The sequence below is a fragment of the Phodopus roborovskii genome, unplaced genomic scaffold (assembly GCF_943737965.1).
Source record: "Phodopus roborovskii unplaced genomic scaffold, PHOROB, whole genome shotgun sequence".
Classification (NCBI taxonomy): Eukaryota; Metazoa; Chordata; class Mammalia; order Rodentia; family Cricetidae; genus Phodopus; species Phodopus roborovskii.
In genome coordinates, this window is record NW_026125680.1 from 61533 (window position 1) to 133621 (window position 72089).

Below are 72089 nucleotides of genomic sequence, written 5' to 3' on the forward strand. Positions count from 1 at the left end.
GGCTCTCAGGCAAGAGGATTGCTTGAACCTAGCTACTCTTTTAAAAACCAGTCTGGATAATACAGTTAGACCAGGTCTCAAATTAATTAAAAAATAATATAAAATTGTGGTGTTTTGTGAATCATTTTTTTCTAAGAAAGGGTTTCTCTGTGTAGCCCTGGCTGTCCTGGAACTCGCTGTGTAGACCATGTTGTCCTCAAACTCACAGAGTGGGCTTCCTGAGAGCTGAGATTAAAGGTGTGTACCACCACTGCCTAGCTATGATACAATTTTTATACTAACCACATGAGGTTGGGGAGTGTGGTTTAAAAATTTGTTTATGCTAAGCATGGTGGCACACACCTTTGTTCCCAGCACTTGGAGGCAGAGGCAGGTGAATCTCTGTGAGTTCCAGGACAGCCTGGTCTACAGAGCTAGTTCCAGGACAGCCATGGCTACACAGAGAAACCCTGTCTTGAAAAACAAAAATAATGTTTATTTATTAAATTTATTTTCGTCTTGAAAAACAAAAAAATGTTTATTTAATAAGCTTGTTTTCTTATGCAGAGTCTTGCTGTATAGCCCAGGCTGGCCTTGAATTTCTTGGCAGGTAAAGGCAGGAAGGACAGTAGCTCAAGGTTATCCTCAGTGACATAGTAAATTCAAGGCTTTGCCTTAAGAGAAAAAAATGAGCTAAATTATGTGCCTTTTTTTTTTAAGTTCTCCTACTTTATTTGACATTCAGCAGGTTAGTTCTCATCCACATTGACTGTAGATTTTTGAATGTGGTATCGTAGGTCACCAATATGTGCAGCTTGTTTAGTGAGTCCTCATCCTCGTTATGTTTTCTGGACAAATTACGTGGATACAGTATGGAATATTCCTTATTCCTTTGGCCCAGACGGCTCTATTGAGCCTGGTGTCATTGTGCACATCTGGAGTCCCAATCTCCTTCATGGCAAATTTCTGGTTTTCTTTGAGTGCCGGAAGAGCTCACTTCTTGAAGCCCATGCCATGGATGTGCTTGTGAATGTTGATGGTATATTCTTGGGTCACCATCTCGTTGGTGGCAGAGTGGCCCTTCTTGCCATCTTTTTTTGCGGAAGCCATTCTGCTTTTTGTTTGTTTTTGAGACAGGGTTTCTCTGTGTAGCCTTGGCTGTCCTGGAACTCACTCTGTAGATCAGGCTGGCCTTAAATTAAATTAAGGATTAGGAGGGCTACCTGATCTACAAAAATCCAACACTATAAACAACAAAAAGAATGCAAAAGGAAGGAAAAATGGAAGAAGGAAGGAAGGTCAAATTATTTAATGCAAAATATCAAGGAAATGTTTTTTTAATTATCGTGAAATGTCAGGAAAGTAACTTTCTCCCTTTGTGTATCTTATCCTCCCCACATATAAATTATGTCACCCAAACTGATTTTCATATTTTATAAATAAGCTTCTAGATCAATAGATTTCTGCATGGCTTAGTTTTGGTTACCCACTTCTCTCCTTTTTCATCACCCTTTTTGCTACTGAGAGTTTGCTATGCTCAGTATTCCCTCTCTCCTTACCCATCTTCTTTTTTTGTACCAGCCCTTTCCATTTTGGGCACTGTTCAGCTTTTTATTAGAGCAACCAGGTGCCTTAGGCAGCCAAGGTGAAACATGAAACACATCTTTACATCATTAAACAAATGCAGCATGAACAAATGTAACACACCTTTACACAGTTAAAGTAGTATCCCACAACAATTTTCTATGTGTTCTGATGACCCATCTACCTCTCTATAATGATCTCTTTCTTTTTCCTCTGGAGTACACCAACTCTCAATGTTAAGCACCCAACTCTAAAAATTTGATGGTTGTACCTGCATTTGGGGACTGGATTATCTCACTCAATATAATGTTTTCTAGAGCCATTCATTTTTCTGCAAATATTACATTTTCATTCTTTATCACTAAATTATATATACTATATGTCATATATATGCACCACGTATACATCACATATATATTTATATCACACACATATATATTTTCATTATGTATTCATCCATTGTTGGACATCTAGGCTGGTTCTATTTCTATGATACTGTGACTAGAGACAGTGAGTATGGAAGTATAGGCATCTCCGTTGTAGGGTGTGAGGTCCTTTGGGCATATGTCCAGATGTGGTATAACTGGGTCATATGGCAGTTATGTTTTGAGCTTTTTGAGGAACTTTCAAATTGATATCTTGGAATTGGAGTGAGAGGTGGTTATGAGCTGCCTTTTGGGGGTACTGGGACTTGAACTGGGGTCTTCTGCAAGAGCAGTGTGCTCTCTTATATCCTGATCTATCTTCAGACCAGTTCAATGTTCTAGTATTAATTGTTCAAAATAATGAGTTTTGTGATGATGTTTTCATATCTGTACCTACAGTGATACCACCTCCTCCTGCTGGCCCCTTTCATCTTCCCAGATATTCCCCCTCTACTTAGTACATGATTTCTTTTATGTTCATTGCTTTTTGTCTGCATGTGTGTCTGTGTGAAGGTGTCAAAGCCCTGGAACTGGAGTTACAGACAGCTGTGAGCTGCCCTGTGGGTTTTGGGAATTGAACTGGAAGAGCAGCCAGTGCACTTAAACACTGTTAATAAGAAAATCATATGGTAGGTAACAAGTAGATGATACCAAAGCTCAGGGGTACTTGCTGATTTCTTTTAAAAAGTTGCCTTATAAAAGGGTATTGGATTCCCCAGATCAGGCGTTACCCAGTGCAGGTGCTGGAAGATAGCTAATGTGTGAGAGCTAAAAACTGCACTCAGAACCTCTGGAATGGCAGTAAGTGCTCTTAAACACTGAGCTGTCTCTGTTTTTTTTTTTTTTTTTTTTTTTAATAAATTAAGATACTCGGGCTGAGAGTATAACTCTTTAGTAGAACATGTGTGAAGCCCTGGACTCCATCCGCAGTACCAAATTAAAACTAAATAAATAATAATCTCTGTACCCATGATTTCAGTTCTTTCCTCTAATCCCCGATTTTCATCCTTTACCAAATCTAGTAGGGTTTCTTTCTCTTTTTAAATAAAGTGTTAATATGTCATCCAGATGTAGAGTTTTCATATGGTATTTGGTTTTTTGAGTATGGCTTATTTCACTTAACATAATGATCTCCAATTTTATCTGCTTTCCTGAAAATAGCACACTCTCATTTTTCTTTATGATCACATCTATTTTTATTTCTATTTTGGGGATTTTTTTTGTTCCTGTGTAATGTATGTCTTCATGTGCAAGTGTGTGCATATATCTCACATGTTGCATGTGTGTGGGGAGGCCAAAGGTAGATGTTTTGCTTTATTATTCTTCTGCTGGAGCTTGTTATTTTGCCTAGATTTGCCAGCCAGTGAGCCCTGGAATGTACCTGTCTCAACACCTCCAGTTTTGAGGTTACAGATGCACCATGCCTGGCTTTTACATGGGTGCTGGAACCCAAATTCACATCCCCATTCTTGCATGATAAGCATTTTCTCTACCTAACCATTTCCCTAAAAGTGACCTTCATTTTCATATACTCTTTGAATTTGGCTCTCTTCTGAATAATGCCTCCAATACATAGCAAAATGGCCATCACTGAAACTCCCATAGAAGTCACTGTGGGCTCAGACAGCTGCCAAACCTTGATCTGGAGTTCTCGGGTAAGTGGAGATATGCCTTCTTGAGTTAAAAGGTTTTCATCCTTTACCACATCTAGTAGGGTTTCTTTCTCTTTTTAAATAAAGCATTATTATGTCATTCAGGCTGTTCTAGAACTCACTACATAGACCAGGCCGGCCTCAAACTCACAGAGATCCATTCTCCTGCCTCTAACTACCTAGTGCTGGGATTAAAGTTGTTCACTACAATGCCTGGCCATTTTATCTTTTTTATTATAAAGAATAGTTGTGATTTGTATAAACGAATTGATTTCAGTTTGATCTTTTTCGCATGTGCATGTGAGAAACTTTGATTATATTCACAGGGTCTTTATTATATCATTTATTGTCCTGATATTGGGAAAGGTGTTTATCTGTGATCTTCCAGCCAGGCAGGTTGTGCACGCCTTTAATTGTAGCACTGGAGGCAGAGGCAGGAGGATCTCTGTGAGTTCTAGGCCAGCCTGGTCTATACAAGTTCCAGGACAGTCAGGCCCACAAAGTGAGATATTGTCTCAAACAACAAAAGAACAACCAAAAACAAACAAACAAAAAAAATCAGAGTTGAGAAAATGGAGAAAATGGATGGAGTTCATAAATATAAGGATTGGTGGGGCAACTTCTGAGGGCTTGATCTAGTCATATGGTCTGAGGCTCTATCCAGCTCTTATGGGAGGGAGAATGGTCAAATGACATTTTGCTAAAGCTAATGACTAATGCTGTAAAGTTATTAGTTTCATGTTCAGCAAGTCACTTGCTCATGACTTAGTTTCACCCATGATAGATAGAGCTTCATCAGCAAGTGTTGTTATTTTCAGGAATTATTCATATTAAAGGAAACGACAGTGAATGCAGATCTGTAGCCATTAATATTGGTGGTGTTGGAGTGTGTGTGTGGGGGTTAGGATGGGTAGTCACCAGTCCCATTAGAGAATTAACTAAAGCTCTACAGAAGAAGCCCCGTCAGTGTCTCATGCCACTTCTGACAATCACTTAGCTGCCTTATCTGCCTGCTCCCCTTCTGTTCAAGCTTGCTTATAGACAGAACCTCAGATTTAAGATCTGGACTGCGTGATGTTGAAGTTATATTTTAGTGCTTTTCAAAGTGTGGTCCATGATCCATAGCATCAGAATAGTTCCAAGTGTTTGTTTAAAAAAGTAATAAGGTAGGACTGGCGATGAAAGCCTGAAAGCCCAACTACTTGGCAAGCTGAGGCAGGGGAATCATATACTCAAGTTCTGCGCCTGTCTCAAAAAGTTTTTTTTTTTTTTTTTTCAAAAAGGGCTCAGTGTTTGCTAAGCATTGAGGAGGCCCAGGGTTCAAAAAGAAAACACAAAGAAGTTTGTAGGACAGACCCAAGACATTTTATTCCAGAATCTGAGGCATCAGATAAGAAAAACAAAAATGAAAACCAGAAAGTTCTAAACCCTAGACAATTGTGTGTGCATATGTGCTTGCGTGTATGTGTGTGTGTGTGTGTGTGTGTGTATGTGTGTGTGTGTGTGTGTGTGTATTTTGGAAACTAAACATTTGAGGGTCAATGCTTTATTTCAACTCTAGAGTTTTATGCTTGGTTTAAGTTGTGTCTGTTTACTGTTCACTTGGCAAGTATACAGAATACTGTTTAATATGAACTTATTAGACAACATTTTTATATATGAATAGAAGAATGTCTGGAAGTTGATGATTTTTGCAAACAGCATCTCTTGGTAGTAATTGGAATGTACTTTATTCATTTCCTTTTATTATTGTTCTATTTCTCTTACCATTTTCTTCCTCTATTTAAAAATATGCTTCCCCTTTCTGGTTTCAATTTCCCCATCTGGGAAAGAGAATGTTGTAACTTTGTGAACTTCAAGAGCAGGGTCTAATCTGGTGGTCAGTGACTCCATACTACCCCCTAGCTTCCCCGTCCATCAATAACATGGACTACATAGGTGGCCTCCGTGCTTGGAGAATAACCATGCTTTATTTTTGCATATATTTATCTTGCAACTGTTTTGATGCCAGAAAAAAAACAGTTGTTTGTTCTTAAGGACCAGGAACAGAAGTAACCCATTATCTACAAACCTCAAAAGTTCCCCTCTCCTGTTAGGCATAAAAATATGCCCTCCGCACTTAAATCTTTTTAGTGTAATAATGATCGTGAACCAAAAAGTCAGGGCGTGGCCACCCCGCCCTCCTGCCCGGACATCCCCGCCCCTCGCACTGCTTTCAAGTATGGTGATTGGCTGAAAGGAAGAAAGAGACCCGCCCCAGGTCTTATGACTAGAGCAGAAGCGGCGATTCCTGGCTTTCTCCGTGCTGTTGTCGGTGGTCACCTGTGCTTTCGCTTTCCGCGAGTGTGCGAGGGTGTTCGTTGGCTTTGCCGGTCAGGTCGACGCCTGCCCTGCGGGATCATGATGCGCTTCGGCCTCTCTCCGCTTTCGGGCTCCGGGCTGGTCCTGTGTTGTCTGCTCCTGGGTGAGTTTTCGGGCCCTCTCCTTGAGTGTCTTCAGCTGGGCCCGGGGGGATGGGTGGGGGGTTCAAAGGGCACAACCTGAAAGACTGGTCTTCGGGGAAGGCGGTGAGACACTGAGCAGCTGACACTCGGAGGCGGTGGAGGCGGCCCGAGGCACGGGGCGGGGGGGGGTTGAGGGGGGGTGAGCGGGGGGGGGGGACTTGAGCGGTGACCTAGAGAAGGCCTGGCTAAGGAATGGCAGGCTGTGAGGGCCCCGGAGAGTAACAACCCGGCAAGTCTGGGATGTGGAGGACCGCACCGGACTAGGCAAGAGGAGTGAAGAGTTCGAGACACCTGGGGTAGAGGGAGCAACTTGGAAAAGAGTCTTGGGGACCAGGGGAACAGACACCGGGTGGGGGGGGGGACGAGACGACTTCGTTGCCTGGATCAGGGAAGAGTTTTGAAGATGGTGGAAAATCTGTAGCGTGAGAAAGGAAATTTGGAGCGGAAGACCTGCATGTACCCCTGTGAAATTGTTGGGCCAGAGTACTGGGTAGATAGGACAGTTGGGCCTAAGGGGCAGAGACAGCGCTGGGGGCTTTGTAGGTGGGATTTGAGGCTGGGAGGAAAGGTGACCAGATGAGGAACTGCGGAGTTTGAGTATGGTCTTGGAGTTTTGAGAGCATAGGGATCTAAGGTAACTGGAGTAACTTCCTGGAAAAAAAAAATTATTCCCAACCTCTGGAGACTAAAGAAATCAGTGAGAAATTCGATGGGGAGTGAATATCTGACTTGGAGGTGTTTAGGATCTCGTGTTTTTTTTTTTTTTTTTGTTTGTTTTGTTTTGTTTTCTTTCCCATGTAACTTTTTGCTATTTCCTCCTAGCCAGACTCCGGCAGAAAAATCCTGCTAGATGCAAAGCCCTGGGAGCTTCCAAGATGGTAGTTTTTCCCCCTGAGTTTTCTGTACTACCTCCTTTCCTTCGGAGCCTCCCCCCCCACCGCAGTTGCCTTATTTGTGGTTTAAAAGTAGTCGGTAATAGCCGAAGGGATTGGCTTGTGACTGGGTGTAAGAGTAAATGGGTTAAGGTTGGTTGTTTGTGATCTGCCCTAATAAATAGACTGAGAGTCCATAACAACCTAAACTTGAACTTTGATCACAGTGTGTCTGTCTTCCTGACCTGATTTACTCTGATTGTTACCCAGTGGCTCTTGCTGTTTGTACTTTAGTAAAGGGATAGAAGAAAAACACCCGATTAGGATGGGGTGGAGATGGGTATATTGAGGAAAAGAATTGCCTTTGTAATTCACATGTCGGTTGGATAGGATCAGTTGAAACAGTTTGTTCTGACCCAGTGGGCATTTAGCAAGATCTTGTAGAGGCATTTAAAAGTTTTTCCATAATAGATTTTGAGGTTTTTTTTTTTTTAAACTACAAATCCTCCCATATACCCCTACCTGCCCTCCTTCAAATTCAGTGACCTTTTTTCATCTATTGTTATTTCATGCAAATATATATTTGTGTGTACATCTATATCCTAGAGGCATTTTTCTTGTCCCACAAGACTGCTTGTAGTGAATAGAGGTCAGGGATCCTGCTAACCTGCTTACAGGAACAGGACAGCCCTTCTCAAAGAGCCGTCTCCAGCTGGGCACACACCTTTAATACCAGAACTTGGGAGATAGAGGCACACAGATCTCTGTGTTCAAGGCTGGCCTGGTCTAAAGAGCGAGTTCCAGAACAGCTAGGGCAGTTACAGAGAAACCCTGTCTCAAAACAATCAATCAATCAGTCAATGAAGTTATCTCCAACACATTTGTACTGCCAAATTCGAGGATCCCAGCTTCCAAGCACAGCATTTGATGAGTTTATCCAGTAACTCTCAAGGACATTGCTAGGGAGCCTGAGCAACCAAAGCTTTCCCCAACAGTAGTTAAGAGCTTTCTCCTTTTTCACTCTCAGCCTTTTGCTTATATGTAGTAGCATTTTCCAGAAGCTACACAATATGTGATGATATCACCACCCTAATAACTCCAATGTTCTTACTTATTTCTCAATGTTCTAATAACAGAAGTGCCAGCAGATATATTCACCTAAACCAAAACTCCGTGATGTCTTCTGTAGATGGGACATTCTGACTGAAATATGTCCAGGTCCTTGATCTGGCCTAGCTAATCACAGTTTGTAAGCAACTCCTATAACACTTGTGAAGTTGGGCCACGAGGCTTGGCATGAGCACTTAATTCTAACCCTTACCTGGGGAGCACTTGTTGAGGGCCGGCTGACCCCATGAGAGGCTTGTTTACAGTGGAAAACACCTTATCAGTGACAAGAGCACATCTGACAAAGGCACCTATTAATCAGTAATTGCTTGCCAATTGAATCTGCACAAACACAACACTGTTATTGTTCACAGAAAGTAAGAAAAATAGTTGACCTACATGGTGGCTTTTATGCCAGCACATTTTTTTAATGAAGTCTTTTGTTTTGCATTTACAAAAGCAGTATTTGCTCGCTGCAGAAAGTAAACAGGTGAAACTTAGTACATAGAAGAAACCTCAAACCGAGTGCATCTGGAGAACTAGATTCATCCTTTTGGGTGGCTTCCAAAGCTGATTCCCTCCATTCACAAATTCAGAAAGGGATCTACAGGAGCAGCATTCAACAATGAAGGATTCAGGTTTTTTTTTTTTTTGATTTATCTATTTTTATTTTATGTATGTGTTTTGTCTGCCTGTATAGCTATACACCTGCCAGTGTCCCTGGTGCCTGTGGGCAGCACATCCCCTCAAACTGGATTTTCCATAGACAGTTGTAAGTTGCAGTGTGGGTATTGGGAACCAAAACTGTATTCTCTGGAAGAGTGACCACTAAGTCACATCTCCAACCCCAGGATCTGCTTTTTCAGTCTAGCTAAAGCCAGGTGGTGGTGGCATACACATTTAATTCCTGTACTAGGGACATAGGGGCAGGCCATTCCATGAGTTCAAGTCCAGCCTTGTCTACCAGAGCGAGTTCCAGGATAGCCAGAAAAGACACTGGAAAGATACACTGGAAAAGACAAAACAAAATAAAAACAGTCCATCCAGTTGTTCTTTCTCTCTTGATTGCTATGAGGCTCAAGATCTTGGGTGCCTTTTATTCAGAAGGATTTTGCAAGTCTTCAGTTGCTTTTGGGTTTTGTGTTTTTATATTTCCATGTCAAAATGGACACCCAAGAATAGGGTTTTGAAAACCCAGGAGGTACTTACTGTGTACCTGGTACTTAACTGAGTGCCAGTCCTGAATGCGTGTTCTCATTACCATCAGTGTACTGGTGTTTCATTCCCAACTTCGTAACTATCCCAGCGCTATTAGTAGCCTCTTAAAAATATCTTCTTTAGCTGGAGTGGTGGTGCACTGTGGGAGGCAGAGGCAGGCGGATCTCTTTTGAGTTTGAGGCCAGCCTGGTTTGTTACACCAAGAAACCCTGTTTAGAAAAACTAAACAAAAAAAAAAAATCTACAAGGCTGGGCCCGTACCTTGCACAGCATGTGTGAGGTCCTAGGTTTAATCTCCAGCATTGTGAAAACGGAAGACCAAAAAACCCCTTGCTTTAAAATAAATATGGAAAATATTCTTAGACTTTATGTTGGCGTTTTTCACAGAAATGTATTCATTTAGTTGTTTGTTTGTTTTTGAGTTCTGGCACCATTGCTCACGGGAAAAAAATTTTCTGGCTTTTATTTGAATATATTATAACCAGTGAAAAAGACTGTGTTGGGGAAAAATGTCTATGAGCAGAGACATGAAAAGGGCAACAGATAAAATTCCTTTCCTAACATCTTGCTTAATTGTGTTTCCTTAGTGACAGAATACTGTGGTCATTGATTTTTTATAACTAGCTGAACTTCCTGTTTTTGGTTTTTTGAGACAGGGTTTCTCTGTGTAGCTTTGGAGCCTGTCTTGGAACTTGGTTTATAGTCTAGGCTGGCCCTGAACTCACAGAGATCCAGCTGCCTCTTCCTCCCGTGTGCTGGGATTAAAGGTGTGTGTTGCCACTCCTGGCTAAACTCCTTTTTTTTTAAAGGGTTGAATGAGACTTTTACAAAAGTTTTGAGGCTCCTCTTGGAGGTGAAAAAAAAAAAAGCTTTGATAACAATCCTGGGTGTATTTCAGGGTTGGGGGTCACACTCTCCCACAGATGCTTAGTAACTGTCTATTACATTCTAACCACTACAACCAGATGAAAGGGACATAGCAATGCACAAGACAGTGGAGGGTCTGCTGTCATGGAACTTTCAGGAAGATAGCCTACCAGGTAAGTAACATTTTCAGGTAGTGAAAAGGACCATAGCGAACAGGAAGCAGGTAGTGAGGGATGAAGTGAATAGGTGAGATAGTTGGGTGGTGGGGATGACCTGTGTGTTTATATTGTGTTGAGTGACATTTGGGTAGAGACCTTGGTGCTGGAAGGAGGTCCGCCCTACCTACAACTACTTGGGAAAAGATGGGTGAGGAGGATCTGGGAGGAAAGAGTCAGGAGGGGGAAAACCTTGATCAGAATACATTATGAATTTTCAATGAAAATAAAATAAACACATAAAAGAAATCGCTTTTAAGCTTAAAAAAAAAAAGAATGAAGGAATAAATCATGTTTCCCAAACTTTCAGGGATACTAGCCTGTTTTCTGTTCTTTACCTTATGGTATTAGTCTCTGAGAGGATGGGGTGAATTTAGCTGCTGGTCTTTCCCATGGCCCAGTGGTTAAAGCTCAGTAGAGGTTTCTTGGGGTTAATCATTGGGCACTATAGATAAGATGGTGAATTAGACCAAATGTGGTCTCTCTGTCTTCTGTGGACAATAAAGGGTGTTTTAAGAAAGCTCTTTTGTGTCTTTAGATCAAGAACTTCAAAATCAGTGGTAAGAGGGCAGATAATTATAGGCTAATCTCAAAGGATAGTTCTATTCTCTCATATTTGTACTCTTTTAGGTGGGGGGTTATGAGTGAACAGGGTCTTACTATGTAGCCCTGGAACTCTGTGTAAACCAGGCTGACCGCAAACTTAGAGATCCACCTACCATTACTTCTTTAGAGCAGGGATTTAAGGCATTCACCATCACATCCAGCAGTTGGCATATGCCTTCTTAGGCATGAGGGTCAATGGGGAGAATTAGAAGGACTTGGTGAGAATTAGGTTTTCTCAGACAACCAGCGTTTCTCTCCTTTTGGAGAGCATCAGAAAGACAATTTTAAGTATTGTTCTTTTTTCTGCAGCCTTAGCACGTTTTGTTTTAACTGATAACTTTGAATTTTATGGCTCAGTTAAAATTTGTCTATCTGTAGTAGAGACACTTGAAAGCACAGGCTTGATATTACTCCAATAGTCATTGGTTATCATGTCTGATAGGGTTATAATATTCAAATATATATTCTTGTGCATCTAGCCTTCTTTCCCTGTAATGTACGGTTAGATTTTTGTCTGTAACCCAGCATTATTTCACAGTACCGGAGATAACTTCTGCCACTCTGGTTCAGGAAGACTGTACTTCCTAATTAAAATTTTGTACTAAAGTACTTAGAGGTTCTTCAATTCCAAAAGTGCATTTTGGAATACTTGCTAGTATCCCACTGTGCATTACAAAAGAACTCTGGAGGCCTGCCAAGTGCAGCTCAGCAATAGGCACTTTCTATTGCTGCAGTGGAGTTTCATTTTCTTACATATTCTCTGACCTTAATCGAGGAAGTCATTTCATGGTGTAGAATAGTATGTTCTGTTAATTTTAAATGTTGCTTTTCACATGATCAACATTCATAGCTAAAAACCTTATTTTTTTGTTATAGCATACTTAACCAAAAAAAAAAAATGTGTGTGAGTCACAGGTAAACATGAGAACAGCTAATTGGACGTAAACTTACAGGAAGGCCATCATAAAACAGGGAAGGAAAAGTATTTCCCTTTATGTCCTGCAATTTGTTTTTAGTGGTCTCATTCCTTAGCACAAGCTTGCCTGGAACTAACTTTGTAGCTTGGGCTGGCCTAGAATTAATGTCAGTCCTCCTACTTCAACCTCCTGAGTGCAGGGATTGTAGGCTATGGCTGTTTTATAAAGTGTGTGTGTATACATGTGTGTGTATGTGTGTGTATGTATGTGTATATGTCTGTGTGTGTGTGTATATATGTGTGTATGTGGTGCAAATGTGGAAAGCAGAGGACAACTTGCAGGAGTCACTTCTATGGGCCCCAGGGGTTGAATTTATGTTATCAAGTAGGTAACAAGTACCTTTACCTGCCGAGCCATCTTCCTGGGCCTATGCCTTCAAAAAAGATGCATTTACTTTATGCGTGTGTTTTGTTTACATAAATGTCTGCATATTACATGCATGCCTGATGTCCTTGGAGATTAAAAGAGGGAGTTGGATTCCCTGGAATTGAAGTTATGGATGGTTGTGAGCACCATATGGGTGCTGAGAATTGAAACCAAGTCCTCTGGCATGAACAGTGCTCTAACCACTGTGCCATCTCTCCAACTCCATATGCCTTTCTCCCTCCCCACCCCCCTAAAAAAAAACCCTTTTTGGCTAACCTCAATGTAAATGGGGAAAATTTAGCCTAGGATTTAATATGATGAAAGTAAAGCTGTATCTTAAAAATGGGAAAGGATCCTTTTTTTTTTTAAAGCTTCAGTGTTGACTGAAAGGCACTCTAGATCTCTAACTTGTTTGGAAAACATCTGTTAGCTTTGAATGTTTTTATCCCATCAAAAAACCCATTAGACAAATAGACACTGTAATTCTTGGCAAGGTTAACTGGCCCAGAGTCTCACAGCTAGTGAGCTTGGCTTCCTGAGTGGAATTTTAGTTTCTCAGTTGCACAGATGGGTTCTCTTCATCACTTCATTGTATTGATTCTGAGCTCACTGTGTTGTATGGAGTTCTTATTTTTATTTTCAGTTTTTAAGTTTTATCTGAGTGTTTTGCCTGTTTGTATGTCTATGTGTCAAATTTATGCTGGTACTTGAGGATGCCACAAGGTGTGTGTTGGTTTTCCTGGGACTAGAATTAAAGACTTGTGGGCCTTGGGAATCAAATCTGGGTCTTCTAGAAAAGCAGCCAGTGCTTTTAACCACTGAGCAATCTCTTAATCCGTGTGTATTTCTTTTCTTTGTTTCCTTTTTCTTTTTTTTCTTTTCTCTCTTTTTTTCCCTTTTTTTTTGAGACAGGGTTTCTCTATGTAACAGTCCTGGCTGTCCTGAAACTCACTCTGTAGACCAGGCTGCATTCGAATTCACAGAAATCCACTTCCCACTGCCTCCTGAGTGCTGGAATTAAAGGTGTATGCCACCACATTCCTTTGTTCTAATCTGTGTACATTTCAGGTATATTTGGCCAAAACAGACTTATAAAAACCTAGTCACTTTTTAAAAATGCAATGCTTTTTGTAGGATAACTGAGTCTGAATTATAAAAGAACCTATAAATGATCTGTTTGGAATGGTACTGAGAAGATAATTGCATAGGAGAATGTTGATTTTGAGGAATGATCTTTTTCTTTCTTTTTGTGTATGTATGTATGTATTTTATTTTTATTTTATGTGCATTGGTGTTTTGCCTGCATGTGTGTCTGTGTGAGGGTGTCAGATCCCCTGGAACTGGAGTCACACAGACAGTTGTAATCTGCCATGTTGGTGCTGGGAATTAAACCAGGGTCCTCTGGAAGAACAGCCAGTGTTTTTAACCACTGAGCCACCATTTCTCCAGCCAGCCCTTCTTCTTAACTTTTTTTTTTCTTTTTGAGAATAACCTCTCAGCTCCATAATCACACATTCTAGGATATAGTCAGCTCTGGCTTTAAAGGCCTTACAGCCTTGAAAATACTTTGGGTATTCTAAAATTCAAGCATAGCAGTTAAGTGGGGAAATCACTTGTTAGAGATATTCTACTCACGTGTAACATTTCCAAATTAATCTCTCACTTTATGGTGAAAGCATTATTCCTGTCTTGACACCTAGGTCACAGTTTATGGAAAACTGACATGAGGTTTGAGGCAATATCCAGAACATTGATAAATTCGTGATTTGGAAGTTCAAAAGAACTGTAATTAGACTGAGCTGTGCTTCAGGTCCATGTTTCAGGGTATTTTCACTTAGATGTAATCAATCAGTATTTATTTAAAACCTAGTATGTATTCAGCACTATTAGGAATGATGGAAGATAGAGGAAAAGTAATAGACCTCTTCTCCAACGTGACAGACAAGATAGATGGCATTCATATAAAAGACACACTCCTAGGGACTGCGGCTTAGATAAGATCTTATGGTTAAAGGTGCATATTGGAATTCAAACGAGTGTTGGAAACACTAGCAAAAGAGAATCTTTATCCACATATATCACTCACAGACTTTGGTGTTTATTAATAACAAATCACTTACTGAATTCCAGTTTCTATAACATACTAGTTTGCTATGAGTTAAGAGTTCAAAAGTGCTATTTTGGAGCCTTTGACATTAGGAGAGACAGGATTCAATGATATAAAATAACTTGAATTTATGTTGTCCTGAGAGCTGATGATGTTGATTACTTTTTAATGTATTTATTGGCCATTTGTAGTTCTTCATTGAAAATTATCTGTCATTTGTCCATAGAATAAGTATTGAAAGAACATAAAAAGGGTAATTTAAGATAGTGTAAAGATCACTGAGATGTGCAAATATTCATTATAGACTGCTCTGTAAGGGCTTTTATATTCAAGGAAAGTTTGCAGTGAAGTGAATGCTAAACAATGCAAGCATGGGTGTGTGTGTGTGTGTGTGTGTGTGTGTGTGTGTGTGTGTGTGTGTGTGTGTGTGTTATTAAGACGGTTGAGGGGGCTTACTATCCTAGACTATACCCTTAAGCTCCTGATCCTGCCGCCTCAGCTTCCCAAGTGCTAGGATTTCAGGCATGTGTCTCCATGCCAAGCTTGAGTCCATGTTCTCAGTTACAAGCATGAAAAAGTAAACCTGATGGATTTCAAACACAAAGGGAAATTACTGAAAATAGTGGGGTAGGGGTTGGTAGGACAAACCTGTAATTCCAGGCAGGAAAATGGAGTTCCTAGCTAGCCTGGGAAACAAGTGAGTTCAAGACCATCCTGGGATACATACTTAAACTGGCTGGCTGGCTAGGCATGGTGGTTTTGCTCTTTTAATCCTGGCACTTGGGAGGCAGATGCATGTGATCTTGAGTTCAAGGCCATTTTCGTCTACATAGTGAGTTCCAAAACCAGCGGGGCTACATAGTGAGACACTATCTCAAAAAGAAAGGGGAAGAAAGGAAGAAAAGACTGTCTCAAAAAAACAAGCAAACCACACAAACCAAACAACCTCCTCCCTGCCAAACAGCAACAATGAAGCATACTCTTTGAAACCACAATTCCACTGTTAGATGAATAAATATTCAACACACAACAACCAATACAGAAAGAATGTCTGCAGCAGGATTTGTGATGGCACAAACTGGAAACTTTCTAGTTGTCCATCAACAATACCACAAATATATAGCAAAGATTCACCCCACAATCAGAAGCAGTACAATAGAAATAATGAATTAATTGCAGTTACACACATCACAGTGAATCTGAAGAAGCCAGACCCAAAAGAGAGCACAGTAAATTATTCTGTTTATGTTAAGCTAAAAAACAGGAAGTAGTCATCTATATTGTCAGGGTGGTATTTTACCTTGGAAGGGGAATAGTAACTGGATGGGGAAGCTATAGGAACTTTGGGAGTATAGTCAGCCTTATTTATTCTCTATAGTTTGCAAATCCACAAATTCAACCAGCCATGGATCAAAGTATGAGGGAAAAGAATAGTATCTATACTGAATTATAGACTTTTTGGTTGCTGTTACCTAAACAATATATCACAACTATCTAGATCACATTCACACTGTATTATGTAAGTGATCCAGGGAGATTTTAAAGTATATGGGAGGATGTGGATGGTTTAAGTACAAATACTTCATATACAATTTTATGTAAGGGACTAGAGCGTCTATGAACTTCAGTATCCTATGAAAGTCCTGGAGTCTGTTCCCATGTTCCCATGGTTACTGAGACTGTACTTGGAATGTTCTGCTTTTTGAAGGAGTGCTCATTTGCCCATGTAATAAGAAAAAATGCTCTGAGCAGTACTTAACACTGTGTACATCTTTCCCTTGCATATTATGTTGTGAATATTACATCTTAATAACATTTTGCTTTTTAAAAAAGTGAGCTAGGGCTGGGCATATAGTTGAGTAGTAGTAGCATACTTGCTCCTCAATTCAATCTCTAGCACCCAAACCATGAAATAAATAAATCACATGCACAAATTTAAAAGGTGCATAGTAGATTAAATTACTTAGAAAGAGGAACACCTCTGGCCTTGTATTACAAAACACGGTTCAGTACTGAATTGCACTGTTATGCCCAAGTGCCAAAAAGCACCTACCACTGGCTAGTGCCACCTTTTTACTTGGGCACTTGAACCTGCTGAGCCATTTCCTAACCATAGGATGCTTTGTCTGTATATAGCTGGCTCCATTCTCAGCGCTTTGACTTTAAGTCTGGGAAGAGTTCTTATTAGTTTAGCTGTAAGGGAGGCTGGGAAAGTAAGTGTTCAACATTTTCAGTTTGTGTAGCAGCCAGTGATGGGGGCCAGCAGTTAGACCGTTTTGTTGCTGTTTGTTTCACTGTGTAGCCTTGGCTGTCCTGGAACTCTGCCCTGTAGACCATGCTGGACTTGAACTCAGAGAGATCTTCCTGCCTCTGCTGGGATTAAAGGTATGTGCCACCACTGCCACGGCTCAGTTATTTCACCTATACAGGCCCAAAGAATGCAGTCCTTAAAAGATTTAAGCCGTCAGAAGGAAGTGGATGTCAAGGGCTAGAAACAATAGAAGCCACTGAATGGAGTGTAGCCTTTAGGCCTAATGGAAAAAGGTTCAACCAGATTAGAGGGTGTGTGCTAGGAAAATGGTCTGAGTGGTATTGAAGCCATAGGGTGGGACAAGATTGAAGATTACTTTGAAAGTCAGGCGGGGATTTAAATATAGTTTGAGAACCAGTAAAAGTGTTTAAATGGGGGTGTTGTGGAGAAGGAAGTGGTATCTAGCAGTACTTTTCAGGGACAGCTCAGAGGGGTCTGTGGTAGCATAAGGATAGAGTGGTTGATTGGGAATAAAAGTAGGAAGAAAATGCCAGGCTTTGTTGTTCTATTTCAAGGTATGGCGTTGAGAGAAGGAGCCCATTTGGAGGAGGAAGTGAAAGAATGAATCTGGATTTTGAAATTGTTGAGTTGATAAGCCTGGGAGTGAAAGCAACCGCTATACTGGTGGACTTGGAGAGGGATGGGTGGGTATGAGTGGGTTCTCAGGGCATTCCTGTTTCCAGTCTTCAGGAGATTGGTTAGCTAACTTGAGTTTGATTGTAAGTGATAAATGTGAACAACAACTTGAACTCTTCTTAACATATTTACTTTCTAACCTTAGGCAAATTGATCCTATTACTATCTTACACAACTTTCTTCCTGTTACTTTAATATCTTTGAGAATATTTGTAGCTTAGGTTAGCTCTGAACATGTAATTAGCCTGCCTTAGCCTCTTTTAAAATTTGTAAAATTTAATTTTATGGGCATAGGTGGTTTGGCTTCATATAAGTCTGTGAATCCCTTGTGTTCCTAGTGCCAGCCTAGACCAGAAGAGGGTATCAGGAGCTGGAGTTACAGGTTGTGTGTCGTGCTCATACTCAAACTCAGGTGGTCTTAGCCACTGAGCTACCTTTCCAGTCCATCCTTTTTTGTAGTATTTTAGATTTGTCTTTTATGTATATTTTTTTTGCATGTGTCTAATTATGTGGCCATAGACGCCAAAGAAGGATCCCTGGAACTGTGAGCTTCCATGTGGGTATTGAGAATTGAACCCCTGTCCCCTGCAAGAACGACAGGTGCTTTTAACCACTCAGCCATCACTGCAGCCTCATGCCTCAGCCTCCTGAATGCTGAGTTTTAAGTGTGCACCTCCATGCTTGGCTTCTCAATTATTTTCATAATAATTTTGAGTGGTTTGAGTAGAAGAGGAGTACCCTTTATTTTTAACATTGATATAAACTAATACATAAAACAATTGTACACAATAAAATGAGGTATTATGATTTTTATGCATATGAGTGTTGTATGATTCTTAAGGAATCAAACTAAACATTGATTCCTGGCATTGTTCACCTCCTTATGGGGAACATTTTAAAAATCCTTTCTTTTTGAAATACTGCTGTTTTCTGTAGTCATCCCCCTGTGTAGTGCATTGAAGCACATCAGGGTTTCTCATTCCTAACTGTCCTAACTATAACTTGGTCTCCATTGATTGGCATTTCTTCACCCCTTCTCATCTACTCTGCTCATCTTGTTGTGATCACAATTCCAGCCTCAACTTCTAAACAACAAAAGAGAGCTGTACACTGATACCTGTAGTAAATACAGGTGCAACACTATTAATAACATAGTAGCAAATTGAACGCAGCAACATATTTAAAAGATCATTTATCATGGCCAAGTATGCAAGGTGGGGCCTTTATACCAAGTGGAGGGAGCAATCACAGGCAAAGGAAACCTCCCGATGATTGGGAAGCAGCACTCTCCAGGGTAGACTTGGATCTGCTTGACAGTTCCAGTCCATGTCTGTGGAGACAAGAACGGTGGCAAAAACCTATGTTCTTTCTGAATCCTTGCCAGTACTTAGTCCCTGTCAGCAACCACAAGCTTTAGCATAGTGTTTGGGCTTGCTAAGGCAGCTAGGTCTCTGGAGCATGAAAGGGAGGCTTTTGTGTACAGTTTGAAAGCTGGTGCTGAGGCATGCCAGGTTTGTATTCCTCTCAGGAGTTTTCTCTTTAGTCTAATAACATGTTCGTGCCTGTAGATGACGCTGGATTGGTCGGATAGTATTAACGGATGTGCGGCTATTTTAACAGGAAACAACTTTCCCCTTGGGTAATGTATGAGATAGGCATCCCCTTGGGTAATGTATGAGATAGGCAAGACAGTTCTCAGATGGGTGCCTGTTATTTATGCTTCAGGTGTATTTGCTGTCAGATTTCTCCCTTCTCCATTAGAATATTGAAGTTTTAAGCGCCTGAGTTTAATAGGTAGTGCCTGAAACGTTTCTCCATTTACAGGAGGAGCAGGTTGAAAATTTAGGAAGTAATTGTGGGTCCATGTGAAAGGTTCATCAGCCCTTTTATTCAATTCAGGTTTTGTTTGTTTGTTTGTTCATTTTGTTTTGTTTTGTTTTTTGGTTTTTCAAGACAGGGTTTCTCTGTGTAACAGTTTTGGCTGTCCTGGAACTCATTCTGTAGACCAGGTTGACCTCAAATTCACTGAGATCCACCTGCTGCCTCCCAAGTGCTGGGATTCAAGGCTTGCCACCTCCTGACACTCAGTTCAGTTTTAGAGTGAAATAAATTTATGATCTCTGCGTTTGTAAAGATTGACTTTTCTTACAGATCTAGGCTCTAACAGCCAGCCTGCTGGGATGTTGCTTCTCTGGTTTGTGATACATGTGTTCAGAAAAGCTAACCCTGATCACATCTTCATTTGGGAAAACTTCCATGTGTCCTAGGTCATACAGTTGATAACGGAATTCTGAGGAAGAGCATAAGACATCTGATTTATCATTATTGCAGAGAAAGTTTCACTGATAGGTATGAGAGAAGCAGGAAGTTTAATTCCAAACTTCCCCCTACCTTAGTTACCCCCAAAACTAAAAGAAGTATTGGATGTAGCTCAGTAGGGCACATGCCAATGCATGAAGCCCTGTTTGATCAACAGCACTGCAAGAAACAACCAAGAACAGCAAAAAGGCAACTGTAATTGTCAGAAACTGAACTACGGCACAAGTGAATATGGGACTCGAAAGTCTGCCATCCCCTAAGCATCAAGGATCCAGCAACCACGTATTTCCAGAAGAGAAAATGCTGCCTTTATTACTAGTGCTCTGTTAAAACCTACGAAGAGAGTAACCACCAGGATACCATATACTTGATTTAATATATGGGTTTCATTTTAGAGTTGTACTTCAGCAATGCCTAGAATTTATTTTTATCTTATATTGAACAATGTATTTTTTTAATCTAGGAGCTGTTCAGTCCTATGCACTGGAACTTAATTTGAAAGATTCCAAAGGTACTTGCCTTTTTGCAAAATGGGAGATGAATTTCACAGTATCATATGAAACGACAGACAAAACCTTTGTAAGTACACAATTGTCATTTTTGAGATGTGCTTATGTTTTCTGTTTGCTTTGGTGGTGGTGCTGGGGTTTGGACCCAGTCTCTTAGGTGCTAGGTAAGCTCTTTGTCACTGTACTTCTTCCCAGGCCCATATTTGTCTTGAGTTTTATAGTTGGGATTTATTTACATTTAGACTGTTTTATTTTGTTTGAGACAGGGTTTCTCTGTGCAGCCCTACGTGTCCTGGAACTCTGGACCAGGTTGGCCTCAAAGTCAGAGATTTGCCTGCCTTTGCCTCTTGAGTGGCAAGATTAAAGGCATGCCCCACCACAGCTGACTTTATGATTAGATGTTTTTACCCTTTAGATATGTGTGCACAAAATAAGATTTCATGGTAATTGACCTAACACTTAAATCCTATTTTTTAAAAAGTATTATACTCTTCAAAGTATACTGTTTCAGGTTGGGGTGTATACTCCTAACTTTTTTGGTTTTTTTGGAGTTTTCCTTGGAAATGGTTATATGCCAATGAGGAAAGACTTCACAGTGTTTCAGTTTTAACCACTTCTAAAATAATATACTGCATTAAAGCTTGAATAACTTTTTTTCATTTTTAAAAAATTTTGATTTTTTTTAAAAAAAATTATGTGCATATATGGATGTGTGGATTTAAAATTTTTTTCTATGTGTGTTTGTGTATCACTTGTTCCTGGTGCCAGAGAAGGACAGAGAAGGGCATTGCCTTCCCAGGAACTGGAATTATAGACAGTTGTGAGCCCACACTGTGGATTCTGTGAATACAGTCTGGGTCCTCTGGACAAGCAGCCAGTGCTCTTAACCACGGAGCCATCTGTCTAGTTCCCAGTTTCTAAGAACTAGTTTGTCTGCCTTTTGTTGTTGTTTTCTTGCTCTTTTTGCCTTATTTTCATTTTGTTAAGACGCTCTCTATAGCATCACTTACAAAACAAACAAACAAAACAATACTATACAAACTGGGAAATTGCTCAGTGGTAGAACACTTGCCCATTGTGAATGAGACCCTGAATTCCAAATCCAGGTCTGCAGAAATGAGCAAGCAGCTAGATTAGAAGAGTCCAGGGAAGTTTTCATATTTTCTTTAGACATAATGTGAACTTGTCCAGACACCTGGTATGTAACTAAAGAATCTGAGATTGGTTTTCATAGCACACCAGGCAAAGGTGTGAGTCTCACTGCTATTTTTTTCTCACTCAGTCCTAATTTTTTTTTAATCTTTTAGAAAACTGTAACCATTTCAGAACCTCACAATGTGACCTATAATGGAAGCAGCTGTGGCGATGACCAGAGTAGTGCTAAAATAGCTGTGCAATTTGGATCCGCTGTCTCTTGGAATGTGACTTTTACCAAGGAAGCATCTTATTATTTTATTGACAACATCTTGCTTTCCTACAACACTAGTGATAACACAACATTTCCTGGTGCTGCCAATAAAGGTAATCTTCATAAATGATTTATTTTATATTCTCTTGCTTTTGTTAATATCAAAAAGATAACAAAATAATCATTAATATGCCCACCCATCTTGTTCTTTTTTTTTTCTGGTTTTTCGAGACAGGGTTTCTCTGTGCAGTTTTGAAGCCTGTCCTGGAACTTGCTCTGTAGACCAGGCTGGCCTCGAACTCACAGAGATTCACCTGTCTCTGCCTCCCAAGTGCTGGGATCAAAGGTGTGCACCACCAACGCCTGGCTCTGTCTTCTTAATAAAAATGAAAGATATGTTTTCTTACCCATCTTAGTCCTGATTTCTTGAATAGAACAGTGTTGGGCACAAAGTGATATTGACTGTCTATTGCTAGAGTGTTTTACTCTATACCATTGATTACCTGATTGACACACGCAGTGTTTTACAGTGTGTAATTTATAGCAACCATGGGAAGTAAGTAAAGGGAATGAGGCTTGGTGACTTTCCCAAAAGGCTCCAAATATAGTGAGTGAAGAGATAGTGTTTGAAGCGAAGCTTACTGACCTGTAGAGTTTATACACTTATTACAGGTACTCAGCAAATGCTGAATGAATGAGAAAATTCTTTACTAATTGAAAGTATACAAGTTCAATAATTTGAGAATCGGAGAAATACCTCATCTTCAGATCTCTTTACTATTAGGATGTACTTTTATTTGAAAAGTAAATAGTGATTAAAGTTAACTAAGGTCAACATTTGCTATTTTGAGACAACTTAGATAATTAGGCCAATCTTGTCATTCTTTTTTTTTTTTTTTTGGTTTTGTTTTCCTTTTTGTTTTTGTGAGACAGGGTTTCTCTGTGTAACAGTCCTGGCTGTCCTGGAACTCTTGTAGACCAGGCTGGCCTTGAACACACTGAGATCCACTTGCCTCTGCCTCCCGGGTGCTGGAATCAGTGGTGTGCACCAGTGCTGTCTTGTTATTCTTCAAACAAATACGCATTAAGGTATTTTAAAAGTGTGTATAGTGGAGATTGTAAGTTTTATCTCTCACGCAAGTGAGACTGACTTAGAATGTACACTGCTCTTATCGCAGCACTCTGGAGTATTGAGATTGTGGGTGTTTGCATTCGACGATGTTCATTTTATAGCACTGATTTCATTAGTGACACAGTTCTCTCCTTTCAACCCCCTCCTGCGAGATTAGATTAGTATGGTGTCTTGAGTAGTTAGCGCCTCTCACATGTCTGCTATTCTGACTGCATAAACACTGACAGATCAACAGCAGGTGCCTAGACCTGGGATTTAGTAGCACCTTTGGACTGGTGGATGGAAGAATCATGCTGTAAAGACTCCAGAGTGAGCCAGGTGCTGATGGCCTACGCCTCACAGAGGCAGGTGAATGTCTGAGTTCAGAGCCAACCCGTTCCACAGAACCAAGTTCCAGGATAGGCAGGGCTACACAGAGGAACCCTGTCTCCACCCTGCCCCCTCGCAAAGACTCAGAAATGAATGAGTTTCATGTTCAACTTCAGAGCTAGCACAAAGTAAGACTTGAAAATCAAACCCAAGCTTTTTAAAATTATTTTTTACACATGAACTGCTGTTTTCTGTCCCTCCCTCTCTCCCAGTCTCCTCACCTCCAGCCCTCTGTTTCTCTTCAGAAAAGAGGTGTGGGGGGGGGGGAGTCTTCCATGGCTATAAGCCAGCCATGGAATGTCAAATTCAGTGAGGCTAGGCACCTCCTTTTATTAAGACTGGATGAGGCAATCTAGTAGGAGGAAGGGGTCCCAAAAGCAGGTAACAGTGTCATAGGCAGCCCCTGTTCCTACTGTTAAGTTTCCCACAAGAACACCAAACTATACAACTGTCACATGTGCAGAGGGCCTAGGTCAGTCCCATGCAGGCTCCTTGGTTGTCTCTTCAGTCTCTGTGAGCCCGTGAACCCAGGTTAGTTGATTCTGTGGGTTTTCTTAGCAAATTCAAGTTTTAATTCTGCTAATCTCTTAATTTGAGAGACTAACTGAGGCAGAAGCTTATTGTCTATTTTAGATACTGTCTCTGTGGGTGAGGCATGGTTACATTATGTTTAATAAGTAGGATAAGATTTGTCCTTGACTCTCAAGGGGTTTAGAACTCATTGAGGGAGACAGAGCTTAATTGTATTCCCAAGTGCTAGGGAGAGCAGGGAGCTCAGTCTGAATTTTTTGTTGTTTGTAGCTTCTGTTTGAGTGGGTAGAGACTTTGTAAATCTTTTCTGAGCATGGGAGAAAAGTTCTAGACCCTCTTTCTCAACAACACAAAAGCATACAGTAAATTTAGAATGTAGTATGCATTCTGCAGTTGCCTCTGTGGATCCCTGGGCTGAGTGCCTACTTTCTGAGTATTTTCACTAGTGGTCCTGAGGAGGAGCATAAGGAGAAGAGATCAGAACCGAAGGAGAGAGGTCAGTATATGATGGAGGAGTAAAAGAGCTTGCTGGAGAAATGGGTCCTGAGTTTCAGCTGCTAATGGTAGAATGTAAGTGGAAAAACTTGTGCGGAATGTTTCCACCAGGGGGAAGCAGAGGATATACAGCTGCCATTGGCGAGTTGCCTGATTAAACCCAGGCAGTCTGTATGTGTAGCAGGATGCAAAGACAGTTGGCTCAGTGCAGTGGGCCTCATTATAGGGGTCCTGGGAAGCCAAGAAAGGGCCTTTAGCATGATGGAGTAGGCACTAGGGAAACTGTGGCAGGTTTCCTAAGCCAGAAAATGATACAAGCAAAGCAGAGGGAATGGTTTATAGAGAATATACTGCCCGATTAATTTGGAAGTGAGGAGACTACCAGCAGAGAAGCCAGCTTCAGAGGCTGTTATAATAATCAGGAGATGATGTAATACATGCCCCAACCACGTGGGCAACTGTTAAAGGAAGATAGCTTTAGTCTGACAGATTAGATAAAAATCACTGACATGCTAGCCCCTTCCTTGTTTTTAAACTCTAGTGTTTGATGAATTTTTCTATTACTATCTTCTGTATGATAAAGTATTTATCAAAACTGTTTGGAAATGAAAATACTTTACTTACATGCACTTTAGGGAATTGCCTTTGAAATAATTTAGTATTTTGAACACTAATTTCTAGGCTTAATAATTGAAGTAACTTTGAAGTTGCTATTAAAAATGTTTTCATGATTAGAATACAAAACTAGTGAGAATAATAAGCAGACCTACAGAGACACATTACTCAGAGTTAACTTTTTTTATTTTAGACAGTCTTACTATACAGCCAGCCATCTGAGTGTCCTGGAATTCCCTATGTAGACCAGGTTGGTCTCCAATTCACAGAGGTCTCTTTGCCTCTGCCTCCTGATTGCTGGGATTAAAGGAGTATGCCTGACCTAATAAATGTAATTTTAAGTGGCTGCTTCATTATTTTAAAGAAACAAACTTTACAGATCCACTTTAGGTACCCCTCAGCTTCAATTTCTTCCCTGCTAGAAGCAACCAGCTTTATAACTTTAGGGTGTAGCATTCCTGTGTGTATTATCTATGTTCATAAATAACAGTTGTAATTTTTATATAGTTTCATAGTATAACCCTAATATATGTAGAACTTTTTTTTCCCCATCAGTTTTTTTTTTTATAAGACAGGGTTTCTCTGTAGCTTTAGAGCCTGTCCTGGAACTCACAGAGATTCACCTGTCCCACCTCCTGAATACTGGGATTAAGGGCATGTGCCTGGTGCCTCCATCATTGTTTTTGTCTCACCAAGTAGTTCTGGTTGGCTTGGAACTCAACTATGGAGACTAGGCTGGCATCAAGCATATAGAGATCTATCTGCCTGTTTCCTGAGTTGTGGAAGTAATGGTGTGCACCACCACGCCTGGTTTCCCCTTCATTGTATTTTGAGGTCTGTCTTTATATAGCAAGTTCATATCTGTTCCTTTTTGACAAGAAGGCGACAATTTTAAGAAGATAAATTCAAATTAAAAACAAAACAAAATAAACCCCAAAACCCCTCAAATCTCATCTGGCCATTAGGGGGTGCCAAGATAGCATTAAATGACTACCTCGTTACATGATGAGGGACAGAAGGCTTGTGTTAATGGTCATTAATGCCTTCTTTTCTGCTCCTTCAAGAGACTAAGCCATTTAGATTTGTACGAAATCAGCATTTTAAGGTTTCACTGTAGGCATTCCAGTAAAAACTCTGTTCACAGTGCTGTAACTTCTTTTACCTATAGATTTCCTGAAATGGAATCATCTTTATTTTTCTTTGTCATTCATTCATTCATTTTTTTGGTTTTTTGAGACAGGGTTTCTCTGTGTAATAGCCCTGGCTGTCCTGGAACTTGCTCTGTAGACCAGGCTGGCCTCAAACTCACAGAGATCCTGCCTCTACACCAACCGAGTGCTGGGATTAAAGGCACCCAGTTGAAATCATGTTTAAATTCCATCTAGGAATAAGTTTATAAATAAATTACAGCTGATTAACATACTTGTGGATAGTACCACAAAAATAGAGATTTATCACAAAAAAAAAAATCTGTGTTTACTTCAACTATCTTTTGAAAAATAGTTATTATCACCACTGGTGTGTGTGTGTGTGTGTGTGTGTGTGTGTGTGTGTCTGTGTGTGTGTGAATGTGTACCATAGTGTGTGTGTTGGGGGCGGTCAGAGAAGAACTTTGTGGAGTTAGTTCTCTCATCAAACCAAGTCGCTTTACTCCCTGAGCCATCTCAGCAGCCCAGGGAGGAGGAGAGAGCTGAAGCCAAGCATGAGCTTGAAGTCTCAGTCTTCCAGCTAGCTCTGGAGTGGCAGGGATTTCAGTACTTGCCTGTTTGACTCTACCACCTCATTCATTTTGTGGGGTGCTGGGTATTGAACCTGGGGCTTCTGGTGTACCTGTAGTATACCAGTACTCTATCCACTGAGCTATGTTCTCAGCGCTTGTCCTTTCTTAGAGTCACCAAGGTCTATCCTACCTAGAGAGGCATTTATTTTTTCTCTTTTGGTTTTTTTGAGACAGGGTTTCTCTGTTTGCTTTGGAGCCTGTCCTAGAACTCACTCTGTAGACCAGGCTGTCCTCAAACTCACAGAGATCCACTTGCCTCTACCTCCTGAGTGATGGGATTAAAGGCATGTGCCAACAACACTCAGCAGTAGAGAGGTATTTTAAATTTGACCTTTGTTCCTGCTCGTCACTATCTTAGTGTTGCTAACCCCCTCCTCTCCATTCTCACTTTTTACCTAAGTAGCCCATTGACCTTCTATTTCCCCTGTTAATTAAGAGTTAGGCTTTTTCCTTTAATTCCAGCACTCGGGTGGGTGGCAGAGGAAGGCAGATCTCTCTGAATTTGAGGTCAGCCTGGTCTACAGAGCTAGTTCCAGGTCAGGCACCAAAGCAATACAGAGAAACCCTGTCTTTTGAAAAACAAACAAAGAGTTAGGGTTTTTCTCTGCTTATAACTGCATATTTGTTATAGTCCTTAAAATAAATTAGGTCTTATTTCCTCTTTTAAGCCCTACTCCTAACCAACCTGTCTGTAATTGGTACCTGCTGGTAGTTAGCCAGGAAAAAAAAATATGGACTCCTGTGTTTGTGTGTTCGTGTGTGTGTGTGTGTGTGTGTGTGTGTGTGTGTGTGTGTGTGTGTGTGCTCTTGCTTATTTTGAGAGAGAAAGAGAATAGGGAGAGGAAAGAACATGAAGTTGAGTGGATAGGGAGGTAGAGATGGTCAAGGAGGAGTTGGGAGAGGGGAAAACTTGAGCAAAATATATTGTATAAAAAAAAAAAAAAACTGATGTGGGGCTGTCCAGATCAATCACTCTGTGTGTAAAAGTGCTTGCTGTGCAAGTCTGACAACCTGAGTTGGCTCTCTGGACCCTGTCATAAGAAAGCCATTTCCTGCAGTTTATCCTCTGGCCTTCCCACATGTGTTCAGGTTCATAACCAGCATGCAAATGAGTGCACATGCACCCAAAAGAATTAAAATAATAGCGGATAAAGTGGGAAGCCTGCATGTATGCCTGTTCCCCTCAGTGGCTCGAAGAGGGGGTCAAATCATGTGGGGCTGCAATCAAGCAATTGTAAGCCTCCATGTGGTTGCTGTGAACTCTGGGAGAGCAGGAAGTGTTGTTAACCACTGAGACATCCCTCCAGTCTTGGTGCCGTCTTTCTTAACCCTTCTTACTTGTCTTCAATTCTTGTCTTCCCTGCTCCCCATAGTTTCAGTCACAGCGAACTTGTCATTCCTGTCAACATGTCCCACGTTTGGCATGGGTGGGGTCAGGGGAGGCCTAGAAGAAAAAGAACCTACATTCGTATGTTTATATATTAACAGTTTCTCATGTCTTCCTGGAAATGCCATTGTTAATCTCGTTTTATAGGGAGTGTTGCTGTTAACAGTTCTCAGAGAGTCAAAGTTCCATTGAATGACATCTTTAGGTGCAATAGTTTATTAACTTTCAAGGTGGATTCTGTGGTCCAGAACTATTGGGATGTTCACCTCCAAGCTTTTGTTCAAAATGGCACAGTGAGTAAAGAAGGTGAGTGCTCAAAAAGTATGCATTTATATACTATGCTCTTATTTTAAGGGTTGACTGTATTATTGAGGTCATCATCTGAGAACTTTTCTTAAGGCACAGTATAAATATGTTTATATACATATCATTTTTGGTTTTTTGAGACAGGGTTCTTCTATGTTGCTTTGGAGCCTATCCTGGAACTCTCTCTGTAGACCAGGCTGGCCTCGAACTCACAGAGATCTACCTGCCTCTGCCTCCCAAGTGCTGGGATTAAAGGTGTTTGTCACTACCACCTGGCCAGTCTAAATATTTTTTAAAATGATAATAATTCTCTTTTTTTGAGACAGTGTTTTCTGTGTAGTCCTGGATGTCCTGGAGGTTTTTCTGTAGTCTAGTCTGGCCTTGAGCTCAGAGATCTGCCTGCCTTTGTCTCCTGGGACTAAAGGTGTGGCCACCGTGCCTAGTTTAAAGTGATAGACTGTTAATTTCACTTGCAAGTTTATGATACATACAAGGAGTGGTGTGTGTGAGTAAGGGGGAAGGTTGTGCACTGGAGGACAGGGGTCAACCTCAGGTATAATTTCTCAGGACCACTCCACATGAGTTTTTGACTGGCCTGGAAAGTACTGAGTAGGCTAGGCTGGCTATCTAGTGAGCTGTGGGGATCTACCTGTGGCCGGCCGCCTGCTCCCTCAGATCTGGTATTGAAAGCATATGTCTCCATGCTTATTTTCTGCAGAAGTTGTGGGGTTTTATCTCAAGTCTCAGACTTGCAGAACTAATACTTTACCAGCTGAAGTATGTCTCAAGCCTCAGCCTTAGAATGGATTTTTTTTTTTTTTTTTTGAGACAGGGCCTGGGACACTGGACTGACCTCCAACTCCCAGAGATCTACTTGCCCCTCTTTCTTTCTTAGACTGCTTGCATTAAAGCTGTACACCACCATGCTTGGTTCTGAATGGTCATTTTTGGTGTTTTAAAATCTGTATGTATGCATGTTTTGCCTGCATGTATGTCTGTGTACCACATACATGCCTGCTGTCTGATTCCCTGTAACTGGAGTTATACACAGTTGTGAGCCACCATGTGGATGCTGGGACTTGAACTCAGATCCTCTGGAAGAGCAAATAGTGCTCTTAACTGCTGAGCTCTTTATCTAGCCCTTGGACTAGTCTTTAAAAAAAAATACTTGCTATGTTTTCAGCCTAGAAAACCTGACTATTGAACAATTTCTCAAATTGCTTGGTTATGTGTTCAAAGTTTAGAAATTCGATTTCTCTGTTCTAACCTTGACCTTTTAGAAGTTGATTTTAAAATAATCTTATGTTCTTTTTTAATAGAAATGAAATAATTTCATATTCATTATTAGAAAACTACTAATACTTCCTAAGAAGGGATTTAAGTGCCTGTGACCTGCTGTAGGGATAATGGAAATAAAAGATTCCTTTGTATTCAAAACCCTTTAATGATTTCCAAACTGATTTTTAGTAAGCAGTATCCTTCCTTACAATAGTTGTATGTTGGAAGGGTAAAGACATGTTGGCTGGGGTTGGGGTTGTTTTCAGACATGCTATGACTTTCCCACCAGAGGCAGGTGAAGTTCTTTGAAATAAAGGCCTTTGTGGGCCTGAGGAAGAAGAGTACATGGCCATACTTGAGTAGCTACAACCTTCTGATGTGTTCTGAGTTTGTCTGCTCTGGTCAAAACCCACAAGAAATTATCTGTATATGAAACAGTAGTTTAAGAACCCCTGTTTCACCCACTTTAAAAATATACAACCAAGGTCTTCACTTGCTTGAATTAACACTCATAGACAGTGAAAACCTAACTCTGAGGAGTAGTTTGCTCTTCCCTGGCCTAATAAAGCAAGAATACTATCATAGCTTCTTTTATCCTTCGTTTTAGAATTTGTGTGTGAGGAAGACAAACCTGTTACTACTGTGGCACCCATCATTCACAGTACTGTGCCATCTCCTACAACAACACCCACTCCAACTCCGACAGCCATTCCAACTCCAAAGGTTGGAAACTATTCTGTTACTAATGGCAATGCTACCTGCCTGTTGGCTACCATGGGGTTGCAGCTGAACCTCACTGAAGAGAAGGTAGGGTTGTCAGTAAACCTTTAAAAAAACAAAACAAAAAAAAAACAAACTTTCATATCAAGTAATGTATAGGGGGTACCACATACTTAAGAACTATTAATAGAGTGTTTGGTGTTGAGTTTTGGTTAGTTTGGATTGATTATAACCACTAATGTCACCTTCAAGGCATCTTGGCCAACAGAAAACCTGCTGGTTGGAAAGACTTCTTTATGGTTTAGATTCTATCAGCCTTCAGGAGCTCTGCATACATAGTTAAGTTGGGAATGGGAATGGAAGCAGTTTAGTGGTAGAGCATTTGCATAACATGCACAAGACCTTAGGTGCCTTTCTAGTGCTACCATAATTAAAAATCAAACCAAAGCTCTTTCACCCTTATCTTTGAGCCACATTGTAGGTTGGTGTGCTATTTGATGAGTCACAGCCCATCACAGCCCATCAATACTTGTTTGGCTGCATTACCTCATTTGGACACCAGGGGGAGTGCCATTGAACAAATCCCATTTTCAGGACCCTGTGATTGAAACAAGCCAGACAGATGGCTCTTGTGCTCTGTAAAAATGTGTTTTTATTTAGCTCATTACTAAGGAAGCTTCCCTCTTGTTATTGTTGTTGAAGTCGGCTGAGCCATAGCTTGAGGGCTTGTGTCAAGTTCTCGTGAAAGTAAGATTGAAACAAAGGAGTTTTTGTTATACATTAAAGTTGGTTTCATCAGAGGAAAAGGCTTTGCTATGGACTTTTAGTTAACCCATACATTTCTTCTGCTTATTCTCCTGAAGGTGTCTTTCGTTTTAAACGTCAACCCCACTACAACTAACTTCACCGGAAGCTGTCAACCTCAAACTGCTCAACTTAGGCTGAACAACAGCCAAATTAAGTATCTTGACTTTATTTTTGCTGTGGTGAGTACCAACTGTTTTTTAAAGTTAAGTTCTTTCTCTGAGAAGTACATTTGAAAGTCTAAATAGTGGTAGGTTATGTGGGGGGGGGGTATTTGGATTTCTTTTCACTTTTAACACTAACTGCTATAATGTAAAGCTTGCTTATCCTTGTTCATCTCTGAGTCAGTTCGATTGTATAATGGCTGGACTCTTGTATTAACAATCACAGGAAGTTGCCATTCTGCCATTATATATACTCTAATTTAGGAGAAAAAAATGAAGTCACATTAAAAAAAAAACTGTATAATTAATTACTCCATATATAATTTTTATAATAATATTTTCTCTATTTAACAATTCTCATGTTTACACATAATATTTAAATCATTTATGTTTAAGATTCTATTCTATTGTTGTTGTTTTTTTTTTTTCAAGACAGGGTTACTTTGTGTAGCCTTGGCTGTCCTGGAACCCTTACACCAGGCTGGCCTTGAACTCACAGTGATCTTTTGATTTTGCCTCCTGAGTGCTTGGATTAAAGGCCCGTCTTAGGATTCTTTTGTTTGTTTGTTTCCAATACAGGGTTTCTCTGTGGCTTTGGAGCCTGTCCTGGAACTCACTCTGTAGACCAGGCTGGCCTCAGACTCACATACATCTGCCTGTCTCTGCCTCCCAAGTGCTGGGATTAAAGGTGTGCCCCACCAACGCCCTGCAGCATTCTTTTTTATAAAGATATATTTATTAGTATGTGCATTGGTGTTTTGCCTGCACACATGTCTGTGTGAGGTCCCTTGGAACTGAAGTCAGAAACCACTGCAAGCAGCCATGTGGGCACTGGGAATTGACCTGGGTCCTGGAAGAGCAGCTACTGCTCCCAACTACTGAGACATCTCTACAATCCTCATTAAGACTCTTTCTAATAGTGTCTGTACTAGTAACAGCTAGCATTAATGAGTGTAGTTAGCTGTTTGTTTCTCTCGTGCATATACATATTAAACCAACCTCCCGTCAATATTAAGTAAAAAGGTCTGGGGTTCAAGATTGGTTGCAGACAAGTTTGCTTTGAATGCCCAAGACCCTATAGTGAGCACAGACTTGTTATAAAATGTAAGCAATGCACTATTCCTTTTACATAGCATTTATATTTAAGGATTGTAAGTAATGTGGGGGTGATTGAAAGTATACAGAAGATGTATGTAAGTTGTAAGCAAATTGCACCATTTTGAAAAAGGGACTTGAGCATCCTAGATTTTGGTATTATAGTGGATCCTGGTGCTGATTCCCTGAGAATTTGAGGGTCAGTCTCTTGTTATATGCAGGCTCTGTGTTAAGTGCACACATTAACTCATTAAGCCAGGATCCTTTATAGTGCCAGCTTATGTTAAGATCTGACCTAGGAGCTGTTAGGCATACCTGTTCTCCTTACTAGTAGCCGTTAGTAACTGGAGACCTTAATTTCTCCCATCTCTTAAGCAATTACTAGTGGTTGTCTGTGTGTAATAGTAGCAAATGGGAATGAAGACTAGGACATAGTTTCATGTGAGGGAAAGTGGGGAATCACCACCATTCTTGGGCAGAACTGTTGTATAATTGTATAAAAACCACTGTTTTCAATCATATTAAGTAGGAATGGGGATAGAGTCTCAGTATCTGCTGTATAAGGAATAGCTATGGACAGGGAAGGAGTTATACATCTACCTATAGTGAAGCAGGAAGACTGAGAGGCCAAGGCTAGCTGGACAGTGAGGCACTGCCTCAGAAAAAAATTGTCACTTAACAAAAAATGTCAGTATATTACTTCACTAGCCTCCAGTACCACAAGAACAAGCTGTCCTTTACTCTGACTTTCAGGCGTAGCTTGTGAAGTCTGAGCTCAGCAGTAACCAGTCCATATTATTTGTAGCCAGACTTTGGGTTGAAATTCCAGCTCGACGATTACTAATTGGCAGGAATGGGAGAGGTCACTTAGCAACTCCGTGCTTGAATGACTCATTTTAAACTGGGCACAATAATGGCATCAGTGGTATAGAGGTGTTGGAGCCAGGGCTGGTGACATAGGTGTTATACTCCCAGCTATTTGGGAGGCTGAGATAAGAGGATTGCAAATTCAAGGCCAGCCTGTGCTACGAGTTCAGTGGTAGTATGGGCAATTTAGTGAGACCGTGTCTCAAAATAGCAAATAAAATGGCTGGGGACATAAAGCTCTGTGTCAGGACACTTGCCCAGTATGTGTAGAATGCTAGGTTTAATCTCCACTGTCTTGCATACAAAAAGAACAATGGTTGGCACTTCTCACTTCTCAAGTGTGTAGGTAATGCTTATTTCAGATTACCTTTTGCTTAGGCTATTATTGCCTTCTCGAATATATCCTTTGTCTACTTGTTTTGTAACCAAATTCTGCCCACCCCAAATTCCCCATCCCTCCTCAGCTCATTGGAAATAGTTTCACGCCTGACAATTTTCTTAACTTGCTACTTTCTTTTTGTAACAGGCTTAGCTTATTTGTATATCTTTTCTTTCCAGTCCAGGGTCAGTGTGGTTGGCGTGGGAACAGAACTCCATGTCTCATAAATGTTAAGCAAGCTCTCCACCACTGAACTATATCTTTAATTTCTTATGTATTTATCTTATGTTCCTTGGCAGATTATAAGCACTAGGAGGGCAAGATACAAGTCTGTTTCAGTTTATTAGTTCCATGGATCACTTAGATATGTTACTTGTTATAAGCTAAGCACTTGTATTATTAGAATGGCTGGTTCATCAGTTGAATGTTTCAGAAAGATAATAGATAAAGAGGGGAGGCTAAGTAGCAGGATACTGGGTAAGATACAGTAAGTGTTCCTCACCACAATGGAATTAGACTAGTTCAGAGTCTATATTTTATGAAGATCTAGAAAAGGGCACATTGGCAGTTCTAAGATGAAGGGAATGCCAATTACCCTTATTTGGTTAGTGCACACTGTATACATGTGTCAGGATACCACACCGAGCCCCATTAATACATATAATTAAGTGCTGGATGATGGTGGCAAACACCTTTTACTTCAGCACTTGGGATGCAGAGACAAGTGGATCTCTGTGAGTTCAAGGCCAGCCTGGTTTACAGAGAAAAATTTCAGGACAGCCAAGACTACCTGGAGAAACCTTGTCTCAAAAAAACAAAACAAAACAAAACAAACAAACAAAAAACAAGCAAAAAACAAAGGCAAGATGGGTGAGTGGGTAAAGACACTTGAAGACACTTGCTGCTAAGCCTGATGATAATTTGAGTTCCATCCCCAGAATCAACATGGTAGAGGTTGAGAACCAAATCTGATGAGTTATCCTCTGACCTCCACATATGCCACGGTATGAGTTCATGCATCCACATACACAAAATAAACAACTGTAATGAAAATTTTAGTGGACAAACATTGGGCTGATGATGTCCTTATGTGCAGTAAGCCTGTAAGCCCTGGGTTCCAGCAAAAATAAAATGCAAAGGTAATAGAATTGGAAAACCAATATGGTGACCAAACATGGTAGCTAATAATAATTGAAATAAGAGAACATCACTGGAGGATCTGAAAGCAGTGCACACAGTTAAAAGGTCACATTGTAAGCCTGGTATGGTGATATACACCTTTATCCCAGCACTTACTTAGGAGGCAGAGGCAAGCAGATCTTGGCGTTTAAGGCCAACCTAGTCTACAGAGTGACCAGACAGCCTTGGACTTCCAGGATAGCCAGGACCACACAGAGAAACCCTGTCTCAAAAACAAACAAACAAACAAACGGTCACATTGAGACCTAGGTTACATAGTATGGACTCAGAAAGTGACAAGAAGAATAAAACAGAGGAAATGAATCATCCTATGTCCAGGAATTCCTGAGTACTGTGCTCAAAGAGTTTAGAAATGAAATGCAATAGAAAATGGTTTTGTTCAAATTAGTGAGAAGACGAAAGTTGTAGTCTATACTGCTGGCTGATATCTTATGGTTTCCTCATCTGTATAACAGTACTAGATTGCTATTCTGCAGATATTAATTGTTTCTTTAGACAGATATGATATGTTATTAACTGGGAACTTTTTTGAACAGAAAAGTGAAAACCGTTTCTATCTGAAGGAAGTTAATGTCAGCATGTATATGGCTAATGGCTCAGGTAAGCACAGCATTGTCCTGGGGGAGAAGAGTGTGGGTTTTATGGAAGGAGTAGAAATGATAATTAGTTTATGGCCAGGTCATGTCTTATGAAACAGAAGATGCTATGTAAAAAGTATTCTTGATTACACTTTAGAATTTAATGTAGAACTAGACTGTTCTATGTAGTGTAGAACTATAGTGTATCACTTGTAGAATCATCTTATCAGCAGAATCATCTTTTCAAAGTGTGGTGGATAATTGTTAATGAAATGCATGGATTTTAGACTACAGTAGCATTGATGGAAAGACTAGGGAGAAGTGGATGGGGTGCTGCATTCCTGGAATTGTAGCCTTGGGAAACAGGGACAAGGAGGGTCATATGTTTGAGGACAGCCTTGGATGCATAGTGAGCCCTAGGTCAGTTTGGGCTATATAGTGAGGTCCTCTCTCAGAAACCAAACAGAAGAAAACAAACAAGTTAAGTGAACTTTGTAATGGCAAGAGTTGCTTTTTGGGAGTCAGAGCCTGACTCCAAACTGCTGTGTTATACTAAAACCCCTTCCTACCCCAGTGACCGTCTCATTTTTCTTATGTTGATAGATTAAGAAGTTAACTAGCCTGTCTTTTTTTTTTTTCTGCAGTTTTCAGCACTGCAAATAACAACCTCAGCTTCTGGGATGCCCCTCTTGGAAGTTCTTATATGTGCAACAAAGAGCAGGTTATTTCAGTGTCTAGAATGTTTCAGATAAACACCTTTAACCTAAAGGTGCAACCTTTTAATGTGACGAAAGGAAAGTATTCCACAGGTAAGAAGCAGGCAAACTTTATTTACTACGTTTTTCTGTTACCTTATAGGTGGCCTTTTCCTCTGAGTCGCAGGTATTCTGTACATGCACATAGAGAAATACAAATTCCTCTCTTGATTCTGATAGAAAGTTCTCAGAGCATGGGACAAATTGTGTAACTTCATTTGACTCGTCATTTTGCTCAAAGTAGATGTAATTTTTGAAAATCTGAAACTCATTTTAAGAAACAGGTGCTCCCTTAGGGTTGAATTTGGGGAGGGGTAGCACTTGGAGCAGCAGCTGTAAGCAACTTACATCTGCCTTCTGGGGGACCATCTTTGGAAACGTTTCCATACCCAAATGAAAGCAATTTGCTTTGATTTGCTTAAGACACAAGATAAAGGGTGGTAGTGGTAGCAAAGCCTCACAGCCCATGAATTCTAGTCTGCTAGCCAAAATGACATCGACAGTCCTTAAAGCGAGTCTTAGTTCAGATAAGGCTTTCTGAAACCTACTTTGTTTGGGCTAATGATGGCCTTTACCAGGTTTTTAATGAAATCTTAGTGGAGGGTTCATTATATATTGTATTTTTGTGAATATGAAAGATGTATTTGGCATTGCAGATTAAAATTTTCATGACAGAGAAAATGTACAGCCAATTCCTTAAGTGACTTACGTTTTTAAACCAATTACTTAAAATTGGGGGTTTGTGGAGCAGAGCTTTGTTGAGCAGAACTATTCCAGTCATCCCCATCCTTTCAAACAATTAATCTAGAGGTTTGTAAGTAAATGGAGAAACTGTGATTAAAGTGAATATGCTGTGAACTATTTCAGCTGTGAACTATTTGCTACATATACATAGTTGGCCTTGCTTGGGTCACTTTACCATGCCATTCTTGTGGGAAGAAAGGTTATTCACAACTTCAAAAATTAAGACCCCCATTTGCTCTGCCAGGAGTGGTGACATGCTTATAATCATAGTACTCAGGCAGTCAAGGCTGGGGTATCTGGAATTCAAGGTTATCCTTGGCTACATAGTCAGTTGGAGGTTAGCCTGGGGTATATGAGATCATGCCTTAAAACAAACAAACAAAACCCCCCCAAAAAAATCAAACAGAATTCAATTCCTTCCTGTGTGTTTGTTTTGCTTATTACTTTGTTTTGATCTTGTAATAGATTTATTTTTTAAATCTTCATCTATCTCCTCTACATCATTACCCTAATTTGAGGTCCAAATTTGTGTTTAGAATTTAAAATCATCTGCAGTATTATTCTCAGTTCAGGTCTGTTCATCTAGTTGGCAGTGGCCCGAGATGAGCTATGCTCTTTGCCTAATTTGAAAGTTTGGGGGCCTGAGAGATATAGAACGTTTAATGCTGATATTGAATGCCTGATCTATTTATGGAACTAGGTTCTTGGTTGTGGGTAACTATAAATATAACACCCAGGTAATACGTAAGTGTATTCAGGGAGGAAATAGAATTGCAGTCAGTTTGAAGAGTGTTGATTGGATTTTTTAGATCAGACTGCTTGCTATAAATAGAAAAAAAATAGCCCCTCTGGCCTGCTCTTCTGAGCCAGATTGATAAAACACGTAGTAAACACACTCAATTTAGTAAGAGGTCCTGATTTCTTAAAACTCTTCACATAGTTTAAGCCAATGACATACAAGCTTTTTGAGAAAACAGTCTAAATTGATTTCTCAAGGTTTGAGGTCATATGGTGTGTGTCACAACTCTTTAACTCTGCCATTGTATTTTGGAAAGCACTCTAGGCAATTCATACAGATGAGTGTGGCTGCATTCCAGTAAAATTTTAGGGATATAGAAATTTGAATTTCATGTAATTCTCATATTTCACAAAAGACTGTTTTCTCTTCCTGTCATTTAAAATTGATTATTCATGTTATTTTTAGCTCTTCAGCCAGGTTTGGCCCATGGGCTGTAGTTTGCTGACCCCCATTGTTAAAGAACTCCAGAGCCAGCAATTGCCCAGTCCAGTGATAACCTGGTGTTCTCTATCTCCCCAGAGATGGACATTTTTCCACTTGGGTTAAACTGGTTCTGTAGACATGGGCTGGTTTAGGTCTCTTCTTTTCTGATAAAATAATTTTCTTATATTAGAAGTGTATAATGAATGCAGTGTGTGTATATCATATGATACATGGTTTTACTTAGAGCAATAAATGAGTATAAATTATTCACACATATGAATATTTTCTTATATACTTACAAATGAAAGGACAAATACACTTTAGGATTTTAGTTTTAACCAGTCATCACTTTCTATACTTTATCATAAAAATATGCCTGCCTTTGTTAATTAAAATTTATTTTATAAGAGAATTTCTGACTTTGAATCAACATCTTTTACTTTTGGACATTCTTTTTTTTTTATTATACTCATTATTTGTTACACACTTTTTCTCACCTACAGCCCAGGAGTGTTCGCTGGATGATGACACCATTCTAATACCAATTATAGTTGGTGCTGGTCTTTCAGGCTTGATTATCGTTATAGTGATTGCTTACCTAATTGGCAGAAGAAAGAGTTATGCTGGATATCAGACTCTGTAACACTAATCCACATGTTACAAATCTCTGTTACAAAATAATAAAGCAAATACAAGTTCCTGTATGCAATACTATTGAAGGTACACTTAGTTACAGTCCTGCTCTTAGATTGGGTGGAATGGTAGATTTCAAACTTAACAATAGAATCCCAAATACTAGCAACTACAAGTGCGAGTTTGGTTTCCCTGACCAAGGAGTTTAAAACTTCTATAGCAAAAGGCATGTACAAAATTACCTGGGCTACAGGTTCTGTCTCACTGGCTGGAATTTGTATCTCAGTGTCTGACTTACAAATTTTGACAAGAATGTACAGTGTAGGAAAAAGCAGGTTTTCTCTGCCTGCATGAGGTTGACTTTGAACAACATGATCTCCAGAATTTGTACTTGCTCCTTTTGTATTATTTGTGACTTTTGTTTGCAGGTTGACTTAGCTACTTTGGCATTGCTCCATATTTGACCTGTGAAAAAGGTATCAGTAGATTTGAGCAGAGCCCAGCAGTATCACGCTCTTGCCAGTAAAATCCTTTTCTCATGCTTTTTGAATACATTTGTATTTAATGTGGCTGAAATGACAAAAACACAAAAGCTTTTAAAATTTTAGAATAGATGTTAATCTTTTTATTTAATCTTTTTTTTTAAAAAAAAAAACTGGATATTTCAATCTTTTAAATTGCAAGACACAAGGCAATTCCAACTGGGTATTTCAATGTTTTTAGGTGCTTTAAAGATAATTGCTAGGCAGTGCCAAATGAGGGCATTAGTGCTTTGTACCCAGAAATTTGGCCTCTACATGCAGCACTAAGATGAATGCAGATTTCTCTTGAACCCTGCAGTCTTCCTTGTTGGTGGTAATGTCCTTTGTTCTGTCCTTTTTCTTCAAGAAATGTCAGTATGTCTTAGAACCTAGATAACGAAGTGCACTTACACTCATAAAATAGCTTGCACCTAATCCAAAAGTCATGGTCTTGCCTTAGTCCATTAACACAGTCTTCATTTCCAGTTTGCATTGACTGCTACAACATTTACTAATTTCACTTCATGTTTAAATGATTCTGTGATAATCAAAACTTACATTGTTACTGTTCACTGTAGTAATTTTGTCTTCAGTTTTGTACTCAGAGAGGGCACCAGTTGTCCATTTGCTATGCATCACCTAATGCTTATATGAGAGCAAATTATTTCAGACTGATACTTAACACATCATGTATTCCTTGCAGCTTCTAGGAGATCTTTCATACGTATATGCATATGTACATGCATGCACACATACATAAATATTGGTATGACTCAGCCATATTTTCTGCAGCCATATGTAGAAGGTTCTGATTATTTGAGGAGGGCAGATTATACACTTTTCATTCACCAGAAGATGAAGCACTGTCTGGGTTTCAAAATACTAATGTTGAATACATGGTACATATACATACACATATAGGCAATTGCATGTTAGCATGTGAATGTCTGTAACTGTCCTTTGAGTTATATAGAAGGGACAGAGATTGTATCACTTTAAACTTTCTATATCCAATTAGCCTGAAAACCTTATTGGTTCAGAATCATATTCCTGACTAACCGTCTCCTAGAGCAACAGGGAACTGCATGGCCAGCTTAAAACACTTGTTAGGAATGAAATGGGAATCTAATTTTAAAAATATTTTTCCATTTAAACTGTGTTTTAGCATAAGCTTGTTAATTTTAAAAGAAAGGATTATGCTCTTAAGAACACAGGTATTAGACCTTTGTCATGAATCAACAAGACAGCGTTTAAAAAGACTAATTGGAACAAGTGGGTGGCACTGGCTTTAATGCTGTTAATGTTTCTAAAAGTTTTTACATTTAGTTTATATACTGACTGGGTTCATATTAAAATACATCCAAAGCACTGTTTTATAGAAAGATCCAACTTCAATAAATATTTTTGTATTTTACATGGGCCAGTTTATGTACTGCTATTTACACTTTTATTTCCTATGGACACACTATCTTTGTATCTTTTGTATTTTTGTTTTGTTTGTTTTGTTTTACCAGTTTTGCGCCTTGATCATAATACTCTGTTTGGTTTGGGATGTGTTTCCATGCTTTAGCACTTATATAAGAAACTGGTCCATGTAAGTACTTTCCATGTTTTTTTTTTCTTCAAATGTTTAAAGTGCTAGTTGATGTACCATATTTCTTCTCAGATATTTGCCTGTCTGTTTGCCCAACATTGCTTCTAAATCAATAAAGATCTTTTATTTCTTAAGGAAATTTGCTCACATTTTTTCCCATTGTTAAAGTGAAGATTTTGTATACTGGACGATGGCAGTTTCAACAGAAAAAAAAATGACCTTAGAAGAAGTGCTTAAGGGTAGAACTAGACTGTGTTCAATATATTTTGTCTGTGTGCTGCTCTGTCTGGAAAGAAAGTCCCATATGTTTGGCTTGACTGACGCAAGGATGGCTGCAGAATAAGAATTACCTGAGACATACTTCTTTATCTAGGCTGCAGGTCTGTGATAAGGAGTATGTGTGTGTGTGTGTGTGTGTGTGTGTGTGTGTGTATTTCTTCCACATGTGTGCATGTAAGCACCTTTGTTGAGTCAGATTCACAGCTAGTGAGGAAAATAGGTTATTTGCTTCATATTAAAAGCTTCATAGCATCTTTTTGGTACACTTTTGTTGACTCCTAAGTTGAGACTAGCATTTCAAATCCAATCTTTCTCTTAGACTATCTCCCCAAAATCTCCATGTAATTTCTCTGTTCATATTAATATGTCATACAAGACAGTTTAGCAACCAACTGGCAGGTTTCTCCTAGATTCTCGAGGTAAACCTCAGGGGTTACAGTTACCACAGTTCTCAACATGATTGTTAGCTACCATGAGACTTGGACCAAGTTGCTGAAATTCTTCAGGGTTGGTAGCCTCACAGTTTCCTTCATCTAGGGATTAGAGGCTTGAAAATTGTGCTGCCACTTACTTTTAGTAGTACCTTCCATTTCAGAAAAGATAAATACGCCATTGAGTATTTTAGAAGGAACCCGCTAAGAAGCCATATGGTTTATTTCAAGTGCATACTTAAACTCAGTGAACCATGCACTATCTTAGATTTCCTGCATCTTGCCAGAAGGAATTCTTGGAAGACTCATCTATTTTTAAGATTGTAGCACTTCATCTATTTGTTTAGGTAGATAAAGTAGTCTTGGATTCATTTCTTTTCCACTTACCTCCTTTTCCTTTACCTGGGTAGCTAAATTCCTTTTTGATCATTATATTTTGTCTTTGAAATTGGTGTAGACATGTTATACTGAATAGCTTCAAATATGTTGTGAGTGTACATGTGCGTGTACTTGGATGTATGTATTGTGTGTGTGGTTGTCTGCATGTACGAATGTGAAGGCCAGAAGACTATATCAAGGTCAAGTTTCTTCCTGTGTGCTTTCCATCTCACTGTTTTTCAGACAGCTTCATTAACCTGAAGCTCACTGTTTTCGCTATTCTCTTGGCCAGAGCGCTCCTGGTTCCATTATCTCACCCCCTAGTGCTGACCTAGAGTTGGAGATGCACACAGTGGATGCTAGGCATCTGAACTTAGTTCTTCATGCTTACATGACATGCACTTTACCCACGGAGCCCTCTCTCCTGTGCCAGTCTCAAGTGTTTGTTCAGTTTTGTGTGATGTACTTGAAATGTTTTGAATGTAGATCTAAAAGATACATAAATAAGATGCTATATTAGGTGAGTCACGAAATGACTCTTAAAAAAAAGAACTTAAGTAGTTTTTAAAAGGAGTTTCATATTTTGTTACAGATAAAGTGTTTTCTAATTCTTAGACTGAAATTATCTTCGAAAGATCTCTGAGTAGAAAATTGAAGATTGGCAGGTTTTTTTTTTTCTCTAAGTAACTTCAGTTAAATTTTAATGGCCATGAAACTTTTTAATATTTATTTATTTATTTATGTTTTTGAGACAGGGTGTCTCTGTGTTTTCTTTGGAACCTGTCTTATAACTTGCTTTGTAGATCAGGCTGGCCTTGAACTCACAGAGATCCTCCTTCCTCTGCCTCCTGAGTGCTGGGATTAAAGGTGTGCACTACCACTGCCCGGTATCTTTGAAACTTTTATTGCTTCTGTGGCTTGGAATCTTTTTCCACAGGATTGGGGGTATGTGAGTTATAAAGCACTTTCTTAGCATGTATCAATTCCCAGTGCTGGGCATACGGGATCTCAACAGTTAGACAACATGCCTTTAATTGCAGCACTTGGGAGAACAAGGCAGGCAGATATCCCTGCAAATTCAAGTCTGGTCTGGTCTGCATAGTGAATTTAAGGTCAAACATGGTGACACACTGAAACCCTGTCTCAAGAAAATCCCACAAATGGTTTATTTCCTTTCTCAGGAACATTTTTATTATAGTATTAAGTGTACATTAAGCAAATAGCTGAGGTCAAATTGACCTACATAATGAGTGTTTCTTTTCTTCAGGACACAGTCCTATTAATATTAACCATTTTAGTGGTGGAGCACACTTATAATCTTAGCACTTGGGAGGTGGAGGCAGGAGACCAGGATTTCTAGGTCATCCTTGGCCACATAGTGAATTTGAGGCCAATCTGGACTGCATGAGACTGTTTCAGAAAAAGAACAAATAGTAAAACAATTGCTTTAAAAAAATCAGAATTTGTTTCAGTTACCTACATACTCTTATAGTTGAATTCATAAAATCAATAGTTATTATAATAAATTAGTATTTCACATACTAAGTGAGCATTTTAAGTAAATGACAGAATCTAGAAAGATCTTTGTATTAGTGGAATTGCCTTTTTGATCTGCTCTGGGAATATTTGTCTTACATGAAAGCCTTATTGGCAGTATTTATGAAAGTCATCTTAGTACTAGGTCAAACACCCAAATTTGGGAACGAGAGGACTGTTGAGACTTTTGCCAAAATAAGAAATTAATCTCCTAATGAAATTTTGGAAATCCAAAAGGCATTAGATGTAAGGCATAATACTTTATACCATAATACTTTTTGTATGTGCAGCCTAGTAGTTTATAGGCTAAGTGGTAATTTGGGAAATTGAAGGGGCAGAGCTAACTGGGAACTTTAGTAGCATCTGTTCACAAGTCAAATGCAGCATTGTTAACTCTCTGGACTCTTAATAGAACCCAGTTTAGAATGACCACGAAGTTGGCAGCCAGAGTTAATGTCAGACTGTCTATAAACTCCAGGGTTACATCTTGTTTCCAGTTATCACCCTAGAGGCTGGCTGTCAGAAAAGAGGTTGGCACATTTTGTGGTTGCCAGTCATGGTCAGGAAAACTTTTCATTCTTTTTGTCTTATGTGTATGAGTGTTTTGCCTACACATATGTCTGCACCACTTGTGTGCTCTTTCAGTGTGGAATGAAGAAGAGCTCATTAGATTCCCTGGAATGGGAGTTGCAAATGGATCTGAGCTGCCACATGGATGCTGGGAATCAAATCCAGGTCCTCTTGAAGAACAGTTAGTGTTCTTAACTCCAGTGCTGTTCATTCTTATTTTGACACAATCCTAGTAAAGTTGTGATGTATCAGCCTCTGGTAGAGTCCAGTCCTGGGAGAAGAACTGCAGGCAACACCAGATGAGGCAAGGGAATGGGGAATGCTGAGAAGTGGTGTTTTAGCGTCCTGATCATCTTTGTGAGTCTTTGCAAATGTCCTTTCTATCTCTTCATCTTTCCCTGCAGTCATGGTAGGTTTTTGTTTTTGTGATCTCATTTCTCACATGTCCCAGGAAACCCTTCATTGAACATCTTCAGCATGTTCTTGCTCTTTTAAAAACATTATTTGTTTGTTTTCCTTAAATGTAACAATGTCTTCAAATTGATACCGGGTCTAAACACTGCCATGTTTTTATAAAGGGAACCTGTTACTCCATATCTTTTCTTTAATCTGCCGAGACAACACACAGAACACACCTTCTAGCAAGTTCCACTTTGTCCATGAGACAGTGGGGGAGAAAAATTAGCCTCCCTCTTTATAAACATTTTCCTTCCCCCTTTATCCTATCTTACAGACATAGTTATCTATTTCAGATGCCACCTCTTCCTTATGTTCTGATTGTATGTACCTTCATGTGTTCTCTGCACCTTTAATTTATACAAATGACTTGCTTCTCCTTAGTCCTCAATGCTGTGACTGATCACTAGCTATTCTCTTGCCATTCACTTGTTTTTGCAGCAGTTTGACTCATACCTTATCCTCCACATGGCTGGATCCAACATATGTTGTTTCAGAATTCTGTAATATATTAAACTCTTCTCCCACGCTAATTGGAGCTCTCCCTTTCCTAAGCTGCCACGCCATCTTCCGCCTGCCTTTTCTACATCTCAAATATTAGTATTCCTGGTGTTTTCTCTATGGACCCATTTCATTGTCCTTGTGCCAGTTTATAGGCATTTCGGCAGGAACCCAGATATTTTGTTTTGTTAGTGTTTAAAGAAACCACACAGGGTGTAGGTTTTCATTCCATTTTCCCACACACCCATTCTTGCTGATGCTCTTTCCTCTTCCCTCCCTCTCCTGCTTTCATGTCACATATGTTGTCTCACATCCTTCCTCCCTTACAAATAGCTTCCCCCACCTATGAAAGTACAGTATCTGAATATGAGAGAAATCACGTGGGATTTGTCTTTAAGTCTGGCTTATTTGGCTTACCATGCTTATTGTGATATATCACATTTCCTTCAGACGGAATGATTTCATTTGCGTTGTGTCTATGACCACATTTTCTTGAGTCACTTTTTTTGTAGGCATGTAGGCTGGTTCCCACTATGTATTTGTTGACTGCTATGTACAGCGAAGCAGGTAGGATAGACCCCTTTAGGTGTGTACTCAGGAATGGTATACCTGGGGACACAGATATCTAAAATTTCATCCAAACTGAGTATCTCCCTCTCTTAACCTCCTTCACTCCATCCCACTCATCCTCAATAACTACAAGTACAGCGAGACTGCAATGAATTCACATTTCTTTCTTTTGGATTACTGTCAGGATTGACAGCACCAGCATTTCTGTAACCACTCAAGTGTAGAATTGGAAAACATCCTGTTATTGTAGTCTTTTTTTTTTTTTTTTTTTTTTTTTTTTTTTTTTTTTGGTCAAGTTTTTACATCCATTTTTGTCAAGTTTGCCCTTTAAATGGATCTGTGGTCTCTCCCCTTTGCATGTACACTTCATTAACTCGGTTCAGGAAAATTATGTTTGTCACTCAGATGCTAGCAATAGAGGTGGCTCCTAGCCAACTACCTGCAGTCTGCAGTTCACACACAATTCTGTTGCTGTTTGTTTCCATTTGGGATAAGGCAGAACCACCTACGAGGGTAGAGTATTTTTGTGAGCTGGTCTTGCATACCTTCTCTATGGCTTCCAACCAACCCATCCACTGTTCTATGTCACCTTCCTTGCATGGATCCCTGGAGTTTCGTGTTTTCTTACCCTCCATGCTTTGTCTGCATGTTTCTTTTACCTGCAATGCCCCCCCCCCACACACACAACCTGCAGTCTTAAAACTCACTCAAATGTCACCTTTCCAAGGTGTCTTATGTACCAAAGCTGAGTTGACTGGGTCCCTGAAGGACTTCCATGATAGTTTGTGTTTTGCTTGCCCCACCAAAGCCTATCTTGGCCTTTCTAACCACTGATTCCTTTGTTTCACTCTCACGCTAGACTCTACATATTTTTTTAAGTTAATACATAGTGTTTTATTATAGCACTTTTTGTTTGTTTGTTTGTTTGTTTTTTGAGAAGGTTTCACTGTGTAACAGCCCTGGCTGTCACTGGCTCTATAGACCAGACTGGTTATTAAAGTATTTCATACATATATTCTGTTACAGTTTGTTCTCATTCCTGCTCCCCTCTTGCTTATCCTTTCTTGACAAATAGCCTGCCCTTCTGCATTTATGTTAACAGAATGGCATTATGTACTACACATCTGTATCCTCTTCTGCCTTTTCAGAAGCTCTTCTGCCCTTCATGGTCTCCTTTGTATTTACACACACATTTAGAATCTGCATATAAATAAGTGGGGTTTGTTTGAGTCTGGCTTCATTTTGCTTAACATGCTAATTTTGGATCCACCAGTTTTCCTTCAAATGGGAGAATTTCATTTTTTATGCCTACATAAAATTCTATTTTGTATATATAGCACACTTCCTTATTTGTTTACTTGTTGGATGTCTAAGTTAGGTCTTGACTGTCTTGTGACTAGTGCTGCAATAAACTTGAATGTTCAGGTATCTCTGTGATGTGTTGATTTATTTTTTTTTTGATGTACACTGGGGGGTGGTATAGCTGGATCATACAGATATTCTATTTTTAGGGTGTTTTGTTTTGATATACTGAATTAATTTTCTGTGGATACATTACCAGTAGTAGAATTCTTGGATCACTGTATATATGGTATTTCTCTTTTTAATTTCTCAGATTAATTTTGTTTTCTTGAAAATTTGATGTATGTATACATTGTGTTCTGATTACCCCCTCCTGTATCCTTTATCTCCCTCCCTCTTTTATCAGTGTGCCCCACTTCCTGGCCAGTCCCTTTTCCAGATTACTGATTGCCTCCTATCCCCCGTGAAAACTTGGCACTGATTTCCATGATGGCTGAACCAAATTTACATTCTACCAGTAGTGAATAAGTGTTCATCTTTCCCTAGACTGCATACACATCATGAAGCCAACAGTTACACCAGTAGGGCCCAGGTTATCTTTCCCCATTCCCAAGTGAGCACACATGCTATGCGTTGTGCCCGTGTGTCAGCGCAGAATAGCTGCTGTTCATTTAATGACTTAGTACCATATAACGTCACTCTTTGTAAGAAGCCCGGGATCAGTATATGTATTTCCCTCCCAATGACTGCTTTTTAAGGAGGGGTGACCACATAAAAGTACTGTTTTGTTTTTGTCCTTTTTTTTTTTTTTTTTTTAAGGGATCACTTTTGGGGACATCTCCTTTACTGATAATGAATGCCAAAATGCCTTTGCTGCTTTGATGTAAAAATATGTGTATTGGGAAGTGCTGTCATTTTAAGTTAAACTGGAGACACTTGAAATGTCATTGTTTCTGTTCTCAATTGTCCTTTCTCCACATCCAGCTCAAGACTGCAGTGCAGATGAAGACAACTTCCTTGTGCCCATAGCGGTGGGAGCAGCTCTGGCAGGAGTTCTTACTCTAGTGTTGCTGGCTTATTTTATTGGTCTCAAGCGCCATCATACTGGATATGAGCAGTTTTAGTACCTGCAATCTGATTGATTATATTATAAAATACATTCAAATAACAAGGTTTTCTTGCCTGTCAGTGTATGAAGCACTTTGCTCCTTAAAACAGACACCTTGGAACGTTCACTTCTAAATCAGCCCCAGCATTTTGATATCGGTCTTTTTTTTTTTTTTTTCCCATAAAAATCTCTTCTGATCAGCTTAAAATACACACTGGCTTAAAAAAAAAAAAGAAGGACGCAGTATGTGCCATGTTTTAAGGTCTGTCTTAAGGAGCTTTGGCCAAATTGGGATCCTAACCTGAGATGCCTTAAATTTATTAATATGACCATTATAAAAAGATAAATGGAGTTGTATTTTACTGGAATTAATAAATACTGCCTCACTACTGGTGTACTGTTTTGATGTGTGATAGCTGTCCTGATTTAAGCTCATCACTACTATGCCTTTGCATATAGTTCAAGGCTTAAAATGCCTTTTGCATATGTTTACACTTGGTTTTCCGGGATCTGAAGAACAGATAGTCCTCAGGACCATCCACACTTTTGTAAGACCCAAAGGGAAACCATATTCTACAGTTATGACTTTTTGATGTTGCCTTTGAGTTCAAATTAAATATGAAATTAGATTCTGAAGCTTGTGATTTTTCCCTAGATTAAAAACAGACTCAGGAAGCTATAACAGAACTCAAAGTGGCTTTTTAATTAGATGGGTATTTTTTTTGGCAGGGGGTTGTTGTCTTATGAGTCAAGAGTTTCTGTAGCCTTGGCTGGTCTGGTACTTGCTAGGGAGTCCAGGCAGGCTTCAAACTCACAGAGATCCACTTGTGTCGGCTTGCTAAATGTGGAGATCACAGGCATGTGTTACCATGCCCAACCTGAGCTTTTCAGCAAATGTTTATTTTTCAACAGTACAGGCTGAAAAGATTCAAACATTTAACCACTTGCTTTGTTTTCCTCCTCTTGGAATGCCCGATTAACACTGAAAGATAGAAGATTCTGTGAACTAATTAGGACAGATTGTGTTGTGTTTCTCTACCTCATCTTGTTGATCTCTGGAGCATTAAAATCTACTTAGTGTTGTCATCAGACTGCCACTTATGAAACGTAAGCTAACAGCAATCTCAGAAGGGAGGCAACGAAGCACGGCAGCTATGCTCTGGCTTCTGCAAGACAGCCGCTGTGGGCCACAGTGCTGAGGGGTGGAGAAGGGGGCTGTTGGCATTATCGGTAGCTAGGCAGCTCGTCCAGAGTGATACATTTTCATGGTAAAAAGTGAGGTGCTGATGGTATATATAAATCAAAGATTTAACAGATGAGGCCATGTTTATACTGAAATGATCATTAATTAATTCTAATGTGTATATTGGCTTGTTCAGAGTTTCTGTCACGTACTAATTAACAGTACAAATGTGTTTAGGTACCCAGCTGTCAGTGTCTGCTAAGGAGCTTTCAGAAAAACAGTAGCCCTCCAAAAAAAGGGCTAATTGTAGTTACTGAAATTCACATTATGTTTTCAGAGCCATGGCAGTGTTTCTGTGAATGACAAACGTGTAAGATTAGGAAGTCTCAGAGGATATAGGCAGGCTGTTGATGATCACAGATCACACAAAACATTATAATTAATTCATTGCTTTAGCCTTGTACTGAAAAGACCGTAGAGATTATTTACTCTTAAGTCCAGAATTATATGGAAAGGGCCATGACTTCACTGATGTTCCATGTCTGGTAGCAATGAACCCATTAGTATTTGGGTTAAAATCTGAGTAAAATGAAATCACTCAATAATAAAATGATGACTGATTTAAACTTGAACATTTGAGACCAGAGGTTGGCACTTTGAGTTGCCTTTGTTTTGCTCAGTCATTTTGAATTATTGAATGTAGGCCTTCCTTTTCAGTCATGTACTGAGATCCACCTGTTAGCATTTCTGTACTGTCAAAACTCAAGCCTCTGAGTCGTAACTATAGGAGGGGAAGGGAAGGAAATCAGTAATTGTGCATCACTTGCTGTGGGTCAGATACTTTAAAAATGTATTGACTCCTGAACTCCTTTATAATGTAGCTGTCAGTATTCCCTTTTAATAATTAAAGGAAGTGAGGTCCAGCTTAAGTAACTTGATGAAATCCTCCTTAAGTTACTATTGAAAGAGTCTGATTCCATGGGATGGACTTGTATGCCTTAGATTGTTCTTCAGCAAGGTCATCAGTTAGCTGGAAAGAATTACATGTAACCTGTGAGCTACAGAAGGCCTATGTTAAAAAATAAATACTAAGCTGAGCAGTGGTGGTGTAGGCCTTCAATCCCAGCACTTGGGAGGCAGAGACAGGCAGAACTCAGTGAGTTTGAGGCCAGCCTGGTCTACAAAATGAGTTCTAGAGTGAAAAAAAAGTACTGGAGAGATTGTTAAGAATATTTGATATTTGTTGGTGTTGCAGAGGATCAGGGTTTGGTTCCCCGCACCCACATGCCAGCTATTACCCACCTGTAACTTCAGTACTAGCCTCCAGGACACTAAACATATATGGTATGCAGACATATATGCAAAACACCCACATTTATAAAATTCAAATAAATGAATCTTTAAAAGAGCTAGAGCACATTATCTTGATCCTGTCTTGTACAGAATAATTTTTTTTTCAAATGTACTTGGTATGGAACCTAAGAGCCTTAGGCATGCTAGGCAAGCACTCTGGCACTGAGCTGGGTCACTCTAAGGCTACATATAGCAAGGGAGAAAGGAAATGAGATTCAGAGGCAGTCCCTATTGCCATATGGCAACTCTAAAATCACATCTCTAATAATATAACGATATTGTATAAGCCTAATTCTGAGTTTGAACTCTTCCCCATTTTCCCCCTTTGTACTAAGAAATTTGGTCATTTTCCATGAAATGTTAAAGTGACCTGTGGCTATGGAATATTTGGGTGGATATTGAGAAGATAAAGTTTGTGCTCTAAAAAGATTGCATGTGTCTACACTCTCCAAATGCATCTTGTTTGCTTCTTTCTATCACATTGCATTCTTTACTAATTTCCTTTCTTTGCTGTCTGTCTGTTCTTTTCTAACAGCTGAAGAATGTGCTGCTGACTCTGACCTCAACTTTCTTATTCCTGTTGCAGTGGGTGTGGCCTTGGGCTTCCTTATAATTGCTGTGTTTATATCTTACATGATTGGAAGAAGGAAAAGTCGTACTGGTTATCAGTCTGTATAATCAAATCAGTCTAGTGCTTCCATTGGCTAAAAGCCAAGGATTGCTGTGCATTAGATTGATTCATGGACTGACTTCAGTGAATTGCAAGCTGGCTTGGGCATGAGTAGTACTTAAAAATGTGTTAGGACCAGTCTTTTCTCCCTTTATTTTCTTCTCCATTTGTTAAGATGTAATTGAAAGAAAACCTATGCTTCATACTATGTCTCTTAAAAGTAAATACTTTTAAGCATCTGGATCCAATTTTGAAATCATTTCTACTGAAGTTTAATTTTATACGTTGCAGTTAGTTGTATTTTGCTACGTTGATGTTACTTGTAAAATCAAAGCTGATAGAGAATTTAACTTGCTTCCCAAAATAAAGCTTAAAACTTAATGAGTTCATCTTGGACAAACATAAAATTTGGCTCATAATAATGAGTTTTTTCACCTTCTTAAGAGAAGGATTTAAGTCTGTGTAATTCTTTTAACTAAAAAGAGGGTTATGGGGTATATACCGCTGATGTTGCATGTAAGTATGAACTTGAGTTCTACCCCCCATAACTGCAAAAGTGATGTTTTTAAAGAAAAAATTGCACTCAACAGAAAACTCTGCCTGTTTCTCTATTACTGTTAGAACTACTCTATTTTAACAGGGATTTGTTTTTTGGCTTCTGCAGTTCGGAATGTATTGATCATATTTATACTGCAAGAAGAAGCCACACTGTCAGCGTTGTGTGTGGTATTGGTTTAGAATAGACTCTGTTTTTTAAGGCTGGGATTTAAAATTGTTCCCTAGCTTTTGTTCAGAAAGTTCATTCATCCTGTATAACAAAAGAACCCCCCCCCTTGTATACATTTTGTGCCTCAGTGAGTTCAAATAGATATTTCTAATGCATTGACTTCTTCCTCTCACAGTAGCACGTGCTAACTGTGAAATTTAGTGGGCCCTGACGTGCTATCCATCGGGTGGCCGCCTAACCAAAGCTCGGCTGGGATGATCTTAGTTAGACATTTATTGATCTTGATAGACATCTATGCCTGTAGGGGCCACTAATGGCTCTCCCTTCTGGAGTTGGGTAATAGAAACTACTCATCTTTATGTTTGCTGGGTCTTAAGCCTCTTGAGTTTTTTGACATTTAGTACTGTGCATGTTTAGGTCCCAAATGTTAGTTTTGCACACCCGATATTAGCACGAGGCAGATGTTGATTTTCTTGAGCTATTTTCTTTCTATTAAAAATAGAAGAATCCAAAGATTCACTTTAGAGATTTTGATTAAGTCTAAAATACTGATCTTAAGTCTAAGTGATGTTAGTTTGGTAGCAGATCCCAGGATCAAGTCCCAATCTACCTCTCAGCACAGTGTGGCTCTCACCACTGTGCTGCTCTCATTAACTGATACCAAGATATTTTGCCATTACCTGCAGAACTTCCATCTGGGTAGAACACTGGATCACTCCCATCTCCTTTAGCAGAGTCAAGCGCTCCATTTGCTCCAGTGTATATAGAATGGCTCTTAAAAAGATGTCCTCCAAAAGCTACTGCTTATTTGTTATTTAGTAAAAGTCACTTGGTACTGTAAAGAACAGAGGCTTCATTTCAGTACGCATTTTGGATGATTGTCTAGAAGCCTGATTATTAAATGGACCCTTTGGCTTGCTAAGGATATGAATGACTTGAATGTTCAGATTACTTCCAAAAGTACGGGTTTATTTAAAACCTTTCTACTTTTTGAGCAGGAAACTAATGTAACTACTTCTTCACTAGGCATCATAGCTTTATCTTAGATAATTAGCAGATATGTCTTTTATTCCCTGAGCATTAAAATACAAAATAATAACAGAAGGGTAAAAAGGCTGCTTCAACTCCAATCAAATACAGGAAGTTCAAAGTCTGTGAACTGAGTTGGGTGTTCAATTTTCTCTGTGAGTTCATTTTATAACAATACAACAGTGGATTAGACTAAGGCTTTGAAGTTATGGATGGTGAATCATTTTCTACCCAAGCCTCATTTGGGAGAATTTATGCTTGCTGCTCTTTCAAGTTTTGGATTTGTTCATTTAAGGAACTAATGAGGGGGGGGGGGGATAAAGTATACTGTGGTATTCATTTGATCTCCTATGTGTGATTTTGGATTGATATATTAAAGCTAATAAAGGTGATGCATTCCATGATACCATGGATACCTTATTTTTATTCTCTGCGCAGCCTAAAGAATTGATTCCTTTGTATCTTTAAATCTGGTTCTTTTGACATGTCAACAGGAATCATGATCTCAGTCTGCAACTTGCCTGAGTCCCATTGTAAGGAAGTTACTAGAACCTTTTTACTAGACAATTCAAATATGAGAACCTACATAGTCATGAAATGCCAAGAAAATACCCAAACTAAAGTGTATACATTCAGAACTCTAACTTCTTAATAAATATACTTACATGTTTGTGAGCACCAATGACCTGTACTCATTACTGAAGTTCACTCTGATTAGTCAATGCTTTCCAACAGGGGCAGGAGAGATGCTCAGGGGTTCCCTAAATTCCTTATAAATCCTCTGCCTACTTATTTGTTAGATGACTAGGTTAAATACTACTGTACTCCTACCTGTTTACATAAATTTGAATACTTTGGTGGGAGAAGGAATTTAGCACTGACTTTCAAGTTTTCTTAAATGTTTGCATTTCATTTTCTGACTGCTACATGTTTTACACTCCCCCTTCTCCTCCGCCTCCACCTCCTCCTCCTTCTTTTTGAGACAAGGTTCTCAAAATATATAAACAGCCTTCTGGAACTTGTTTTGTAGACCACGCTGGCCTTGAACTCACAGAGATCTGCCTGCCTCTGCCTCCCAAGTGCTGGGATTAAAGACATGCACTGCTACCACCCGACTGTTTCCCCAGGTTTTTCCTGAGACAGGATCTCACCTAACCCAGGCTGGGGCTTTGAACTGAGAATTCTGCTTCTACCTCCTGAGTAGTTATAGACAGTATTGCCGTGTGCAGCTTTAACAGTTTTCAGTGGGAAAATGGCTTTACACAGTATGATGGGACTGGTTGGGGAAGAAGGGGGTTTCAACAGAATATTTCTTGTTTCAGCTCCTTTACTGAATATATTTCACACTTCAATATCTTTAAGATTACAGCTAGCACCAGGTGGTAGTGGTGCACACCTTTAATCCCAGCACTTGGGAGGCAGAGGCAGGTGGATCTCAGTAAATTGAGACCAGCCTGGTCTACAGAGTGAGTTACAGGACAGGCTCCAAAGCTGCACAGAGAAACCCTGTCTGGAAAAACAAAACTATAGCTAGTAAGAAGAGTATGTGTGCTGCATGTAAGAGTTTCTATGGATCTAAGTCAACTTGAAGGATCACCCTTTAAGGTCTCTGTTTAATCCTTGAAAGCTAATACTGTCTTTAGAACACTTAGGAAACATTTCTTGTTTTCCATTGCTTTTATTGCTTATGTATTTTGGTGGTACTGTAAATCTGGATCACTTTGTTTCAAGACATATGTACAGCGAACAACAAATTGCATTTTTAATAGCAAAGTTTCTCTTCTTCCTCTTTTATTTTTTATTTATTTATTCACTTATTTTTTTTCCTTGAGACAAGGTGACGCTGTGTAGCCCTGGCTGGTTTCAAACTTCACAAGAGATCTTCCTGCCTCCCATGTGTTGATGTCAAAGGCATGCTCCCCTCCCCCACCAACACCTGGTAACAACTGTGCTTTAAGCAAGCAGTTAACTGTGCTTTAAGCAAGCAGTTTCAATGCTAAGCACTTGACACACAAATTGTTTTGTTCAGGAAAAGAATATTATCAGGTTTCGTATTATCATTCCCAGTTTACAGAGGTGAGGTCACTGAAGCATTGACGTTAGTGGCTAACCTGACATCTGAGCTCAGCTTTGTCCTCCTCCACAGATCATGCCATGCATCCTGCCCTTCTAAGAAATGGTAGGCTTATAAAGCATTTGCCTTATATTAGTTACAGAAACCTGGCTTTTGTGCATTACCAGCTTGCCTATAATAAATCCATAAATGCTCTTCACTAGTCTTGAGTTTTGAAGGGTGGATGAATGTTGTGGCCGCATGCCTTTTGAAAGTTCAGTGCCAGTTTGCAGTGTACCTTATTAGTCTGATGTTAGGCTCTGGATGCCATTGTTTTCCAAGCTAGCCTCATTCAGTTATTCTGATCACGTATCATTATCATTCTGCCCTTAAATTCTTCTGCATCATGAATCATTTTGACTGTGCATTAGTGTGTTTAAGAAACTAAATGGAACTCTCTCTGTCCTCACTTTCCTTAAATTAATGTCACTCCTATCCCCGAGTCATCCCTTGGCTTTAAGTGCACTGTAGCTGTGACACTTGGCAGCTTGGGCCCCGATACACTGCTCCTACTCCCAAATTTAGAGCAGTTTTGAAAGAGTTCCATGTGCTCTCCCTTGAGCCCTCCTTGTTACTCAGCCTCTGTGGGTCTGTAGATTGTAGCATGCTCACTTTATGTAACAGCTGACGTTCATGTATAAGTGACTATACACCATGTTGGCCTAGTACATCCCTGTACTCCTCTCTAGCCAGATGAACCCTCCCAAACTACCAAGGGTGATCTCATCTCAAGGCCCTTGCACTTTCTATGCCTTCTACTCAGACAGCTTGTTCCCTAGCTCTCCATAGCTTACCCTCTCAAGGCACTCATGTCTTCTTAAACCGTCATCTTGTCAGTGAAGCGTTACTTGCTCAGCCTGTTTAAAATGGCACCCCAGGGCTGAAGAAATGGCTCAGTGGGTAAGAGCACTTGATGTACAAGCTTAAGGACCCGAACTTGAAGCCCTAGCTGGGTATGGCCTTGCATACTCATAACCCCAGCACCAGGAGCAGAGATCGGCCAGTGGTGGAAGAGCTTGCTGGCAAATTTCAGGCCCATAAGAAACTCCGTGTTTTTTTGTTGTTGCTATTGTTGTTGTTTTGTATGTGTATGTATATGGGGATGTTATTGTTTCATTTTGTTTTGAAATTTTTTCTCACTGTTTTTATTTTGTTTTGGTTGAGGTGGGGAGAGGAACAGAGAACTCATGATGTTGGATGGGTAGGGAGATGGAGGAGTTGGGGGAGGGGAAACATGCTAAAATATATGGCAGTAGTAAAGAAACCCTGTTTCAAGGAAATAAGGTAGAAAATCATACACCGGGGCACTTGTTGTCTTCTGGTCTTGGCATGTGCACAAAGATATGCACTAATGTGCGCATACACATACACACATACACACACACACATACACACACACATACACATATCCCCTGCCACACACACAACCGCACATGTTAACAGCATTCTCATGACTTTCCATTCTCCTTACTTTATGTCTCTATCAGCTATTCTGTGTCCCTTACTTGTTAATGTATGTTTCCTTCTAGAAGGTGAATTAAGTGAGAACAGGAGTTGTTGGTGAATCTTTTATTCTGTCCCAATACCTAAAACAGTTACTGCCTGGCTTATAATTTGTTCAGGAGAAAAAAAGAACTTATTGGATGAATGAACAATCATCTCCACAATAGCTAAACATTTATTAAGCACCAAGTGCCTTCCTCCATCAACTCTAAGATTTATCAATTGTAAGATCAATATTTCCAATTGTAATGTAGCCATAAGAGTCCTGCTGGTTTCAAAGTTGTTAAAAATTGGAATAAAAAGATCTTGGAATTGATATTTTCCAGGCACCATGGAGAGTGCTATGCATAGATTATATCATCTTCCATTAATCACTAACTAGTAGTGAAGAGCTAAACATACCACCAGTATCATGGAAACAGATCAAGCCAGGGCTCTTACATACTCTCTCATTACAGCCTTCTATAGGACAGCACACCAATTCTCAATTTTGAAACTTACCTTGTTATTTGGTGTACATGGGTGCACATATGTGCAGAGGTCAGATGATTACTTGTGGGAGTTGGTTCTCCCTCTACCATGTGAGTCTCAAGGATCACATCCAGGTTATCAGACTTGGTGCCAGTTGCATTCATCCACTGAGCCATCTCATTGATCCTCTTCTAAATTTTTTGACAATTGACATGTGGGGGCTAGAGAGATGACTCAGCAGATAAAAGCACTTGCTGCTCATGCAGAGGGACCTGGGTTCAATTGCCAGTACCAATATGGCAACTCAAAACCATCTGTAACTCTTGTCCCATGGGATTGGTGATGGGGGGTGCCCTTCTCTATATATGTTTCTCTTACTGGTTGATGAATAAAACATTGATTGGCAAGTAGCCAGGCAGGAAGTATAGAAGGGCTACCAGACGAGGAGAATTCGAGGGAGAAGATGCAGAGAGAACCCGCCAGAGAGATGCCATGTAGCTGCTGAAGGAGTAACATGCTAGAGCATTATCTGGTAAGCCAAAACCACATGGAGATACACTTTAATAGAAATAGGTTAATAATGAAGAGAGCACTAGCCAGTAAGAAGCCTAAGCCATCGGCCAAACAGTTTATAATTATTATAAGTCTCTGTGTGTTTGTTTGGGGCTAAATGACTATGGGACAAGGTGGGACAGAAACTCCGTCAAGATTGGCTTCATGGTTCCCTTTCTAGTTTCATAACCAATAACCACACCCACAAAACTCATATAAAGAGAATGTGCTTTCTTATGTGTGTGATAATTGTTATATCACATAATGCTATTCCATTTATTTCCCTATGTTACGATTCTCCTTTTTTTTAACATTATTTATTTTTTACATTCCAATCCAAGTTCCCACTCCTTCCTCTCCTCTTGCTCCCTCCACAAATCCCCCTTCTCATCTGCTCCTCGGAGAGGTTAAGGTCTTCCCTAGGAAGTCTACTAAGTCTGTCTAAATAATCTCATTGAGGAATCTCTCCATCCCTCCCAACCCTGTCTCTAGGCTAAGCAAGGTATCTCTCTCTATAGAATGGGCTCCACTAAGTCAGTTTGTGCATTAATGTTAGGTCTTAGACCCACTGCCAGTGGCCTCGTATATTGCCCCAGCTGCACCATTGTCACATATATTAAGGGAGTCTAGTTCGGTCTTATGCAGATCCCCCATTTTTCAGGCCTGAGTCAGTGATCTCTCACTAGCTCAGGTCAGCTGATTCTGTGGGTTTCCACATCATGGTCTTGACTCCTTTGCTCATATTATCACTCCTCCCTCACTTCGATTGTACTCCAGGAGCTTGGAGCAATCGTTAGTTGTGGATTTCTGCATCTGCTTCCATCTATTTCTGGAAGATGGTTCTAGCTTTATCTGGGGTTATGGAATGTAGGCTGGGTATCTTTTGCTTTATGTCTGGTATCCACTTATGAGTGAGTATATACTGGTCTTGGTTACCTCACTCAGGATGCTTTTTCTAGTTCTGTCCATTTGCCTGTGAATTTTAGGATGTCATTTTTCTTACTGCTGAGTAGTAAATTACCACATATTCTTTATCCATTCTTCAGTTGAGGGGCTCCTAGGTTGTTTCCAAGATCTGGCTATTATGAATAATGCTGCTATGAACATAGTTGATGTGATGTGAATGTGCCTCCTTTGGGTATATGCACAACAGTGCTATTGCAGGCTCTTGTGGTAGGTTGAACAATTCTCTCTTTTTTAAAGATTTGTTTTTGTTTGTATGTATACATGTGTACTTGGGCATGCCCATGAGTGCAGGTGTCTACAGAGGCCAGAAGAGGGTGCTGGATTCTCGGGAGCTGAAGTTAAAGGTAGTTGTGAGCTCAGGTCCTCTAGGAGAGCAGCAGGCACTCTTACTGCTGCACCTTCTCTCCAGTCCCATGATTGCATTTTTAAGGCAGCATAAAAATCCACTGCATCTATTGGCCATTTTTCTTACTCATTGATCTGAACCCATTTCTTAGCTATTATGAAGAGTACAGCAATAAACATGGATGTGTAAGTGCCTCTGTGGTAGGGGCTTACAGTCCTTTGAACATATACTTGGGAGTGTTATGGCTGGATTGTATGGTAGTTGCATTTTTAGGTTTTTTTTAGTTTTTTTTTTTTTTTTTTGAGGGCCCTTCACACGGATTTGTGTACTGGCGACACCAGTTCACATCACTACCAGTAATGTGTAAGGGTTTTTCTTTCCTCACGTCCTCTCCAGCATTTGCCATTATCAGTTTTCTTGCTTGTAGCCATTCTGTCTAAGGTGAGATGGAATCGCAATGTAGTTTTAATGTCCATTTCCCAGATGGCTGAAGGAATAACATAGTAGTTACTATGTCACTTCTAATTCCAAAATGTAGTCTGTGTCTTTGGCTGCTTGAGTTTTCAATTTTAAGGCAGATAGCATGTTCAATGTCCTCTTTGCTTTCTTTTAAGCTCTGTATTTTCTAGTATGGCACAAATGTCAGAACAGATTTTTGAACCTGGCTTTCAAACCACAGAGTAGCTCTGTGGCCCTGAACAATTTACTTGAGCTCTCCAAGTTAGGCTTACTCATCTCTAAAATAACAATCCATTCTATGCTGTAGAGTTGACAAGATTGAATAGAATGCCACCAAGTATATAGTAGGCAATAAGTATTTGCTTAATGATATCAAGCTGAATCTGTTCCTTAAGGGTGATAAATTTAAGATGTTGTGATTGCAGGAGGAGGGAGTGGAGAGAAACTGGGGCTGAGATAAAACTTGGAGATATATAAATAAAACAGACAAAGCGGAGGATGTATACTGAAACTGAGTTTTTTTTTTTTTTAAAGACTGGATTGTGAAGTTACATAGTGAGTCTCAGAATCCACTTGAAAGATGTACACACAAGGCTCAAAGGGATAAATACTTTGATTTGAAAGCTTCAGTTGAGAGCATACATCAGTGATGAATACGAAGATGCCATAGTGAGATACTACTTCACCACTAAATGGGCAAAAACTAGCAAATACTGCCAAAGGTTTGAAAACTATTACTGTTGACATATATTTGTGGAAAATAATAAGGCAGATTCCCCACAACTAGAAATAGAACTATATCACATGATACAGCAGTCCCACTACTGGCTTCAAATCCAGAGGAAATTAAATCAGTATGATTAAATACTTACAAGTTAGTTGCAGTGCTATTCACCAGAGCTCAGATACAGAAGCACCCTCTGTGTCCTTTAGCAGATGAAGATATAAAGAAAGTATTGTACAAATGCACAGTAGAACATTCTTCAATCTCAGAACAATGCAGTTTGGAACGGGAGAGATGGCTCAGCAGTCAAGAGCACTGGCTGCTCTTCATGAGGATCTAGGTTGAATTCCCACTGCCCATATGGCAGCTCACAAGCATCTGGAACTCCAGTACCAGGGGATCTGACACCATCTAATCTCCACAGGCAGCAGACATATGCATAGTGCACAGACAAGCTTGCCGGCAAAACACCCATACACATTTTTTAATGTAGAAAGGAAAAAAATGCAATTCAATCATCTGCAGCAGTGTGGATAGAATTGGAGGATAGTTGTTAATATGAAATGTATCTGGCATGGAAAGATAATGCCATATGTTCCCATTGATATGAGCAACCTTAAAATGTTGTTTCCACAGAAAGTAGGGAATGGAATCCTGGCTACTAGAATCCAGGAAGGTTATAGGGAGAAGAGTATGGACAGAGAATGGTTTCAGAGTACAGATAAAGTTGGGGAGGAGGAATAACCTTTAATGTATAGCAGAGTAGGATATAGTTGAAAAATACCTTCTTAAACATTAAAAACTTGTAGGATGAACACCTGGGTTTGAGTCTCCATGACCCATGTAAAATTGGAGCACCATCATGTATGCCTTTTATTCCAGCTCTGTGTGGAAGAGAAAGATGGACCCAGGGATCTTGCAAGCCTGACAGCCGAGCCACTGAAATGGTGGGCTTTAGGATAGCTGAGAGGCCCCATCTCAGAATATAGCAGATTCTCATAGAGGAGGTCTCCTCTGGTCTCTGCTTGTACACATACCCATACATACATACAAATACACATGTACAATACAACTCATCAGATACAAAATAAAATAATAATTAAAAGGGTGAGTAATAACATAATGCATTTATTGAACTGTGTTATGAAGCTAGAATAAAGCATCCATCTATATTTGATTCTATATCTTTCGTAGTTTAATTTATTGTTACCTCTTAAGCATATTTGCATTTATTTTAATGTTGTGAAGTTAGGTGTCTAAACCTATTTCCCCCTAATGTTTCAATAGCTAAGCATCATTTTCAATGATCCACTCTTCCCCTACTGATCAGAAGAGAACAACTCTAAATTATCACACACACACACACACACACACACAAACACACTGCGCAGCATGCTTGTGTGTACTATGGTTTATCTATTGAACTGTTGGTCTATTAAAACTGGGTTGTGTATCTCACCTCAGAGAGCATAGTACTGGGACTATTGTTCTGGCAGAACACTTGCTGAGCATGTACAGGGCTGTGGAATAATCCCCAGCATCACACACACACACACACACACACACACACACACACACACAAATAATGAAGGCTGAAAAATGACAGTGTAAAGAATGTATTCCAATACATAATTTATTATTTCTGAGCATTAAAGTGACACCAGCCAGAAAGTTAAACATTAAAGCAAAAATGAGAACATATTTGTTTTCTGAAGTATATGGCTTAGGATAATATTCTTACTGCCAAATACTGGCAAAACAAGAGAAGACAGCCATTCCCGTGAGTGAACTGGAACAAGGACTCAAATAGGTGAATCATAGCAGAAAACCTACAAATAGACAACTTGAGAAGATGCTCCATCTTCATAGTCACTGAAGAAATACAAACGAAAACAATTTAACGATCACACTAAAAGGTTATTCAAATTAAGAAATATTACTGTGTGTGTGTGTGTGTGTGTTGTGTGTGTGTGCTCTTACTATGGCACATGGACGGAGGTCAGAGAACAATTTGTGAGAGTGTTCTTGCCTTCTACTCTGATGGGGTTGCACATAGATCACCAAGGTTGCACAGCAAGTTCTTTACCCACTAAGTCATCTCACCGCCCCCCTAGATTTGCTATATTTTTAATGATAACATTCACTTTTGCCCATGAATCAGAAAACCACACACTAGCATAATACTGAGTGAAATATTCATATGCTAGAATATCAAATACCCATTTGAATCACATTCTAAAATGAGAATGACAATGTGTTTACATCCATTAAGTAAAAATAATGGGCTGAGAGTGTGACTCAGTTGGGTAAGATGCTCATCTAGCAGGCATAACCCCCTGAGTCTAATTCCCAGTATTGCATGCCTATAATCCCAGTGACCGGGCAATGGAGGCAGGAAGGTCAGAAGTCATCTTTGGCTACACAACAAATTCAGTGCCATCTGGGGATACATAAGATTGTTTCTCAAAACTCTGTTCCCCTCTGCTTCACTACTCTTCCACCCCTCCAAACATCCTTCCTGTCCCTAGGTCTTCCCTCATGCTGTTGACACAGTCCAAAACTAGAGGATACACTTGGGACCCCTGATTCTACAATTGTGGAAACTATAAAAAACGTCCCATAGTCTATATATGTGTATGTAGAAAGGTATTTGTATGTATAAAGAAAATAGATTAACTATAATTTCCTCCTGGCTTTTGGGTTATGAATGGTTTTCACTACTTTTTGTAGTTCAATGTAACAGAATCCAGTTTTCTTTGATAATGAGAAAGGACTTGGGAAAATAATTCCCTCAGAGTGGACTTTGAATCTCCTTGGCTGTCTCTCGTCCTCAGCACCTAAATGAAAGGACAAAGCCTTCACTTCTGCCATATCTCACATCACTCTTTGAAATAAACAGGTATCCTTCCTTTTATGTTGTTCATTATTCTAGTCACATAACCCTGGGCTCTCAAGCTCTCACACTTGTAGGGGGCAGAAGCATGGTGCTCTGAGGTGACAGGCAGGGGTAATTTCTGTCATCATGCGTATTCAAGGGCCTTCACAAGGGGACACCTGTGATCCAGTAATTGTAGTTAAGACAAACATGAGTTAGACATGCTTATGGGAAGGGGCTCTATCCATGTCCCTAATGGTGTCAACTAGCCATGTGCTCAATAGTCACCTCTTTTGCTAGTATCAACACTAAGGACTATGCCATCTCTACCCTCTTCCCTGTGTACCAGATTAGCTCTCTGACTCAAACTCCCTCCTCTATTGTCATTTCTGTGGATTAAGGCACCATCAATCAGACCCTGTTGCTTACTATTAGTTGTCAAGGATGAAAGGTTAATAATGTAGAAACAGCATGGATTTGATGTCCAGCAACTTGGGATTTGAATCCAGGTTGCACTAATTTCCAGGTAATGCTTATGAGTAAGTAATTGACTTGCACTAAATTGTTCTCCGAAGACTTCTCGGTAAGGGTGTCTATTATAGCTGTAAAATACAAAGTGGTATAAGCACTGTATCAATCCATTTGTTTATTTTTGCTATGACAGTGAAATACTTAAGGTGGGCATTTTAGAAAGAAAAGAGGTTTAGAGGCCTCCACTGGGTCCCACATCTTGTATTCCTGCCTAATCTCGCCATTTCACCTGCACCACTGCCAACTTCTAGGCTTCTCCTTGGACCCAGTCTACCTGACAGCAACATGTCCCTTGTGTTCTCACCTAGCTCCTGCACATATCCGAAATTTCCATCTCCCCTTTAGGATCTCGTGTGTTGAGTCCCTATGACCTCCTGATCTGTACCTTCTCCCCAACCTGCCAGATGTAGCCCAGGGCCCAGCTTAGTCTGGCTCTCCTGCTTACCCTACAAATGATCTCATGGCTTTGGCCAGGGTCCTCCCTAACTATTGTCCAATTCACAGGCCTCTCCCATGACATATCCAATCTTTCTACTGAACCAGATCTACCCGTAACCTCCATGACTGGACCAGGAAACACATCTTGTAGGCTAGGCTAGTCCCCTGTGTCTACCTGACTTCATTCCATCCAAGCCATTTCCAACCTCTAGGCTCAACCTGCTCTGTCATTATCAGCGTCAGAACTAACAAAAGAAGTCCATAGCTGGCAGTGTTGTCATGTGCCTTTAATCCCAGCACTTGGGAGGTGGAGGCAGGAGGATCTCCAACTGCTCTACAGAGAGAGTTTCAGGACAGCCAGACCTACATAGAGAAAACCTGTCTTGAAAAGCAAAACAAAATAAGTCCACATGCCCAGATCTTATTACAAAAATACAAACAGTATGAAAGATCAAACCAGTATCTTCTCTTCAAAATGTACCAGTCCTGTAGAAATGTTTGCCAATGAGAATTTCCTAGATAAACCCAAGGCACAGAATTTAAAAGAACAATGATAAACCCCATTAAAGAATTCAAGGACTTTAAAGAAGACAGAAATAGCTCAATGACATTAAGAAGAAAGAGCTTAATTTAAGCAGTGGTTTTCAACCTGTGGGCCATGACCCCTTTAGGGATTGAATATCAGATATCCCGCATACCAGATGTTTACATTACAACTCATAATGGCAAAATTACAGTTATGAAGTAGCAACAAAATAATTTTATGGTTGGGGGTCACTACAACATGAAGAACTCTATTAAAGGGTTGCAGCATTACGAAGGGTGGGAACCACTGGGCCTTAAGGAGAATAAATGCCTGAGTGATGCCCAAGAAAACACAAACATAAGGCTGATGGAAATGACAAAGACAATCCAGGACTTGAGAACAAAATTCAATAAGGACATAAAAATATTGAAGAGGACTCAAGGTGAAATGAGGAAATTGAGAGCCTCAAGAAATTCAACTAGGAAACTTGAAGGAAAGCTTTACAAGTAGGAAATAGAATCAGAATATAGAGTATCAGGATTTGAGGATCTAGACTAAATAAGCTTTGAGTATGAACAATTGAAAACACTATAAGAAAGGAACACACAGGAAATGCAGGATACCATGAAAAAATTAAACCTTTTAATTATAGGCATGGATGGAGAAGAATGCCAAGTTAATGGCATGGGCCATTTCTTTTCAACAAGATCATAGAAGGAAAATAATCCAAACTAGAATAAAGACACACCCATACAGATACATGTAGTCTGATTGCTTATGGACCACCCCTACTTTCTCAGTGTGCACCCTACCCATCCCCAACCAGCCCTTCCTTCTTCATTACCATATCTGGCCCCCGACTCGAGCAGAGGCAACCTGCCAGACCAAATAACATGGTGCCCACCAGAACCACAGCTAACATACCCAGCTCAGCACTGTCCTCACTTCTTCTGCCCAGCCTACATTCAACCCCCTATCCTTCCTCATCACTGTATCCCAGCCCCAACTCCTGCAGAAGGATGCCCAGCTGGACCAGCTGCCAGAAATCCAGCCCCCAACTCAGAGAGGAAACAGAAACCAAGGAAAAACACACATCTGACAAAGACAAATTCAGAAATTGATACCTAGTCCTATACCCAAAATCAAGATGCCTAGACACCAGTGTAAGAACACAACAACAGCCAGGACACTATGTCACCACCAGAGTCCAGCCATCCTACTACAGTAAGGCCTAAATATTCCAACACAGCTGAAGCACTAGAACATGACCTTAAAACCAACATTATAAAAATGACAGAAGTCCTTAAAGAGGAAAAGAACAAATCCCTCAAAGAAATCCAGGAAAACACAAACAATTGAAGGGCATGAGTAAATCTCTTAAAGCCAAGAAAAAAAAAGTTGAAGGAAATGAATAAAAATGTTCATGATTTGAAAATGGAAATAGAAGCAATAAAGAAAACACAAACAAGGAATCCTGAAAAAATATATGAAAGCCAACAGGAACTACAGACGCAAGCATCTCCAACAGAATACAAATTATGGAAGAGAGAATCTCATGCATTGAGATCATTCAAAGAAATGCTAGATCCAAAAAGTTGCTGACACAAAACATTCAGGATATCTGGGACACCATGAAAAGACCAAACCTCAGAATACTAGGAATAGGAAGAATCTCAAAGGCCCAGAAAATATTTTTCATGATTTTTTATTTATTTTTTCATACCAACCACATCCCTCCACTCCTCCTGTTCCCTTCCCTTCTCTTCTTCTCCCCCCATCCATTTATTCCTTCATCTTCATTTAGATGGGGTAAGGCCTCCCATGGGAATCAGCAAAGCATGGCATACCAAGTTCAGGCAGGACCAAGCTCTTCCTCCATATATCAAGGCTGGGTGAGCCATCCCAACAAAAGGAATAGGTGCCAAAGAGCCAGCTCATGCATCAGAGACAGGTCCTGGTCCCACTGCTAGTTGTGTAGATCAAGCTGCACAACTGTCACCCAGATGCAGAGGGCCTAGGTTGTTCCCATGCTGGCTCCCACAAACTCAGGTCAGCTGTCTCTGGGTTTCCCCCACCCTAGCTCAAATAATCTCTCCCTTGCTCAAATAATCCCTCCACCTTCTCTTAAACTGGAATCCCAGAGCTCAGCCCAGTGCTTGGCTGTAGCCCTCTGCATCATCTTTCATCAGGTACTGGATGAAGGCTCTATGATGACAATTAGAGGAGCCATCAATCTGATTACAGGGGACAAGATTGACCCCCTCTATCAAGGTATCTCTTTCACTACTCTCCCCTTCCATCCCACCCCAAACTTGACCATCCTGATCCCTCAAGTTCCCATATCTCATTTCCTTCCCTCTGCTTCTCCTTGCCCCCAGTTTACCCTGAATATCTCATCTATTTCCTCTTCCCAGGGAGATCCATGCACCTCTCTTAGGGTCTTCCTTGTTACCTAGCTTCTCTGAGGCTGAAGATTATAGCTTGCTTATCCTTTGCTTTGCATCTAATATACATCTAATGAGTGACTACATACTGTGTTCGTCTTTCTAGGTCTGGGTTACCTCACTTAGGATATTTTTCTAGTTCCATCCATTTTCCTGCAATTTTCATGATGTCATTGTTGTTTCTCTGCTGTGTAGTACTCCATTGTGTAGACATACCACATTTTCTTTATCCATTCTTCAGTTGAGGGGAGTCTAGGTTGTTTCCAGGTTCTGCATATTATGAATACAGCTGATATGAACATAGTTAAGCAAGTGTCCTTCTGGTATGGTATATGTCTGAGAGTGATATCACTGGATCTTGAGGAAGATTTATTCCCAATTTCTCAGAAAATATTTTTATCAAAAATCATAGATTTTTTTTCTAAAAAAGGACATGTATATGAAGGTACAGGAAGCTTGCAGAATACCAAATAGGTTGGACCAGAAAAGAAATTCCCCTCATCACATAATAAACAAAACATTAAACATACAGAACAAAGAAAGAGTATTAAAAGCTGCAAGGAAAAAGATCAAGTAACATATAAATTCAGACCTATCAGAATTACACCTGACTTCTCAATGAAGACTTTAAAAGCCAGAAAGGCTTGGACAAATGTCTTGCAAACTCAGACCATGGTTGCCAGCCCAGACTAATATATTCAGCAAAATTTTTTAATTATTATAGATGGAGAAAACAAGGTAGTTCATGACATAGTCAAGTTCCAACAATGTCTATCCACAAATCCAGCCCTACAGAAGGTACTAAAAGGAAAAATCCAGCCCAAGAAGGTTAACTACACCCATGAAAACACAGGAAATAAATAAATTCACATTACTAAAACAAGGGAAGTCTATGTGTACAAACACACACACACACACACACACCTTACTATAACCACCACCACTACTACCACAAACTGATGGGATATGTCTGTCATTCTGTAAATATGTTTCTCTCATTGGTGAATGAATAAAGCACTGTTGGCCATTAGGAATGCAAGATAGGCGGGACTAGGAGATGAAGAGGTTTCAAGGAGAGTGAGGAGGAGATTCAACATGGTGGTCAGAGAGAGCAGAACGCCAGCCCCTCTCTCTGGTAAGATGAGACCACATGGAAATACTTAGATAAATAGAAATGGGTTAATATTTAAGACAGATCTAGCCAATAAGAAATGCTAGTAACAGGCTAATAGCTTTATATCTAATACAGCGTCTCTGAGTGTTATTTGGGGCTGGTGCAGTGCTGGGACCAGGATGGCTGGAAACATACTCATAACAACCAACAATAACAAGCAACACAAATTAGCAATCATTGATCTGATCATTGGTATCTCTCAATAACAATGTACTCAATCCCTCAATAGAAAGACACAGACTAATAGAGTGAATGCAAAAGGAGGTTCCATCCTGCAGCTGCACACAAGAAACATACCTCAAGGTCAAAGTTAAGTATTACCCCAGAGTGCAGGGTTGCAAAAGGATTTTCCAAGCAACTGAACCCAAGAAACAAGCTGGTGTAGGCATTTTAATATCAAATAAAATAGATTTCAAACCAAAACTAATCAAAAGAGATAGGGAAGGACACTTCATACTCATCAAAGGGAAGATCAAATAAATTATCTTTCAGTTCTTAACATCTATGCAAGGGCCCCTACATTTGTAAAGGAAACACCACTAAAGCTTAAATCACACACAGATCCTCACACTTTGATAGTGGGAGACTTAAGTAACTCACTCTAACCAATGGACAGGTCATCTAGACAAAAACTAAACAGAAATACTGGTGCAAACAGGTGTTATGAACCAAAAGAACCTAACAGATATCCACAGAACATTTCACCCACACATAAAAGGGTACACTTTTTCAGCACCTCACAAAACATTCTCCAAAGTTGACCACATACTCAGTTGCAAAGCAAGTCTCAACAGATACAAGAAGATTGCAATCGCTCCCTCCATCCTATCAGACCACCATGGATTAAAACTGGATTTCAACAACAACAGAAACAACAGAAAGCCTACAAATTCAAAAAATGAACAACTCTTTATTGAATGACTGCATGTTCAAGGCAGAAATAAAGAAAAATTAAAGACTTCCTAGAATTCAATGAAAATGGGTGAAAAACACCCAAACTTAAGGAGACAATAAAAGCAGCTCTAAGAGAAAAATTGATAGCACCAAATTCATAAAGAAACTGCAGAGATCTATATATATATAGCAACTTAATTGTACACCTGAGAGCTGTAGAATAAAAAGAAACAAGCTCATCTAAGATGAATAGATGACCAGAAATAATCAAACTAAGGGCTGAAATCAATAATATAGAAAAAGAGAACAATACAAAGAATGAACCAAAGTTGATTATTTGAGAAAATCAGCAAAGTAGACAAACCCCAAAGATAGAGAGAGAATATCCAAATTAATAAAAATAAGAAATGAAAAGGGAATATAACAGACACCAAAGAATTAAAAATAATCATTAGGTCAGACTCAGACCCCCTGAATGTGGATTTCAGAAGGCCTGAGCAGTCTAAGGGACCTCTGACAGTGAAATCAGGATGTATCCCTGGTGCACGAAAGGACTTTGGGAGCACATCCCCCATGGGGGGATAATCCCTTAGCCTAGAGACTGGAGGGAGGGCCTAGTCCCTACTCCAAATGACTTTACATATTTTGATGGTCCCTTCTGGAAAGGCATGACCCTCCCTGTGGAGTGGGGGTGGGGTGGGATGGGAGGGGATTTGGGGGTCGTGGGAGGGAGAGGAGGTAACTGGGATTGATATTAAAATAAGAAAAAAATTAAAAAAAGAATCATTAGATCATACTTCAAATATCTGTACTACAGAAAATTTGAAAAATCTAAAAGTAATGGAAAGTTTCTTGACAGATACCAATTATCAAAGTTAAGATCAGATTTCAAAGAAGAGCAAATACTAAAAATACCAATACTCCCCAAATTACTCCACAAATTAGAAACACAAGGGACATGGAGGAATTCATTTTATGAGTACCAGTCACCCTGGTACCCAAGCTACATAAAGACTCAACAAAGAGAGAAAATTACAGACCAATTTCTCTCATGAACACAGATGTAAAAATACTCAAAATATTCATGAATCAGCTGGATGCTGGTGACACTTGTGCCTTTAATCCCAGCACTTGGGAGGCAAAAGTGGCTGATCTCTGTGAGTTCAAGGCCAGCTTGGTCCACAGAGCTCCAAAGCAATACAGAGAAACCTAGTCTTGAAAAACAAACAAACAAAACAACAACAATAAACCTCACAAACCAAATCCAAGAACACATCAAGAAGAGCATCCATCATGATCAAGTAAGCTTCATCCCAGAGAGGCAGGGATGTTCCAACATATGAAAATCAGTCAATGTAATCCACCATATAAAAAACTGAAAGAAAAAAAAAGCACACACACAATCATCTTGTTAAATGCCTTTGACAAAATCCAAAACCACTTCATGATAAAAGTATCGGAGAGATGAGGGATACAAGAGACATACCTGAACTTAACAAAGGCTATATACAGGACTTATAGCCAACATCAAATTAAATGGAGAGAAACTCAAAGCAATTCCACTAAAATGAGCAACAAGACAAGGCTGTCCTCTCTCCCTATTCTATTCAATATAGAAATTGAAATTCTGGCTGGAGCAATAAGACAGCTGAAGATCAAGAAAATACAAATTGGAAAGGAAGAAGTCAAAGTATTATTTAAAGATGATATGATAGTATACATAAGCCATCCCCCCAAATTCGACTAGGAAACTCCTACAGCTTATAAATACTTTTATTGAAGTGGCTGTATGTATACAAAATTAACAGCAGCAGCAGCAACAACAACAACAATAGAACAGTATCCCATCTGTATACAAATGACAAAAGGATTGAGAAAGAAATCAGAGAAGCAACACCTTCACAATAGCCAGAAATAATATAAAATATCTTGGGGTAACTAACCAAGCAAGTGAAAGTCTTATAATACAAAAATGTGTTGAAACAGGAAGCCAAAAAAAATCAGGACTCATACTCATATTTTTACCACATGTTCTCAGAATTCAGTCCAGGAGGAGAATGTTCCCTTCTGGTAGTGTGCTTCCTGATACCCTAAGGACCTCTAACTAGGACTTGCCACTGAAGGCTCCCACCATTAAGCATCCTGAGGAACTAAGCCTCCAACACACAAAGCTTTCAGGGAGGGATAAACAATATCCAAACCTTAGCAGCCACTAACAGTATAATAGACATAAGGTTTCAAATACTAAGCACTTAATGATATGTGTAGGTCCTCAGTTGCTATTCCTCTAAACTATTACCACACTATTACAGAGAACAACACAGATGGGAGATGGAGGGGGCTTGGAATATTCAGTAACATGTTTGAGGTTGCAGAGCAGAACAGTGTTTTGAGCACAATCTTGGCTTCATAGTCCAGCCCCCTCCAGCAAAACACTTTACTGCCTTTGCCTTAATGTGTCCAGACTAAGATAAAGAGCCTTTGTAAATGGATCTAGTCAAAGATTCCGTCAACTTGATTTGAAAAACAAAATCCCCTAACATTAGGTAATCACATTAGTCTATTCAAAAGTACACATAGAGACCTACAGACATTTTGGTGGACCTTGGAGTATAAATGGAAAGGTCTGTTTAAATGAACCAACCATAATGAGATATAGGATAATTTGTCCACATTATGCTGTGAATCAAAGACAAACCTCAAATTTAGGCATGCATCTATCATGCCAGCTAGGCATCCCTTCCAGAATGTCTGGAGTCAGCATGTATGAAGTACTACTTGAGAACTCCTCTGTAATCTTTACCTTATTAGTTCATATTAAAATGGACCATGATACTCCCAAGTCTTATTTGTGTTCTGTCATACCAAGGGGCTATGATAGCACAGAAGAATATCATAAAATGTGCTAATATCCCCTGTGGACTCATTCCTCTCTAGCACTCCAGACTCTGCAAGTAATCGCAAATCTGAGGGATGAGAATGCTGTGGAGGCAGGGTCACTTTGTAATTTGCCCCCTTTCTTATACCAATACCAAGCAGGTAGTCAGCATATACCCTTGCTAAGCCTTATTGAATATTTGTCTTGTGACTAGTCTGGCTGCTTTCCAGAATAATCAATACCTTAGTAAGATTGTGTGTGTGAAAGGGGC

General features: G+C 39.8%; 1 protein-coding gene across 2 annotated transcripts; it reads left to right on the forward strand.

Annotated features, from left to right (window-relative positions):
• The first annotated feature begins 5777 nt into the window (after nt 1–5777).
• Lamp2 (lysosomal associated membrane protein 2) lies at nt 5778–48351 on the forward strand. 2 transcript variants are annotated; one of them, XM_051178387.1, is made up of 9 exons: nt 5778–6104; nt 20209–20324; nt 21562–21775; nt 28119–28277; nt 30163–30362; nt 31139–31261; nt 35321–35384; nt 36007–36171; nt 47839–48351. In XM_051178387.1, the coding sequence occupies exons 1-9, from the start codon at nt 5906–5908 to the stop codon at nt 47976–47978; spliced, it is 1380 nt and encodes a 459-aa protein (XP_051034344.1). In that variant the 5' UTR covers nt 5778–5905; the 3' UTR covers nt 47979–48351. The 2 variants fall into 2 exon arrangements, with proteins under 2 accessions (XP_051034344.1, XP_051034345.1); XM_051178388.1 differs by lacking the exon at nt 47839–48351 and adding an exon at nt 38587–40970.
• Nucleotides 48352–72089: the final 23738 nt, after the last annotated feature.

What these genes read in the sequence shown, in the direction of transcription:
- Lamp2 (XM_051178387.1), top strand. Translation starts at nt 5,906, where the DNA reads ATGACTAGAGCAGAAGCGGCGATTCCTGGCTTTCTCCGTGCTGTTGTC. An exon ending in TTGACTTTATTTTTGCTGTG is followed by an intron (nt 31,262 to 35,320) that starts GTGAGTACCAAC and finishes TTTTTTGAACAG; the next exon opens with AAAAGTGAAAACCGTTTCTA. An exon ending in GAAAGGAAAGTATTCCACAG is followed by an intron (nt 36,172 to 47,838) that starts GTAAGAAGCAGG and finishes CTCCACATCCAG; the next exon opens with CTCAAGACTGCAGTGCAGAT.